The 52,131-nt window shown below is 43.6% G+C and overlaps 4 protein-coding genes across 8 annotated transcripts; 1 reads left to right on the top strand and 3 right to left on the bottom strand.

The window, feature by feature from the left end:
- Window positions 1-2,877: 2,877 nt before the first annotated feature.
- On the bottom strand, window positions 2,878-14,583 carry sh3gl3b (SH3-domain GRB2-like 3b). The gene is made up of 11 exons (XM_041838040.1): window positions 14,399-14,583; window positions 7,799-7,867; window positions 7,593-7,665; window positions 7,356-7,499; window positions 6,823-6,956; window positions 6,317-6,475; window positions 6,030-6,133; window positions 5,780-5,895; window positions 5,552-5,584; window positions 5,286-5,339; window positions 2,878-5,065 (listed from the first exon to the last, which is right to left on the bottom strand). The coding sequence occupies exons 1-11, from the start codon at window positions 14,441-14,443 to the stop codon at window positions 4,857-4,859; spliced, it is 1,140 nt and encodes a 379-aa protein (XP_041693974.1). The 5' UTR covers window positions 14,444-14,583; the 3' UTR covers window positions 2,878-4,856.
- A 186-nt stretch (window positions 14,584-14,769) lies between these two features.
- glsl (glutaminase like) lies at window positions 14,770-31,435 on the bottom strand. Of its 4 annotated transcripts, none has more exons than XM_041838036.1 (23): window positions 31,351-31,435; window positions 31,136-31,203; window positions 30,061-30,347; window positions 28,507-28,607; window positions 26,998-27,065; window positions 26,086-26,185; window positions 25,804-25,945; window positions 25,628-25,694; window positions 25,403-25,515; window positions 20,634-20,763; window positions 20,401-20,465; window positions 20,087-20,250; window positions 19,844-19,902; window positions 19,699-19,743; window positions 19,511-19,569; window positions 17,741-17,807; window positions 17,563-17,613; window positions 17,303-17,479; window positions 16,508-16,639; window positions 16,310-16,402; window positions 15,697-15,758; window positions 15,410-15,550; window positions 14,770-15,167 (listed from the first exon to the last, which is right to left on the bottom strand). In XM_041838036.1, exons 3-23 carry the CDS (start codon window positions 30,105-30,107, stop codon window positions 15,071-15,073), a joined length of 1,980 nt encoding a protein of 659 aa, XP_041693970.1. In that variant the 5' UTR covers window positions 30,108-30,347; window positions 31,136-31,203; window positions 31,351-31,435; the 3' UTR covers window positions 14,770-15,070. The 4 variants fall into 4 exon arrangements, with proteins under 4 accessions (XP_041693970.1, XP_041693969.1, XP_041693971.1 ...); XM_041838035.1 differs by having other exon boundaries at window positions 30,061-30,290; XM_041838037.1 differs by having other exon boundaries at window positions 20,401-20,462; window positions 30,061-30,290.
- c19h15orf40 (chromosome 19 C15orf40 homolog) lies at window positions 30,471-32,343 on the top strand. The gene is made up of 4 exons (XM_041838043.2): window positions 30,471-31,238; window positions 31,403-31,532; window positions 31,673-31,775; window positions 31,905-32,343. The coding sequence occupies exons 1-4, from the start codon at window positions 31,209-31,211 to the stop codon at window positions 31,993-31,995; spliced, it is 354 nt and encodes a 117-aa protein (XP_041693977.1). The 5' UTR covers window positions 30,471-31,208; the 3' UTR covers window positions 31,996-32,343.
- A 1,493-nt stretch (window positions 32,344-33,836) lies between these two features.
- On the bottom strand, window positions 33,837-51,812 carry LOC121532226. Of its 2 annotated transcripts, XM_041838042.1 has the most exons (6): window positions 51,749-51,812; window positions 48,555-48,638; window positions 48,085-48,214; window positions 47,803-47,976; window positions 47,380-47,550; window positions 33,837-33,922 (listed from the first exon to the last, which is right to left on the bottom strand). In XM_041838042.1, the coding sequence occupies exons 2-6, from the start codon at window positions 48,633-48,635 to the stop codon at window positions 33,897-33,899; spliced, it is 582 nt and encodes a 193-aa protein (XP_041693976.1). In that variant the 5' UTR covers window positions 48,636-48,638; window positions 51,749-51,812; the 3' UTR covers window positions 33,837-33,896. The 2 variants fall into 2 exon arrangements, with proteins under 2 accessions (XP_041693976.1, XP_041693975.1); XM_041838041.1 differs by lacking the exons at window positions 48,555-48,638; window positions 51,749-51,812 and having other exon boundaries at window positions 48,085-48,362.
- Between the last annotated feature and the right edge of the window lie 319 nt (window positions 51,813-52,131).

Here is a 52,131-nt window from a genome sequence, read left to right as displayed (position 1 = left end):
AGCTGATTACATATTTTGCTAAAATAAAGGTTTAAGGAAATACAGGCACGCACCACATTACTACAAGACAAAACAGCTCAATCAAGCCTGATCGCCTTGTAAGTATAAAAGCAAAGCTTGCATTCTTTTAATTTAAAAAAAGCATGAAATGGTAGCGTAATGTGATGTCTTACTGTGGTGTGTGAAGAGAATCCAATACTTTACCTTGTATGCGGTCCAAATCACATATTGTGTAAGCACCTCCTCTAAGAGTATGAATTAGGCTGTTTGAGAAGCTCTGCCTACACATAGTTTGACGTACAATACCAACATAACTACTGTAGTAGGTCAAAGATGTGTGCTGGAAAACTTTGCTTGAGCATGGGTGGAACAGGCATTGTGGTGCTCATGTGACTTTGCTTTTTCGGCTTCAGACCAATGCCTATTCTCACTTAAAACATATTTTTTTTGTTTTTAAATCTTCTAAGTACAGGTTCCAGACCAACCCACACATGCTTATGTGGGATCTTATGTTTTTGTGTTATTAAATTTTTTTGGGGGGGGCAAAAATTCATGCTCTATCCAGCTAAAACAGAACATTTGTTCAAGGAATAATTGGCTTCGGTGAAAGTGAAGTCCGCTGGAGCATCTGTTGAAAATAAAACGACACAAATATAAACGCAACATGTAAAGTGTTGGTCCCATGTTCCATGAGCTGAAATAAAAGATTGAAGAAATGTTCAATTCGCACAAATTTGTTTACATCCATGTTAGTGAGCATTTCTCCTTTGCCAAGATAATCCATCCACCTGACAGGTGTGGCATATAAAGCAGATTAAATAGCATGATCATTACACAGGTGCACCTTGTGCTAGGTACAATAAAAAGGGCACTCTAAAATGTTTTCTTTTTTTTTTAACATCACAATGCCACAGATGTCTCAGGTTGAGGGAGCGTGCAGTTGGCATGCTGACAGTAGGAATATCCACCAGAGCTTTTGCCAGATAATTTAATGTTAATTTCTCTTCAATAAGCCACCTCCAACGTCATTTTAGGGAATTTGGCAGTACTTCCAACTGGCCTCACGTAGACCACGTGCATGGTATTGTGTGGGCAAGCGGTTTGCTGACGTCAACGTTGTGAACAGTGCCCCATGGTGGCGGTGGGGTTATGGTATGGGCAGGCATAAGCTACGGACAACAAACACAATTGCATTTTATCAATCGCAATTTGAACACACAGAGATACCGTGATGAGATCCTGAGGGCCATTCATCCGCCACAACACCTTATGTTTCAGCATGATAATGCACAGCCCCATGTCGCAAGGATCTGTATACAATTTCTGGAAGGTGAAAATGTCCCAGTTCTTCCATGGCCTGCATACTCACCAGACATGCCACCCATTGAGCATGTTTGGGATAGACGTGTACGACAGCGTGTCCAGTTCCCGCCAATATCCAGCAACTTCGCAAACCATTGAAGAGGAGTGGGACTAAATTCCACAATGCACAGCCTGATCAATCTATGCGAAGGGGACGACACGCGCTTCATGTGGATAATGATGGTTTTCTGATCCACGCCTGTTACGGATACAGGTATCCTGTATGTGTATTTGTGTTTTTCCTCTCCTTCTGCCCTAATCACAGGTGTTCCTGATTGGTGGTCGTTGGTGTGTCCCACCTGTCAGTCATCAGTTCATCTGCTGATTGCTGAGGTGGACCAATCAATGGACGCTCCTCCCGATTGCACCACCTGTTTCTGGTTTTCATTACCCAATCACATCACACATCCTCTGGTTTAAAAACCCAGTCGGTTGTGTTTCTCACCACTATTTTTTTGCTTTCTCACACATTAGTCTACACCAGGGTTCTTCAATTCCGGTCCTGGAGGGCCGAAACACTTCTGTTTTTATTTTATTTCTACCTGGTAGTTAATTGCACTCACCTGGTCTCCCAGGTCTGAATTAGCCCGATTAATAATAATATGCCATTTAGCAGACGCTTTTATCCAAAGCGACTTACAGTCGTGCGTGCATACATTTTTGTGTATGGGTGGTCCCGGGGATCGAACCCACTACCTTGGCGTTACAAGCGCCGTGCTCTACCAGCTGAGCTACAGAGGACCACAATTAGAAGGAGAGGATGAAAAACAGAGGTGGTTCGGCCCTCCAGGACCGGAATTGAAGAACCCTGGTCTACACAGACACAAACCTGTTTGATAGACAGACTTTCTTGGTTCCTTCATACACCACATAGGCATAGCCCATACATCTCACTTTGTCCTGTTCCATGTATTACTGTGGTGTCTCGTTTGCTATTGTATAGTCACTCGTTTGCTGTTTAGTCCCTATTTTACCTAGGTTGTTTGTTTTTGTGCCTGGGGAAAAGTGGATTTTTAGCAAGTCGCCCTTGGGCAAACACTAACCATAGGAAAACCTTGTCCAAAAACACTAGTTAGACCTGAGCTTCCCACCCACTGTATTTTTGTATAGCTAGTAGCAAGCTAGCGGTTCTTGAGGCAGGCAGGATCAGTTTAGTTTTTTTTTTAAATTGTATTATTTCATTCCTTGGGTCCAGCTCAGCCCTTCCCCAAACCGTTTACCGTGTGTTTAAAATAAACGTTTTGTGTTTGACGGTAGGATTGGTTGTCAGTGTATCTTGTTCTCACTGTTCCTTTTCACTATTCTAATTTGCATGAGTTATGTTACGGGTCTCTATACCATCCACCCTAGACTTTTAAAGCCACGGGGTTCGTAACAATGCCCCTACATTTTAAGGTATCTGTGACCAACAGATGTTTTTCTGTATTCCCAGTCATGTGAAATCAATAGATTAGGCCTAATTCATTTCAATTGACTGATTTCCTTATATGAACTGTAACTCTGTAAAATCTTAGAAATTGTTGCATGTTGCATTTATTTTTGTTCAGTATATAATTAACTTACAGTACATGTTAATACATCCAATGATCATAACTGTTTTGATTGTTACAAAGCATCATTTCTTCAACAATTGTAATTTAACTAATTTCAATTAGTGAAACAGCAAGCATTCTACAATAAATAGTTAAGAAATGTACACTATATTACAGCATTCTGGGATCATTCATAGTGATTGACACAATCTGTGACAATATGGCTTACAGCTAAATCTTTTCTAGTTCAACATTATTCCTAGACCCTACAATAGGATATACATGAGGTGATTAATACCTTATGTGTGTATTTCCTTGGCAATAAAGAAATTAAGTGTGCAAATACAGTAATTGTCAAGGCTACAGCAACATATTTTTAAAAAGTGCTTAAAGGCAACGTGTTTCTACTGTTTGTGGAAGGGTGTAAAAACAAATAAAGGGATCATATTCAAGTGGATAATGCACAGGTCTAAAACACCTTAAGTGTAGTGTAACATTAAACACTGACCAGCTATAAAGATCACACATGGTGTTTGATAAGAGATTTCCTATTTTCTAGTTCAAATTGATATGCAGACAATTCTTAACCCTGACCTTACCACACTACCACAATGAAGGCCAACCCATTCAATAGACGGTAATATTAAACAAACTGGGTGGTTCGAGCACTGAATGCTGATTGGATGACAGCCGTATACCAAAAGTATGACAAAAAAATGTTATTTACTGCTCTAATTATGTTGGTAACCAGTTTATAATCGCAATACGGCACCTCGGGGGTCTGTGGTATACGGCCAATATACCACGGCTAAGGGCTGTATCCAGGCATTCCGCATTGCGTCGTCCCTAAACCACACCCCCTCGGGCCTTAGCACTTAATTATACCGTCTACTCACAAAGCTGTCTGTCGCCTGAGGGGAATTCCCTGACGCTCCGAAATGCTCTGTCTAAACTCAAATACACATCGCACGCGATCCAGTTTCGGAAACATTTGGAACTTAACTTTCATGGAAGCGAGAAAGAAAACATTGCACCCGGCGGTATTTCTTTTTAAAACACTGGAAGGTGAGAGGATGTCGTAACGGTGTGTGAAAACAGCTAGGTGCAACTTTGCTAAACTGCGCACAGTAAGTATATTTTGTATTTGAAATATTATCTCGCTTATATAAAAGTTAAGATTTCCAAAACTGTATCACAAGTGAGGTGCATTTGCGTTTCGACAGAGCGTCGGTAATAAACAACAGCATCGGGATTGTAGTTCACATGGAGCCAGCTGTGGTCCGTACAATCATCTGAGAACCCAAAACAGGGTCCAGCTATAAGCTGGGTATACACCCCTTAGGTTCTCGAGAGCTAAATGAAGACATGAATAGTGACCCTGAACATGATAATAACAGTCCCAAGACTAAAACAAATCTTAATAAAGCAGCTGAAGTATTCCATGATATCACAAAAGGTGTGCTGAATTAAAAAGTGTCACTACTAATTTACCCATTATTATGCTGAGGAAAGACCACTAGACAACACAGGGGGAAAGTAACAAAAGGTGAGCTTTAGGCCACCTAACAGCACACAATGGAGACAAAGGTAACTAAGATGGGCTTTCAAGGGAGAGAGCAAATATTTCATAGGACTGTTTGAACTGGTGTAGCCTTGATGCAACCTGTAGAGTACGCAAAGACATTTCCCGTCAATGAGATGTACTGTAATGATGAGTAGCTCTATGGCCTCAGAAAATAAGGTGAAATTAAGAATTCACAGATCCAGGAGGAAGTGATGGTACCACCAAATGAGGCAGTCCTGAAATGCTTCTAACAGATAAGCTCTAAGAAATACAAAAAATTCAGTCAATAAATACATCCGAAAGTGGAGTGACTTATTGCAAAATAAGATTTCCAGAGAGAGTGCTCAGAGGTGATGACTTCATAGCCGGCCCCCATAGCTTGTGGTGCTACCCTGGTGTCACTGTGGCAAAGGCACAAGGACATTGACGTAGCTGATGGGAAAAAAGCCAGACTCCCCACTGATCATGCCCTCATACCAGTTGTCATCAATCTGGTTGGTGAGGATGATGAGGTCGCCCTCCTTGAAGCCCAGCTCTCCTTCATTCTCAGCCACAAAGCAGTAGAGCGCCCGGCAGCAAGGCTGGTCTAGGAAAACCTCACAATCATCTGAAAGAGACCCACAATTGACTTGAAATTGATATTTCTAGATGACCACTAATTATTCAATCTAAACAGTCCATACTATTATGCACACACTGGTTATTTCCTTTTAATTCCCTGATTTTATTTACATGATTTCCATTTGCTTGTGTGAGCAATATGATAGACAGGACATCATGGAAGGTTTTGGTCTGAAGTCGGTACCATGACCTGTGGGTTTACTCACGGTTACAGATGATGGGACTCTCTGGTCTTAGCAGTATGTTTGTGTACTGGTCATCTGGGATAAGTGGAGTAGGATGACAAGAAATAGCATATCTTAGTTGAAAGTCCTACCTCCCATACAGTTGCAGCATATAAATATACAAATACTGGTATCCTGTTTCGAAATGCAAGCTCAAGTTAATTTGCATTCAAATTAGAAAAACAAGGATGTCTCAATGAGTTGGTTAGTATTGCATCTGTCATACATTTTAGGGTATCAGTACTTACTTTTTCCATTGACAGCTTGGCTTATCTGGGGATCTGCAATAAATTATAATGGACATATTAACAACTTAAATCGGGAAAGCTATAGTCAACCATCCAGAGGACCTCAATTTACAAAAGGGACACCATTTTACAATAGTAAAACATGATTTAGACTAATAAACATTACAGAAATAACATTATGGAAATGAATTGAACAAATTAAAATTGATCAACAATTGAGCTAATCACCTGAAGATATAACTGATGATCTGTGGGAAGATCCATTTTGTTGTGTGTTGATTGTGTTAACCTTAATAGATTTGGGCCTGGGCTCCCTCTTTGGTCGGTTGCCTGCAATGGCTAGCCTAGAAAGAAAGGGATAGACAAGGTCACAACCATCAACAATGAACCAAAGCCAGGCAGCATGATATGTGTCTTGAGTATTGAGTACGTGTAGCTCATGATTAAGTGTATTTAATAATTTGGTTGATACAATCACCTGCCCTGCAGACTTCGATTGAGGCTGTCCAGGATTTGGCAAGACTGGCGGTGATAGTCCAGAGCGGCCCCAATCAAAGCTGATAGGTGAGTCACATGCTCCGCCTGCAATACCAGACCACAATAGATATCAGCACAGAAGCATTGTCAATCTCACCTGGCCAGTATACATGATAATGAGCCAACAAGCTAACTTTCATGAACATGTTTAGAGAACTTTGCATCTCCTTGTTTATAAAGAAAAATAAGCATGTGTTGTAGAATTGCAGTATTTTTGTTTTTGCTCACATCCCTTTCTAAGAGGTCGAACATGCTTCTCTCTGCCAGCTCTTTGGAGTCCGAAAACTTCTCCCACGCCTGCATGATCTCCTCATCAGGGATCTTTCCTTTGCGTCGTTTCTTGTAGTCAAAGTCTAGACGACGGCCTTCAAGTTTTCTTAGGTGGTACTGAAGAATGAATGATAAGTACAGTATGGATCTGAAAACACCCGTTTGCTTGTGAACTGTATATCAACCAAAACTATTATAAGCATTTGATCCATACTGTCATTTTCAACATTAAACATTTATGACACACACAGCCGTAAAATGCACTTGATCTTCATTTACAATGATAGGTAGACATCAAAGGACCCTAACCTTAAGCCTACAAGCCATAAATCCAAGGACTAGTGGCCTACAGCACATAGGTCAATGACTACTAATCTGATACCTGTTCAGGCTGTTCCCTTTGCCGAAGCATTAATCGTTTTGTCAATTCTGAGACTATTCTGAGTGATGGAGATGAGCCTCACCCCTATTTCCCTCAACTCTCTGTCCTGGAGTGCCTGCAGTGGGTCGATGAAGTTGTGCTTCACACTGACGTCCAGGGAATCTCTGGCTACGGACATCTGTTTCAATGCTTCCCCAATGTCCGCCAGTGCACATCCTACATGGAATTCACAGACATGAAGAGGCATCTTAAAAACTAAAAAAATTCGGTTGAGCACATCATGTAAGAAGGAATAAACTGAACTATTCAATAATTCAAATACATTCCAGGTCATATGATCGACATCTTGATCTTTGGTCAGGGAGGATAGTAGTGTACTAAGCATTTGTACATCTCTAGGCCCATACTTTTTTGGAAGAGGCAAAACTTACTGAGGCGTAGAACCTTACATAAGTACGATATCGATTTATCTGCTGAGTGTTGGGTTAAAAGCTTTTTAGAGGTGAGACCCATAACCTGATCTGAATGTGTATAAAATACGTGATAGTAGAATATGGGATGGTGTGTGTCGACTGTAAGCAGTTAGCTCCATGTGGATTACAATTGTTGACGTACCAAAGGCAGAGCCGACTCCCAGTTCTCTGCCGTAGTGCAACATGCAGTCTCCCAGCATTCCCTCAGTCTGGGGGTACCCCACCGCCTTCACCTGCCCACAGATCCTAGACACCGTGTTGAGCATGCCCAGTTTGGCTCTATATGCTGTGGATCAATATTGGCATAAAATATATCACATACACATTTAGTTGTACATTGAAATTCTATACTGGGTCAGTATATCAAGTGATACCATACCTGGGTTTGGCTGGAGGTACTCTGTGGTTTTGGGCACAAGTTCAAGAACCATTTTTTGGGTCACATCAATTCTCTAAAACAGAATAATCAATGATGAGGACAGAGCAGGGGAAAATTATATATCAGTGTTTGACATTGGTCTACCTAATTTGACAAATTCTTGTGTAAAAAGGGAATAATATAAATGTAATAAAGCCCTGCCTCACCCTTTCCATTTTTTGAAATTCTTCATCCAGCTTTGTTCCCTCAGCCCCATTTATCTTCTCACTCAATAGCTGTGGCAAGGTAAGAGAAAAATATGAGGAAAGACAGTGAGTGTGTAATGGCAAAAGAGAAAGCAAACACTGCCAAAATCTGACCTCTTTCAATAAATAAGTTGGTATACAATTTGTATGGTAACGTGCTCTCCCTTCTCTCATCCCTTGAAAACAAGTTTATTTACAGTACCAGTCAAAAGTTTGGACACACCTACTCACTCAAGGGATTTTCTTTATTTTTTACTATTTTCTACATTGTAGAATAATAGTGAAGACATCAAAACTATGAAATAACACATATGGAATCATGTAGTAACCAAAAAAGTGTTAAACAAATCAAAATATATTTTATATTTGAGATTCTTCAAAGTAGCCACCCTTTGCCTTGATGACAGCTTTGCATACTCTTGGCATTCTCTCAACCAGCTTCACCTGGAATGCTTTTCCAACAGTCTTGAAGGAGTTCCCACATATGCTGAGCACTTGTTGGCTGCTTTTCCTTCACTCTGCGGTCCAACTCACCCCAAACCATCTCAATTGGGTTGAGGTCGGGGGATTGTGGAGGCCAGGTCATCTGATGCAGCACTACATCACTCTCCTTCTTGGTAAAATAGCCCTTACACAGCCTGGAGGTGTGTTGGGTCATTGTCCTGTTAAAAAACAAATGATTGTCCCACTAAGCCCAAACCAGATGGGATGGCGTATTGCTGCAGAATGCTGTGGTAGCCATGCTGGTTAAGTTTGCCTTGAATTCTAAATAAATCACAGACCGTGTCACCAGAAAAGCACCCCCACACCTCCTCCTCCATGCCTCACGGTGGCAATTACACATGCGGAGATCATCCATTCACCTACACTGCGTCTCACAAAGACACAGCAGTTGGAACCAAAAATCTCACATTTGGACTCCAGACCAAAGGACAGATTTCCACCGGTCTAATGTCCATTGCTCGTGTTTCTTGGCCCAAGCAAGTTCTTCTTATTGGTGCCCTTTAGTAGTGGTTTCTTTGCAGCAATTCGACCATGAAGGCCTGATTCACGCAGTCTCCTCTGAACAGTTGATGTTGAGATGTGTCTGTTACTTGAACTCTGAAGCACTTATTTGGGCTGCAATTTCTGAGGCTGGTAACTCTAATGAACTTATCCTCTGCAGCAGAGGTAACTCTGGGTCTTCCATTCCTGTGGTGATCCTCATGAGAGCCAGTTTCATCATAGCGCTTGATGGTTTTTGCGACTGCACTTTAAGAAACTTTCAAAGTTCTTGACATTTTCCGTATTGACTGATCTTCATGTCTTAAAGTAATGATGGACTGTCATTTCTCTTTGCTTTTTGAGCTGTTCTTGCCATAATATGGACTTGGTCTTTTACCAAATAGGGCTATCTTCTGTATACCCCCCCTACCTTGTCACAACACAACTGTTTGGCTCAAACGCATTAAGAAGGAAAGAAATTCCACAAATTAACTTTTAACAAGGCACACCTGTTAATTGAAATGCATTCCAGGTGACTACCTCATGAATCTGATTGAGAGAATGCCAAGTGTGCAAAGCTGTCATCAAGGAAAAGGGTGGCTATTTGAAGAATCTATATATATTCTGATTTGTTTAACACTTCTTTGGTTACTACATGATTCCATATGTGTTATTTCATAGTTTTGATGTCTTCACTATTATTCTACCCTGGAATGAGTAGGTGTGTCCAAACCTTTGACTGGTACTGTATATGTATGCATCAAAACATTCAAATTAAAAGGTGGACTACCGTAATGACGCAACTAATTTTTTTTTTTATGCAGACGATGTCTTCAGAATGGGATGCAGTTTTAATAGGAGTTGGATTGGCATGTTTGTGTTTTGGACATATTTTCAGAATGAATGGGGCCCTGTACTGGCAAAACCAAATATGGCTAATAAGTAACTAGTAAGCTGAAAGTAGCCTAGCCTACATCCAAAAACTGGTGTGAACTCCTGCACTGATATACACAACTAGTGTAAGGGTTTTCCACTAGGTTATAACAATAAAGCCTGCACAATTTCAAACCACTCTTACTGTCAGCATGTCTAGTCCTTGGGCAGTCATTCGAAGAACACTCACTGTCAGTGCTGGCATGCACATTACAAGGAGCTTGAAGTGTCAGCATGTACAGAAATGAACACTCACTAGCATTGGACCGAACTACATGTTATGTCTGGATTACTACAGAAAAAGGAGGGCTGAACAGCCCCCCATTAACATCGACGGGGCTGTAGTGGAGCGGTCGAGAGTTAAGTTCCTTGGTGTCCACATCACCAACAAACTATCATGGTCCAAACACACCAAGACAGTTGTGAAGAGGGCACGACAACACCTTTTCCCCCTGAAGAGACTGAAAAGATTTGGCACGGGTCCCCAGATCCTCAAAAAGTTATACAGCTGCACCATCGAGAGCATCCTGACCGGTTGCATCACCGCATGGTATGGCAACTGCTCGGCATCCGACCGTAAGGCGCTACAGAGGGTAGTGTGTACGGCCCAGTACATCACTGGGGCCAAGCTTCCTGCCATCCAGGACCTACAGTGGGGAGAACAAGTATTTGATACACTGCCGATTTTGCAGGTTTTCCTACTTACAAAGCATGTAGAGGTCTGTAATTTTTATCATAGGTACACTTCAACTGTGAGAGACGGAATCTAAAGTATTTGATGCATCAGAAAAGCAGAACTTAATATTTGGTACAGAAACCTTTGTTTGCAATTACAGAGATCATACGTTTCCTGTAGGTCTTGACCAGGTTTGCACACACTGCATCAGGGATTTTGGCCCACTCCTCCATACAGACCTTCTCCAGATCCTTCAGGTTTCGGGGCTGTCGCTGGGCAATACGGACTTTCAGCTCCCTCCAAAGATTTTCTATTGGGTTCAGGTCTGGAGACTGGCTAGGCCACTCCAGGACCTTGAGATGCTTATTACGGAGCCACTCCTTAGTTGCCCTTGCTGTGTGTTTCGTGTCGTTGTCATGATAGAAGACCCAGCCAAAGACCCAGCCACGACCCATCTTCAATGCTCTTACTGAGGGAAGGAGGTTGTTGGCCAAGATCTTGCAATACATGGCCCCATCCATCCTCCCCTCAATACGGTGCAGTCGTCCTATCCCCTTTGCAGAAAAGCATCCCCAAAGAATGATGTTTCCACCTCCATGCTTCACGGTTGGGATGGTGTTCTTGGGGTTGTACTCATCCTTCTTCTTCCTCCAAACACAGCGAGTGGAGTTTAGACCAAAAAGCTCTATTTTTGTCTCATCAGACCACATGACCTTCTCCCATCCCTCCTCTGGATCATCCAGATGGTCATTGGCAAACTTCAGACGGGCCTGGACATGCGCTGGCTTGAGCAGGGGGACCTTGCGTGCGCTGCAGGATTTTAATCCATGACGGCATAGTGTGTTACTAATGGTTTTCTTTGAGACTGTGGTCCCAGCTCTCTTCAGGTCATTGACCAGGTCCTGCCGTGTAGTTCTGGGCTGATCCCTGACCTTCCTCATGATCATTGATGCCCCACGAGGTGAGATCTTGCATGGAGCCCCAGACCGAGGGTGATTGACCGTCATCTTGAACTTCTTCCATTTTCTAATAATTGCGCCAACAGTTGTTGCCTTCTCACCAAGCTGCTTGCCTATTGTCCTGTAGCCCATCCCAGCCTTGTGCAGGTCTACACTTTTATCCCTGATGTCCTTACACAGCTCTCTGGTCTTGGCCATTGTGGAGAGGTTGGAGTCTGTTTGATTGGGTGTGTGGACAGGTGTCTTTTATACAGGTAACAAGTTCAAACAGGTGCAGTTAATACAGGTAATGAGTGGAGAACAGGAGGGCTTCTTAAAGAAAAACTAACAGGTCTGTGAGAGCCGGAATTCTTACTGGTTGGTAGGTGATCAAATACTTATGTCATGCAATAAAATGCAAATTAATTACTTAAAAATCATACAATGTGATTTTCTAGATTTTTGTTTTAGATTCCGTCTCTCACAGTTGAAGTGTACCTATGATAAAAATTACAGACCTCTACATGCTTTGTAAGTAGGAAAACCTGCAGTGTATCAAATACTTGTTCTCCCCACTGTATATACTAGGTGGTGTCAGAGGAATGCCCAAAAAATTGTCAAAGACTCCAGTCACCCAAATCATAGACTGTTCTCTCTGCTACCGCTCGGCAAGCGGTACCGGAGCGCCAAGTCTAGGTCCAAAAGGCTCCTTAACAGCTTCTACCCCCAAGCCAAAAGACTGATGAACAATTAATCAAATGGCCACCCGGACTATCTACATTGACCCCCCCCCCTTGTTTTTACACTGCTGCTACTCGCTGTTTATTATCTATGCATAGTCACTTTACCCCTACCTACATGTACAAATTACCTCGACTAACCTGTACCCACGCACATTGACTCGGTACCGGTACCCCCTGTATATAGCCTCATTATTGTTATTTTATTGTGTTATTTTTTACTTTAGTTCATTTAGTAAATATTTACTTAACTCTATTTCTTGAACTGCACTGTTGGTTATGGGCTTGTAAGTAAGCATACCTGTTGTATTTGGCGCATGTGACAAATACAATTTGATTTGATGAGCTCCTGAGTGGCGCAGTGGTCTAAGGCACTGCATCGCAGTGCTAACTGTGCCACTAGAGATCCTGGTTCGAATCCAGGCTCTGTCGCAGCCGGCCGCGACCGGGAGACTCATGGGCGGCGCACAATTGGCCCAGCGTCGTCCAGGGTAGGGGAGGGAATGGCCGGCAGGGATGTAGCTCAGTTGATAGAGCATGGCGTTTGCAACGCCAGGGTTGTGGGTTCGGTTCCCATGGGGGGCCAGTATAAAAAAAATATAAAAAAATGTATTCACTAACTGTAAGTCGCTCTGGATAAGAGCGTCTGCTAAATGACTTAAATGTAAATTCCCTGGAAGTCCCAAGGGGTAATTGTGTGATTTGTATGCATGTTGTCAAGCAGCCTCTTCATTGGCCATTCATAACTGAATACATTTAGAGACATTAGGTTGATAGTAAGTCCAGTATTGCATGCATGGTAAACCTAGGCCATTAAATGCAGGGTTCTGAATTACATGGGTGTCTGGTTGGCACTCACAAACAAATCAGGGCACCCCCATAATAGTAGAACAATATGGGCACCAGCATGGAAATGGTGTTGAAAATGGGCACCCAATGTGAAGGCGATTAGGATGTATAATCTCCTAGACATTCATACCTGTGCTGTAGGCATATCTATCACTTATGCATGATTCATGATCACACTTGAGTTGTAAAAGTTAGCCTAACTGTTCCTCCTCTATAAATGACAAGCGTTACCACACTGATACCTGTGCACCTGTCCTTTCCAACAATGTCATTATCAGAGCCCAAAGACATTTGGTATATCCTTATTTACACTGAACAAAAATATAAAACGCAACATGTAAAATATTGTTCCCATGTTTCATGAGTTGAAATAAAAAGTTCCCTTAAGTTTTCCATATGCACAGAAAGCTTATTTATCTTAGATTTTGTGTACAAATGTGTTTATATGCCTTTTAGTGAGCATTTCTCCTTTGCCAAGATAATCCATCCACCTGACACGTGTGGCATATCAAGAAGCTGATTAAATAGCATGATCATTACACAGGTGCACCTTGTACTGGGGACAATAAAAGGCCACTAAAATGTGCAGTTTTGTCACAGAACACAATGCCACAGATGTCTCAAGTTGAGAGAGCGTGCAATTGGCATGCAAACTGCTGGAATGTCCACCAATGCGGTTGCCAGTTCATTTAATGTTAATTTCTCTACCATAAACATTGTTTTAGAGAATTTGGCAGTACGTCCAACTGGCCTCACAACCGGAGACCAGGATCATCCAGCACAGGACCTCCACAGCCATCTTCTTCACCTGCAGGATGATGGGGGGGGCTGAGCCCCTAAATGAGCCTAATAATTTATTTCAATTGACTGATTTCCTTATATGAATTGTAACTCAGTAAAATCTTTGAAATTGTTGAGTTTATATTTTTGTTCAGTATACATCAATTGTATGTTCTGCAGTTAATTGACTGAAGCTGTAGATCAGTCATGCCTGTAGATCCCAAGTTCATTGGCTCTGCTGTGTAGATAGCATAGGCCTATCAAGAGCAACTATTTTGGACAGTAATTTCTGTGGTGACCCAGTTAGTATCCCTGGCACTGTTTACTGAAGGTGTGTTCAATCACGCATTTTCAGCTAGAGTAATCTCGGAGATAAGAGAAGCCAAGGATATAGTCCACCTTAGAAAACAAAGTCCAGAATCCACCAACACAAAAGAAGCCTACACAATTTATTTTTCCTATCTGTAGGTCTTTACAGTTGATATTGATTGGTAGGCCTATACTGCCCTAAAATAAAGATACGAATTAATTCCCATTCTTGGCGCGTTGCCACCAAACGTCATACTAATTATCGCTGAGGCAACGGTTGCTTGCTGAAGTGTATGGGCTTTATCCACATGGCGCCATGCTAACAACACTATGCACCGTGTCGTCTCCTTACCTGACTTGCTTTGTGAAATTGCTTCTTCAACCCGGCTACCGACATCCTTCAAGAATCAAAAGGACAAAATAATAAATGGAAATAAATAATGGGTGCCAACCGTGCTCTAATAATTGACCCGTTAGTTAGTTACATTGTGTCCAGATTGCCCTCCAGTCCGTCTCCATCGTCGCAATGTATCAATGCGCTAAATCACTTCACGAGGTCTGTTGAGTCCTCGAACACGATTGGTTGAGAGCTTGCGGTTGATGTACATTAAAGTGCCGACGTTTACATTACGTAAGTAAGGCAGATAACAAAACAGTAAAATGTACACAAAAATAGCAAGTGGGACAATATTACTGTTAAAGCCTATCAGTACATTTAATTGTTTTACAAAATATGCTATTTGTGGTGGCCTAATTGGCTAGAAAAATGTAGGCCTATAGGTTGCTACTGTATATAAAACGATGAAAACAAATTAATGTGGATTGTCAAGTCAATTAATTACATAAATGAAAACAAAACAAAATAACCAGTGTAGCGTGGACCCTAAATGCTGCCCCGGTTTTACATCATAGAAAGTTTATTAACATATATGAATTAAAACACACTTCCACATATATTGGAAAATAATTGAGAGACAAATGTCTGTTTAGCGCCAACCGTTGATCCTGTATGTGCCTTTACTGCTCACAGAGTCACTGGCTGCTCCTCATATTTCCTGAGTAGTTGGGCTGCAGGACCATGGCTGTGTCTCATAGCCTCCTGCATGGGTGTGTTCCCCCATCTGTCAAGAGAACATGCCACAAAATTGTGAGGTTATAAGTCTGCTGTATAAACTTCAAGCCTCAATAGCCTATGGGGGCTTTCACTCCTTGTCTCCTTTCCCTCATCTGCACTGGTGAAAGAATTGGACAGGTAAAACCAGATTCCTAGTAGGTGTCCACCATGTAGCGCTCTAACTTTCACCTGTCCTGCCTTTTCAGCTCACGGCAGAAGACATAGGGAGGAAGCCTTCTTAGTCCTTACCTGTCCTTGAGGGAGTAGTTGGTGCCTGTGTTCTCCACCAGGAAGCGGATGACCTCACAGTGACCCTCGGAGGCAGCCACATGCAGAGCGGACCTCCCGTCGTAGTCCACGGCGTTCACGTCAGCCCCAGACAGGAAGTACCTGGCGAGGGACAGATGATCATCAAGTGTTTGCACTTATAGAAGATAATGTTTTTTTAAATACAGTGTCTCATGGCGCATCAAATTTCTCTTTTCAGTTCTAATGTATGCGAGGAAAGACAAACATTCTAGTTAGGGCAACCGTACCTTCGCAAGGATTGTATGTCACCTTTGAAGGCAGCCAGTAGGATGTTCATGATCTGATAACCCTGTCAAATTAGAAGGATGTAGAAAAAAAAAAAACTATTTCTCAAATATCCCTGGAATAGACCTTGACAGTGAGTTTGAGCCACATTGTTAAAAGGTCCAATGCAGCCATTTTTATCTCAATATCAAATAATTGATACGTAACAATTAATTACCTTACTGTGATTGTTTTAAATTAAAATGGTCAAAAAAAATTTAAGCAATAATTTTGCTAGGACTGTCTGGGAGTGGTCTAACTGGAGATGGGAAAACTGAAAAGTAGCTGTTATTGACAGAGGTTTGGAACTCTTTATTGGTCTATTAACTAATTTGCCACATGGTGATCTCACCATAGAAAGGCCAAAGCTCCATCCCACCAAAACAGGCTACATTTCAGGCGGTCTTTTCAAACAACTTTTACACTAAAAGGGCCTTATCATTTTCACAGTATTATTCCAACCTCATTGTGTGGAAATATATTTTAAACACAGGAAAATCAAGTTTTTGACTGCAATGGGCCTTTAACATCACATAGCTGCAAAGTGTTGTTGTGTAGATGGCCTCAAATACTGACCTCAGACTCTGCTTTCCATTGCCTGTATGTAAGCACCTGTCTGAATGGTGTTCGGATGTCAAAACTGTGTAGCTGGAATGTTGATATGAGTTCCTTAAAACCCCCCAAAAATAAAACAAATCAGTGAGAAGCAAGGAAGAACAAACCACAATTATGCTATAAAAGGAAATTGTTAGAGAGTTGTGATGGTTTCACAACCTCACAGAAGTGCACAGCCTTCCAGCAGTTTCCAAAGGAGTCCAGGTCAGGTGACCAGCACAGCAAGCCTAGAACTCCTGGGACAACTGCCAGCATAACTCCTGATTTACTAGACTTGGCTGGTGCAGACGTCTGCAAAACATAACATTGATTATCATTAACCAGTGCTTGACTTTGACTGAAATAGGTACCGGTACTCATTTGGGTTCCAGTACGGTTTATATTTAGGTGCATGAGCTCCACAATACTTTTGAGCTAATATTCTATAAGAGGTGCAGGAGCTCAAGCAGTAGAACATTTGAGGTGCCGGTACTCAGCTCCGGTAAGCTCCTGCCAATGGGAGGTTTCAAAGCATTAATTCAAATACATAAGACAAGAAGAAAAGTATGAGATTAAATTAATGGCTTAATTTGCTTCACTTGCCCCAAAATGCTCCTTCATCTTACTGCTTCAAGCTTATGATACGTGTAGTGCATTTTCTCGTCTAATAATCTTGTGACAGAAGTAAACATAAAATGTACAGCACAGAAAGATACAGGACAAAAACTGAATAGTGAGACCGGGGAATTTATGTTACCACTAGACCAGACCCTAGCACCACATGTGGTCCTCTGTAGCTCAGCTGGTAGAGCACGGCGCTTGTAACGCCAAGGTAGTGGGTTCGATCCCCGGGACCACCCATACACAAAAATGTATTCACGCATGACTGTAAGTCGCTTTGGATAAAAGCGTCTGCTAAATGGCATATTATTATTATTATTTCAATGATTGTTTTGAGAATGCAAACAAACCAACCTTAAAATTGAATATTCTGGAGTACTCGTTCATTCCCGCCACTTGCATCATGGAGAGCATACTCTTTGTAGCCGAGGGCGACAGCACCTGGTCACCTGACAGAGGGCAGAGTCCCCCATTGGCTAACGAGGCTGCCATGGCTGCTCCTGATTCGCATGTGACCTCTGTGGAGGCACACTGACACACAATAAAAATGCATCAGAAACATTTCAATCAAATCAAAGTAACTAAATATGGAAATTAAATGGTCAAACATTTACCTGCAGCATTAAATCCAACGTGGCATTTATGTCAACGGTCTCCGGAAAGCACTGCCAAAATAAGATCGTGATCATTTTCAGGGCAAAAACAGTAAAAGTAGAGAATAACATCTATCAAGTGTTCACAAAACAAACATGTTTATCACTACCTAGTTTGACGTAGAAGAAATTTGCTTACTTTCTTTTCTTGAAGGTAAAAAGATAAGGCATGAAGTCTGATGCTGTCCTTTCTCAAGCTCTGGTAACTGTATGACAGACCGACATGACAGGTCAGCAGGGACAGCTGACAGCAATACAAAAAATCTTGCAAATTGCTAAGAATGTGAGATATTAAACTTTGGTAATCAATCTATTGTTAACAAGTTTGTTTGTAAAATATATACACTACCGTTCAAAAGTTTGGGGTCACTTAGAAATGTCCTTGTTTTCGAAAGAAAAGCAATTTTTTTGCCCATCAAAATAACATCAAATTAATCAGAAATACAATGTAGGCATTGTTAATGTTGTAAATGGCTATTGTAGCTGTAAATGGCTATTGTAGCTGGAAACGGCTGATTTTTTTATGGAATATCTACATAGGCGTACAGAGGCTATTATCAGCAACCATCAGTCCTGTGTTCCAATTGCACGTTGTGTTTGCTAATCCAAGTTTATCATTTTAAAAAGGCTAATTGATCATTAGAAAACCCTTTTGCAATTATGTTAGCACAGCTGAAAACTGTTGTGCTGATTAAAGAAGCAATAAAACTGGCCTTCTTGAGAATAGTTGAGTATCTGGAGCATCAGCAATTGTGGGTTCGATTACAGGCTCAAAATGGCCAGAAACAAATAACTTTCTTCTGAAACTCGTCAATCTATTCTTGTTCTGAGAAATGAAGGCTATTCCATGCGAGAAATTGCCAAGAAACTGAAGATCTCGTTCAACGCTGTGTACTACTCCCTTCACAGAACAGCGCAAACTGTCTAACCAGAATAGAAAGAGTGGGAGGCCCCGGTGCACAACTGAGCAAGAGGACAAATAAATTAGTGTGTCTAGTTTGAGAAACAGACGCCTCACAGGTCCTCAACTGGCAGCTTCATTAAATAGTACCCGCAAAACACCACTCTCAATGTCAACAGTGAAGGGGCGACTCTGGGATGCTGACCTTCAGAGTTGCAAAGAAAAAGCCATCTCAGACTGGCCAATAAAAAGAAAAGATTAAGATGGGCAGTCTGAGATATGGCTTTTTCTTTGCAACTCTGCCTAGAAGATCAGCATCCCGGAGCCTTTTTTCTAGCTTTGCACGACTTCAGCCCTGCCCCTTGAAGCCTGTTTCGAACTCACCGTGCACTTCACCCCAGCTGCCGTTTGCCATTCTTTTTATAGGTCACTTAATGTCATCCTACGGTTGTTAAGTGACATTCGAATGAGTTGGCGTTCATCCCGGTCAGTAGAGTCGTTTTCGCCCTCTGCCGGTCTATAGCTTTGTTGTCCCCAATGTCTGGTGATGACCTTGTTCTTATGAACCGCCGTCTTTGAAATTTTAAGGATGGAAGCAACCTGACGCTCACTGTATCCCTCTGCCAGTAAAGCCAGCATTGAACCCTTCTTTTCCTCACTCAAAACGTTCCTTTTCAACCCTTTTGGCATGGTCAATAGTTATTTTTTGATTCATATTACTTTTGAGGTACTATTAGCACTGTTTTTGCCATCCAGCTGGTACTATTGCAAGAGGATAGTGATGACCACAGCAGTGGTTTTTATACTTTTCCTCGTTAAATAAGATTTGGTTCAGGTGATCACCTAATCAGTACCTAATTCAGTAGAATGAGGTGTGCCTGTGTTGGAATTCAACGTACGCTGGAATGGAATGGCTGTCATACATGTAGCGATGCTGATTTAAGAAACATTTGCAGTGGTATCTTAATTTTTTCCACAGCTGTATATATTCCATACATTTCAAAATACCTTGTGCAGTTTAAGTTTGCATGTTCCTTATTGCAAAGTCTTTTGACAGCATTCAAGACCTGCGGAGATGACATAAAGATGGCATTGGTCACACCATAGTATTTGTGACTTGAAAGTTTAAAAAACATTATTGTAAACATAAACATAAGGATTAAAAACATAATTTTGTTGCCTTCTGCCTTACTTACAGATTCATACTTTTCCTCCTCCTCTGCACCAAGACTGGCAGCCAACTTTACAAAAACATCAAATTACATTAAACATCACTTGAAAACAAATTGGCATTATATGTGAATGCAAATAGCCATTACTGAGGGAGTGTGTGTATATTACCTGTAACAAAGATGCGGTAATAATGGCGCCTGTCTCAATGAGCGGACTGTGAGGAACTCCTGCGTAAAATAAATGAATGAACATGATTAAAAACTGCCAACGCTTCCCAGGGACTCTATTAACATCACAAGCCATGCATACTGCTTTGCTTACTGGATTGCATATAAGGAGACTTCATGGCTCCATGGCTGTAATACCCAAAGTCTTGCAAGCAGAAATAAGAGGATACGTATTTTACTGTACCTTGTTTGGTGAGGGTGAAAGGAGAGTCATATTTTGAGAACTCCTCCATGCCCACATATCTGTGCACATTGTCCACTCCAAGCTGGTCTATTGCAATGCCATAAACCAGAGGCCAGGATACCTCCTCCAGAACACAGGATTCGGCACAGTCGCCTAAAGACAGCCTAAAAGACCACAGACAAGGCAGGACAAGAGGATTAACTTCCAAAAAAAGGATTCTCCAACGGTCTTGTTAATCACATTAAAAGGACTGCTCTATATAGTCCCCAGTGATGTTGATGACATAAAACATAGTGACATTGGTTTTACGATACCTCTGACCATCGACCGTACAGACTGAGACTCCCCACTTTGCACTGTCTCCACTATCCTTCTCCTGCTGAGACAAACAATCAGGTTTTTGAGGTATTGTTTTAGCACAGACCCACTCCAAGATAAGTTATAAATTCCTACAATATCAAAGGTAGCATTTTATTGCGTGACTAAAGTAAATTGGGGCACATTCTTGAAGCATGGCTTCAAAACACCAGATCAAATTGAGCCTCACCTTGACTGAAGACAGCTGTTTACATTTCATGAACAACTTTTGAGTTTCATCGGTGAAGGTGGCAAAGTCGGGGATGACAAACCTTCCCTGTAGAGCTTTCAGAATGAGGGACACAAAGCCTGTCACACACCTTAGGGGGAAATTCAAATAACACCTTGTCAATCAGAGTCACTTTCATAACATTCCAACGTGATCAAGGAACATAACATTTTACATTTACATTTTAGTCATTTAGCAGACGCTCTTATCCAGAGCAACTTACAGTTAGTGAGTGCATACATTTTCATACTGGCCCCCCGTGGGAAACGAACCCAGAACCCTGGCGTTGCAAGCGCCATGCTCTACCAACTGAGCTACACGGGGCCTAATAACCAGTTTAATTGGTCTGACTAACATCTAGTCTAATGTAGTTGATTATGTATTTTGGTTCTGTCCATGATTGGGCTAATGTATGTATTTTGAACATACAGTACGTCTCTATTATCTATAGCAGGGGTATTCAAAGTCAGGGCCAAATTGCAGTGGGGTTGGCAAATAAAAACAAAAATCAAAAATACACTACCAGTCAAAAGTTTGGACACACCTACTCATTCAAGGGTTTTTCTTTATTTTTTACTATTTTTTTTTACATTGTAGAATAATAGCAAAGACATCAAAACTATAAAATAACAAATATGGAATCATGTAGTAACCAAAAAAGTGTTAAACAAATCAAAATATATTGTATATTTGAGATTCTTCAAATAGCCACCCTTTGCCTTGATGACAGCTTTGCACACTCTTGGCATTCTCTCAACCAGCTTCATGAGGTAGTCACCTGGATTGCAGTTCAATTAACAGGTGTGCCTTCTTAAAAGTTAATTTGTGGAATTTCTTTCCTTCTTAATGCGTTTGAGCCAATCAGTTGTGTTGTGACAAGGTAGTGGGGGGTATACAGAAGATAGCCCTATTTGGTAAAATACCAAGTCCATTTTGTGGCAAGAACAGCTCAAATAAGCAAAGAGAAACTATGGTCCATCATTACTTTAAGACATGAAGGACAGTCAATATGGAAAATGTCAAGAACTTTCAAAGTTTCTTCAAGTGCAGTCGCAAAAACCATCAAGCACTATGATGAAATTGGCTCTCATGAGGACCACCACAGGAATGGAAGACCCAGAGTTACTTCTGCTGCAGAGGATAAGTTCATTAGAGTTACCAGCCTCAGAAATTGCAGCCCAAATAAGTGCTTCACAGAGTTCAAGTCACAGACACATCTCAACATCAACTGTTCAGAGGGGACTGTGTGAATCAGGCCTTCATGGTCGAATTGCTGCAAAGAAACCACTACTAAAGGACACCAATAAGAAGAAGAGACCTGCTTGGGCCTAGAAACACGAGCAATGGATATTAGACCGGTGGAAATTTGTCCTTTGGTCTGGAGTCCAAATTGGAGATTTTTGGTTCCAACCGCTGTGTCTTTGTGAGACGTGGTGTGGGTGAACGGGTGATCTCCGCATGTGTAGTTCCCACCGTAAAGCATGGAGGAGGAGGTGTGATGGTGTGGGGGTGCTTTGCTGGTGACACTGTCTGTGATTTATTTAGAATTCAAGGCACACTTAACCAGCATGGCTACCACAGCATTCTGCAGCGATACGCCATCCCATCTGGTTTGGGCTTAGTGGGACAATCATTTGTTTTTCAACAGGACAATGACCCAACACACCTCCAGGCTGTGTAAGGGCTATTTTACCAAGGAGAGTGATGGAGTGCTGCATCAGATGACCTGGCCTCCACAATCCCCCGACCTCAACCCAATTGAGATGGTTTGGGATGAGTCAGACGGCAGAGTGAAGGAAAAGCAGCCAACAAGTGCTCAGCATATGTGGAAACTCCTTCAAGACTGTTGGAAAAGCATTCCAGGTGAAGCTAGTTGAGAGAATGCCAATAGTGTGCAAAGCTGTCATCAAGGCAAAGGGTGGCTACTTTGAAGAATCTCAAATATAAAATATATTTTGATTTGTTTAACACTTTTTTGGTTACTACATGATTCCATATGTGTTATTTCATAGTTTTGATGTCTTCACTATTATTCTACAATGTAGAAAATAGTAAAAATAAAGAAAAACCTTTTGAATAAGTAGGTGTGTCCAAACTTTTGACTGGTCCTGTATCTATTAAAATGTAATGATTTTAAGGTTGTGTCATTAAATTTGGGGTGGCATAGGGTTGGCAGAATTTCTGATGGAAAATAAATGGGGTCCCCAGAAATTCTGGCAAAGAAAATGGGGTCCACGCTGAAAAATATTGAATATCACTTCTCTATAGGGCTCTATTCTCCCAACTCTGCACATGCTGTTTTGTTTAAAATTGGAAACGTGAGTTCTGTTGCAATCTCATCTTTACTAGATGCTGTTGTTCTACTAATCTCACTGCAACTCCCCTCCATGTCTCCAACCACTACTTTGTATCCTTTTCTCTCTCGCTCTCCTCCAACACTACTCACTCTACCCCTACACAGATGGTAATGCGCCGTCGCAACCTTCGCTCTCTCTCTCCCGCTACTCTCTCCTCTTCCATCCTATCATCTCTTCCCTTTGCTCAATCCTTCTCCCTCCAATCTCCTGATTCTGCCTCCTCAACCCTCCTCTCCTCCCTTTCTGCATCCTTTGACTCTCTATGTCCCCTATCCTCCCTGCCGGCTCGGTCCTCCCCTCCAGCTCCGTGGCTTGATGACTCATTGCGAGCTCACAGAACAGAGCTCCGGGCAGCTGAGCGGAAATGAAAGAAAACTAGACTCCCTGCGGACCTGGGATCTTTTCACTCCCTCCTCTCTACATTTTCTTCATCTGTTTCTGCTGCTAAGGCCACTTTCTGCCACTCTAAATTCCAAGCATCTGCCTCTAACCCTAGGAAGCTCTTTGCCACATTCTCCTCCCTGCTGAATCCTCCCCCCCCCCCCCCCCCCTCCTCCCTCTCTGTGGATGACTTCGTCAACCATTTTGAAAAGAAGGTTGACGACATCCGATCCTCGTTTGTTAAGTCAAATGACACTGCTGGTCCTGCTCACACTGCCCTACCCTATGCTTTGACTTCTTTCTCCCTCTCTCTCCAGATAAAATCTTGCGACTTGTGACGGCAGGCCGCCCAACAACCTGCCCGCTTGACCCTATCCCCTCCTCTCTTCTCCAGACCATCTCCGGTGACCTTCTCCCTTACCTCACCTCGCTGATCAACTCATCCTTGACCGCTGGCTATGTCCCTTCCGTCTTCAAGAGAGCGAGAGTTGCACCCCTTCTCAAAAAACCAACACTCGATCCCTCTGATGTCAACAACTACAGACCAGTATCCCTTCTTTCTTTTCTCTCCAAAACTATTGAGCGTGCCATCTTTACCCAACTCTCTTGCTATCTCTCTCAGAATGACCTTCTTGATCCAAACCAGTCAGGTTTCAAGACTGGTCATTCAACTGAGACTGCTCTTCTCTGTGTCACGGAGGCTCTCCGCACTGCTAAAGCTAACTCTCTCTCCTCTGCTCTTGTCCTTCTAGACCTGTCTGCTGCCTTTGATACTGTGAACCATCAGATCCTCCTCTCCACCCTCTCCGAGCTGGGCATCTCCGGCGCGGCTCACTCTTGGATTGCGTCCTACCTGACCGGTCGCTCCTACCAAGTGGCGTGGCGAGAAGCTGTCTCCGCACCACGTGCTCTCACCACTGGTGTCCCCCAGGGCTCAGTTCTAGGCCCTCTCCTATTCTCGCTATACACCAAGTCACTTGGCTCTGTCATATCCTCACATGGCCTCTCCTATCATTGCTACGCAGACGACACACAACTAATCTTCTCCTTTCCCCCTTCTGATAACCAGGGGGCGAATCGCATCTCTGCATGTCTGGCAGACATATCAGTATGGATGACGGATCACCACCTCAAGCTGAACCTTGGCAAGACGGAGCTGCTCTTCCTCCCGGGGAAGGACTGCCTGTTCCATGATCTCGCCATCACGGTTGACAACTCCGTTGTGTCCTCCTCCCAGAGTGCGAAGAGCCTTGGCGTGACCCTGGACAACACCCTGTCGTTCTCCGCTAACATCAAGGCGGTGACAACAATGCTCTACAACATTCGGAGAATACGACCCTGCCTTACACAGGAAGCGGCACAGGTCCTAATCCAGGCACTTGTCATCTCCCGTCTGGATTACTGCAACTCGCTGTTGGCTGGGCTCCCTGCCTGTGCCATTAAACCCCTACAACTCATCCAGAATGCCGCAGCCCGTCTGGTTTTCAACCTTCCCAAGTTCTCTCACGTCACCCCGCTCCTCCGCACACTCCACTGGCTTCCAGTTGAAGCTCGCATCTGCTACAAGACCATGGTGCTTGCCTACGGAGCTGTGAGGGGAACGGCACCTCCGTACCTTCAGGCTCTGATCAGTCCCTACACCCAAACGAAGGCATTGCGTTCATCCACCTCTGGCCTGCTGGCTCCCCTACCTCTGCGGAAGCATAGTTCCCGCTCAGCCCAGTCAAAACTGTTCGCTCAGCCCAGTCAAAAAAAATAATGAAAAAAAAAAAACTTTGGAAAGTGGTTGTCCCACTAGCTAGAAGGTGAATGCACCAATTTGTAAGTCGCTCTGGATAAGAGCGTCTGCTAAATGACGTAAATGTAAATGTAAATGCAATCGGACCCATAGTATCTTAACCAGTGTTAAATAAGGCTTTTCTGGGTGGTGGAACCATCATTTTCAGTCACGGTAGGCCAGTAACAATGATGGCAATGCAGTTCTAACCTTACCTCTGAAAGGTGTTCCTGTCTACTGTTCCATCCTCATCCTGCAGTTTCCTCATATGGAAGTAGCAGTCCTTAATTCTGGGGTCGGATCTGTGTAGGCCTGAGCTCCACACTGTCTACGGAGGAAGAGAATGCAGTATAAACATATTGTTTGTTTGTCATTGTAGTCTATCTATGTGGATGATGCTTCTTGTTCAGGTCTCTCTTGCAATAGCAATTACTAGCTACCTCAAAAAACTGGTTCATGCTGACTCTCCCATCAGAGGCAAAGCTGTCAAATAGAACATCAGCAGCCCTGGAAGAAAATAATGTATTTCATCCACCACAGGAGGGCATAGTTAAGCAATAAGAACATAACTGGTAAAGATAATGTATGAGTACAGGATCATTTGTGAGATACTCACGCCCTCCTCTTTGAGTGTCCATGCGTGGTCTCTGTCCTGCCCACACTGAGCCAGGGCTGGGGGGACGTGGCGACAGGCCTCTCCTGTTCTGCCTGGGGCAGAGGGGGCTTCAGAGCTCCATTACTGACCAATGATGGCAGGCCTGTAGAGGTAGGTACAAAATAGTATAAATGAGGTGAGTGGTTGGGTGAGAAATGCCGACAACTACAGTCTCTTGTACTTCCACTTCACAGGTGAAGTGAAAACCTACTTTTCTCCTCACACCTTCATCACTATCCTTACCTGTTGATCCAGGGCTCACTAAGTTGACAGGTCTCTGAGACTGGGACTGAAAGGAATTTCTGGGCATGGGACGTGGAACATTCCCTGATGAAGCCGTATCCTTAGGAAATGAAAAACAACAACACAAACGCACAGAGATTTGAGAGAGCAGGATGTGGCATTCCGCAGTTATAGACTGGTTATATTTGAGTTTAGCCACAAACTAAGCCATTTTACCCTCAATCAAAGCGCTAAAATATTATCCATGCCAAATTGTGACATGGTAAGAATTTCAACGTCTTAATCAGTGAGTCAACATATAGTATCTACATTTTACTATATTCAAATTCACACATATCGGATGGGCATTTCGAGCCTCCATTTGACTGTCCCCAGACATCCCTTTGATGTTTTCAGTAATCACAGGTGCTCTTTAGTGAAGTACAGTTTAATTGTTACCTTTACAAGGCAACGTGGGGGCTTCCATTTTACATCAGCAGTGACAAAGCATGGAGGGATAACTTTTTACTACTACTGGGTTTTCTAAATGGCCTCTGCTTCTGCACCGACATGCTCTGCGCAGCTCTTAAATTGGCTCTGTTTAGAAGCTGAAAAGACAACCATCTACTGGCCTCCTTTTCATGAAAGCGGCACTTTCATCCTCCCTTTATTTTACAGCTCAGATGAAAGACTGTAATCTGATTTGGAATAACCTCTGCTTGGATTTTTTCATGCCTTAGCTGGCCACCTTCCAATAAGACCCTGACAACGCAGAAATCTTGCTGCTTTGGCTTTCTTGACAAAAGTGCGGGTAACTCCCCCACTTTGATCTAGTGAGGTGGGCGTGTTGGGGTGACGCAGGGGTATGTTGTGTGAGAGAGTGATATTGGCGTGTTGTTTGTGTGTCAGATTCAGGCAGGACACAGCACGTACCTGGCTCTCAGCACCTTTCACAGGGGAAGGATTCCTCTCTTCATGGGCCTCCGTCATCACGTCATTTTCTAAAGCAAAACAAATGACAAAGGAAAGGACATGAATGACAAAATCCAGGCTTTTTAGTTTAATCCATGTCTTTACATGTTTATGTGGATGTTGTTCTTTTCAAATTTATTAATGGTGTTCTTTTCAAATTCTGACTGCAAATTAAATGTGTTGGTCTCATCAGCAATGTTAATAGGGTATAAAAAATAAGTTTACACAACTCAGAATAGCCTATTATTATCACAAGAGTTCAGGAGACTTTTGTAACAAAGACGATGATAATAGTATCCCAACCTTATCATTAAAAGGTGCATTGTGTAAAATGTCTACATGCAAACAGCCCTGAATGTCATGTGACGCTATAAAGTTGTTTACTGTCAGAGTCCACTTTTAGATCCCAACAGCAGCGTTTTCCTGACTCACTATTAGTTCTTGCTCACAGAAGTTGAAAATATAACAAATAAAACAATATTTCACATCCCTGTCAAGTCACTTTCTGAAATAACTCTCAACCCACCCCCAAAAAACCCAGAACCACACTCCCCATACAAACACCAGTAGATTCCATGGTAAATCTGCACAGGGTTTAATGGTTTTATTTTAAACTTTCACTCTTGAGAAGAGAAGTGAAACACTCATTATGTTACCACACAGACAAGAGCAGTATACATGCCATTCCCTTCCAAGTATACTGTTTGACATCAGCAATTCTGGCCTATCTAGTACAATGTCATGTCTTAACACAGCGTTCGTCAACATTGGCTAATGCTCATCAAAAAGTGAGCAATAAAAACTACACACAACCTTTGAATAAACATATTTGTAGTTTTTGTACTTCAATGCTTGAGTCTCCAGTATCTTGTTTACTGGAGTTGATGTCTATACTGTTTGATTGGAACATTCCAGACAGAGGAATGCAGACAGCATTTCCCCTGACCCAAGAATGGGGTAAAGAGAGGAGTAGCCTGTCTGAGAAGACTATTACAACCACCTGTATAACACATGGGTTGTGAAAATATCATGCATATATATTTTTTTTAACGTACACTGTCATGCATGCATATAAAGGTTAAATACACTGTTGCATGTTCATTTCTTTAATAAGACAAGTTATAATAAATACACTCATGCTTTTGTATGGCAATTATTTTACTGTTTTGTCAGATAAACAACCAGTACCACTGGCACATCAATTCATCTGGACTTGATTTTGCCTCCTTTCCCTCACATGTTGTCGGCCCTACAACAGTCCACATGCTCTGTTTTAATGACCGACGTCTGGTTAGAGTAGATCCTCCTCAGTTTCACCATCCCACACAGCTCCTTATTATAGCACTTTGAGGCAACACCCACAATCAAAAGCCCCATAGGCCAAAAATCACAGGGGGAAAAAAGCCACATCGTTAACATCACTGAAACAGTCTCATACACACAATTAGGCGTTCCTGCAGTGTAGCCTACCTCTCATGTCCTCCTCCTTATTTGGCTCCAGTAATTTGTTGCCGTCCAAACCTCCATACCTTTTCCTCCATTTGCGTCGTAGGGAAGGGGTTCTCTGGAAACTGGAAAAACAAAAGATTTCAGAATAGATGGCAATATAACTTTGTATATTTCTGTCAAACAATATGATTGTTCATCTTGGCAACCAAATTACATGGTCTCTCTCTCAATAGGTAAGACAACAAGGTGTCACAACCAAATGAAACAAGCAAATTATTGATAGTTTGTCATTAATGGATCAAGTGAAGGACAAAGAAAACACTTGAATAGCACACAGTTTGTGGACACCAGGAAGAGTAGATGTGATAGTAACAGAACAGCTAATGGGGATCAAAATTAATATCAAAATCAAATCAAATCATTAACTTGGTTCAAAACCAAGTTTTAAACAAATGTTGTGCCTGACTAACCCTGTTCTAAATGCAATAGGCCCTTAGAACTCTACTAAGACAAGTCTAGTCATGATGTGGGGGATAAGTGGAATGTCCGTCTCTAGGTGAGTTATGACATGGTGATCTTTCATCAGCATCTCCACTTAAAGCAGCACCTGGGCTGCAAGTTGCCTTTGGTGTGGGCAGCCTAGCCTTCTGTTAACTCCACTGCAATGCCACACCTCATGTTAACATTAATGGAACGTGCAGCAAACAAGACGCTCAGATGAGACGTGAAAATGTACCAGTTTTCCTATGACTGGCAAATTTATAAATTTACATTACATTACATTTTAGTCATGGCAAATATGTAAGCTATATATGGGTGCCTTTTGCATCCCTTTGATATTTTAAGTATCAAATTGTGCACCAATATTGAATTTTAAAAGCCTGATATATTTTTTTTAAGTGCCCTTTAATATAGACCACATGGAGAACAAAGAAACATTGAACATCTAATAGTCAAATCATAGCGTATAAGCAGGTGAACTGATTCTACTCTTTTTTGGGCCATTTTCTGGTGTTTTGGGATGGAAAACTGAACGGGTCGACCATAACATAGATAGACAGACTAGAAATGTTTTAACAATTACATTTTTTTGTGAAGCTTGCATTTAATTGCCACTCCCTGTTGCACACTACCATCTTCCATTCCCCCTGTCACCAGGGGATTGATGGTTGATTTAAGATGAAATCGTCAACCCTGTTAAGGTCAACCTGTTAATTTATTTGGCACTTAAAACCCACTGGGCACAGACGTCAAGTCAAAGTCTATTCCATGTTGGTTCAACATCACTTCATTCAAATGACGTGGAAACAACGTTGATTCAACCAGTGTGTGCCAAATGGGTAGGCACTTACTATAGTCATTTAAAAAAAACTTAAACTTGAGATGGTAAAACATGTTTTAATTTTTTTAACATGTGCCTTTATGACAGAATGTTAAAATTAGGTGAAATCAAACGTTTTTTGGGGACCAAGTTACACTTCTCAAAAGGCACCGAATTGGTTGAACAACCCTATTGCTTTTCCTAACATCTGACTATATAGAATCCCAAAGCGGTGAAATATTAGTTATTCTTACCATAGATAAGGATTTTCCTCTGTGTCTTGGCTTGGAGTTTTTTCCATTGAGGGACGAGACTTTCACTGGATACTTGGTCCACAATTATTTTGTCAACGTCTTTTGTCAACTTCTGAGATGAATGCAACAGGGTAGCCCATGTAGGGATAAAACACTTTCGAGAGTCTCGCTGCTCCAGGCTCTGTGTGTGAGTGTGTGTGCTGTGTGTTATGCTGCTTGCTCTGAAGTTTCTGAATGAATAGGAAGAACTTAAAGGGGACCCACAGTAGGAATTCTGAACCACTCAACTGCAAGGAAAGGAAGTCATAGGTATTTTGGGGGGGGATGGGATAACATTATAGAATTTGAATATGCTGTAACACCTTGAAGTTTAGGGGCACATAAGGACTGCATAACACATTCATAACCAATACATAAGCATTTACTAAATGCTTACTTCAGAACCTGCAAGTTTCTGTTAAAGTTATGTCACAGTATTTCATTATACTGCAGCTGTTTATAGGTAGCCTATTTCATAAATGCTTGTGTTGTGTACTGCTCATTAATGTGTTATGTGGTTTATGAATTAAGTTATTATGTAGCAGCTCTTCAACTAAAGTGATACAGAACTTGTTGAAGTATACTAGTCATAAAAAGTGAGCAGATGTTATGTGGGATAATTGTTGTGTAATTCATTTCCAGAATGTCTTGACAAAAAACAAGAAACAATTTAGATAGTTTGCACTTGAAAATAAATTACACGAAATGAACTACCCAACTCAAGCAAAAATAATTAAGAGCAACTTGAATGGAGGCTGATACATCTGATGCGGTTCATGATTTGAAAACATGCGCAGATAGGGCGCAGAGTTGACACCGATGTGTTGCAACGTTAGCTGTGTTTAACGTTACATGTTTTGACCAACTGTGCCTTGAAGTTACAGGAGATTATTCAAAAAATGCACTGTATTTTCAATAGTCACGGACATTCCTTGATGTTCACCCAAACCTGTTCTCTTTGTTTAACCCGGACACCATTATTTCAGGTGTTACATTTTAGCTAACGTTACTTTATCCAAAACCATTTGTCTCTCACCTTCTGTCGGAGACTGTCCCCATCATCACATCAGTTTGAGGGACATTTTGCAGCAAGAAGAAATTACTCTGAAATGCATAAAATTCCCAAAAAGACCAAAACGGTAAGGCTGTGCTAAAACAAGCACCATGTAGGGTTTAGCTTTACTAGCCAGCCAGAGGTTTGGTTAAGCTAATTTACTGAAATAATTGTAATGCAGACCTATGGCTACTTACTAACAGTACTACAGTACGTTCTAAACATTTTGTGCTCCTCGCCTTTCCTCAGAATAAAACTGTAGGCCTACAGAAGCCGTCGCAGACACCTTCGTCTTCTGGGCAAGTAACTCGAGACAAGAACAAAGTGGTGACAATTTCAGTGCAGGCGAAACCGGGATCTGAACAGAACGCGATTACAGGTGTACACATTTTGTATGCGAAACACTGATGGCAAAATAAAGTCCGCTAGTAAAGACTAATTGAGTATTTTGTAAAACTATATATATATATATATATTACGTAGCTATGGTACAATATTTTCTTTCCTATGTGTCTATAGAGGCAGTAGGTGTCGCTATTGCCGCACCGCCAACTGATGGGCAGGCCAATGCGGATCTCGTTCTGGAGTTGAAGAGAAGAGAGGCGAAGTCGTTTTGGACAAGGTTTGAGAGCTGTGTATGGACATCTCTGGATGCTTCATGATGCATGTTTATGTACTGTGTTGCCCATAACAGAACAGTTTCAGGAACGTAAACTAAAATGCTTCATCATGTCCTTATGTCTCTCTGCAGGGCTCCAGATCCTGAGAAGATTGTCAAGGTGACTGGGTCACTAACCCCGGAGCAGGTGTTAGACAGGTTAACGCAAGAGGCTTCTCGATGACATCATGGAGGACTTTTTATTTCAGGTCCTCTGCACCTTTACAGTATTGTTGATTTTAAGATATCTATGGAAAACAGCTCAGATAAAATAGTAGCCTACTTTATTAATCCCCAAAGGGGACATTTGTTTGCATCAGCTGATACATACACCAATAAATGCACAATTTGTGAAATGCCCAATAGTGAAGCATTCTATAAGGATTTCAACTGTGTAGTGCTCTGCAATTACACTGTTGAAAGAACCCTTGTTTACTGAGGCCATCCTCTCTGTCCTCAGAAATAATTTGCTGTCTTAAAATCTTTTGCACTGTGTTATTGTTTTTAAAAAGTAAAATATCAATGACAATGAGTCTTGCCTCAGGTGTGGTTACTGAAATGATTGTTATTGATGTTTTATGTTCATACTGAAAAAGTTATCCCAAGTTCACACCTTTTCAGCCCACAAGGTATCTAAGGTATATGTTTTATGTGCAAATATCTTAGATAATTTAGCCTTTTCTTTGCATGCTTTTTGTTGCCCCTAAAACTTATGTTATGTTTATTTTCTTGGAAAGCATGTGGGTATTTATTTCTGTATCTTATTGCTGTAGTTGTGGTAAATGAAATGAGAAATTTGGCAATAGAAATTAAAATGTCAATGACGTCTGTGACTCCACCGGTCCTGTGGTGTGACAGCAGGACAAGGCAGTAAGCCTGAAACCTGTGCTTTTAATCATGCTGTGTGGAGGAATGTTTGCTTCCCAGCACAAAAGTAACCTTCATTTTGAATGACACTTCAACCATTACTAATGTAAAAGGTACTTAGCCTAACATAAAAGATGCAATACATTTTTCCAAAATGTCATTTATTTTCATGCAGCTGGTTACCAAAAAAGTGGCAGGATGACCGCTTTATTGCTGTTTGGATCCCAGATTTCCCCTTACATTTTTATAATCTGATAGCATACAGTGGGGAAAAAAAGTATTTAGTCAGCCACCAATTGTGCAAGTTCTCCCACTTAAAAAGATGAGAGAGGCCTGTAATTTTCATCATAGGTACAAGTTCAAACAGGTGCCATTAATACAGGTAACGAGTGGAGGACAGAGGAGCCTCTTAAAGAAGAAGTTACAGGTCTGTGAGAGCCAGAAATCTTGCTTGTTTGTAGGTGACCAAATACTTATTTTCCACCATAATTTGCAAATAAATTCATTAAAAATCCTACAATGTGATTTTCTGGAGAAAAAAAATCTCAATTTGTCTGTCATAGTTGACATGTACCTATGATGAAAATTACAGGCCTCTCTCATCTTTTTAAGTGGGAGAACTTGCACAATTGGTGGCTGACTAAATACTTTTTTCCCCCACTGTATCCCCATTACAGGTAATCCGTTACTACCCAACCTGATCAGCTCCAGAGGACCCAAGTAAGGGCTTCCAGCCCTCTCGGAAGCGGAGACGCTTGCCCACGTGCAGGCTCTCCATACCCAGGGTCTCCCTCATCATGCTGGGCTCAACTGTGTACAACACGTCCCCGTCAATCTGCTCCCTCTCAAAGGCCTGGCAGTACTGGGCCAAGTTGAGCAGTCGCAGACAGGAGCACACATGTGCCACACTCAGGACCCGTAGATTACAGGGCACCTCTGCTAAGGAGCAGAAGAGTGAGTGCCATGAGCCGCCAGAGCAGGACAAGGAATTGGAGTTCTCCAATGATGGAGGAAGGGGTGGAAGTTTGTGTCTAGCTATTTGTAAATCTTGTGTTTTAGGGCGTACAGGTGGGGGTCTTGCTGCTTTTCTCTGTAAAGTAGGAGACTTGGTTGTCTCAAAGTCAAGGTGCTGTGAGAGGTTGATTTCATCACCCTGGTTCTTCAGGCTCATGTACCTGTAGATTGGCTTCACCTCCATGTATTTGTGACCCTTTTCAATCAACTCTTATTCAAAATGGTGATATCTGCAGAGGCAGACTAGGCTTTAGTTATTTTGAACATTTACATCTGTCAATTGCCAATTAGGATATTTATGTGCTGTAATATCAATAAAAATAATAGTGAGGTCATAAAAAATGTATGTTCTGATGGCACACTACAGGAGTCCCACAGGGATTTGTACTTGGTCCATTTAAAATGTCTGATTTCTCAAATGCAAGGAGACAGACTCCTATGCAGCATCCTGCATCAATTCTTGCTTCATTGATACTGTATGTTGGCTAAATGGCAAACTCAATTTCTCTAAAACGGAGTAAACCAGTTTAGTCCCTGCCTCTTCAACTGTGCCACTCTCACACCAAACCTGCATAGAAGTCTTCTTATACAGTGAGCGAAAAAAGTATTTGATCCCATTTTTACATTTACATTTTAGTCATTTAGCAGACGCTCTTATCCAGAGCGACTTACAGGAGCAATTAGGGTTAAGTGCCTTGCTCAAGGGCACATCGACAGACTTTTCACCTAGTCGGCTCGGGGATTAGAACCAGCGACCTTTCGGTTACTGGCACAACGCGCTTAACCACTAAGCTACCAGCTCATGATTGTATGTTTGCCCACTGACAAAGACATGATTAGTCTATAATTTTAATGGTAGGTTTATTTGAACAGTGAGAGACAGAATAACAACAAACAAATCCAGAAAAAAACGCATGTCAAAAATGTTATCAATTGATTTGCATTTTAATGAGGGAAATAAGTATTTGACCCCTCTGCAAAATATGACTTAGTACTTGGTGGCAAAACCCTTGTTGGCAATCACAGAGGTCAGACGTTTCTTGTAGTTGGCCACCAGGTTTGCACACATCTCAAGAGGGATTTTGTTCCACTCCTCTTTGCAGATCTTCTCCAAGTCATTAAGGTTTTGAGGCTGACGTTTGGCAACTCGAACTTTCAGCTCCCACCACAGATTTTAAATGGGATTAAGGTCTGGAGACTGGCTAGGCCACTCCAGGACCTGAATGTGCTTCTTCGAGCCACTCCTTTGTTGCCTTGGCCGTGTGTTTTGGGTCATTGTCATGCTGGAATACCCATCCACGACCCATTTTCAATGCCCTGGCTGAGGGAAGGAGGTTCTCACCCAAGATTTGACGGTACATGGCCCCGTCCATCGTCCCTTTGATGCGGTGAAGTTGTCCTGTCCCCTTAGCAGAAAAACACCCCCAAAGCATAATGTTTCCACCTCCATGTTTGACGGTGGGGATGGTGTTCTTGGGGTCATAGGCAGCATTCCTCCTCCTCCAAACACGGCGAGTTGAGTTGATGCCAAAGAGCTCGATTTTGGTCTCATCTGACCACAACACTTTCACCCAGTTCTCCTCTGAATCATTCAGATGTTCATTGGCAAACTTCAGATGGGCCTGTATATGTGCTTGCTTGAGCAGGGGGACCTTGCGGGCGCTGCAGGATTTCAGTCCTTCACGGCGTAGTGTGTTACCAATTGTTTTCTTGGTGACTATGGTCCCAGCTGCCTTGAGATCATTGACAAGATCCTCCCGTGTAGTTCTGGGCTGATTCCTCACCGTTCTCATGAACATTGCAACTCCACGAGGTGAGATCTTGCATGGAGCCCCAGGCCGAGGGAGATTGACAGTTCTTTTGTGTTTCTTCCATTTGCGAATAATCGCACCAACTGTTGTCACCTTCTCACCAAGCTGCTTGGCGATGGTCTTGTAGCCCATTCCAGTGTAGGTCTACAATCTTGTCCCTGACATCTTTGGAGAGCTCTTTGGTCTTGGCCATGGTGGAGAGTTTGGAATCTGATTGATTGATTGCTTCTGTGGACAGGTGTCTTTTATACAGGTAACAAACTGAGATTAGGAGCACTCCCTTTAAGAGTGTGCTCCTAATCTCAGCTCGTTACCTGTATAAAAAAAGCTAACAGGCAGGCGTTGGGTGAGGTTGTGTCTCTCTCTGGCGGGAGGTAAGCTTGGCTTATATGGTGTCGAGTAAAGCTTAAACCATGTATTTAGATTGTAGGTAGGTATTGTAGTTAGGTATTGTAGGTAGTTTATCTAGGTAGTTATTGTAGATTATTGTAGGTAATTATTGTAGGTAAGTATTGTATTCGGTTGAGCCCGGTGAAGCACGAGGCTAGCTAACCCACTACCTGGACTAGCTAGCGGGTAGCTACTGGTAACTATTAGCAACTGTGGATAGTTGTTTCCAATGTTATTTCACGCTTAAGAGTACCTGTAATTATGCCAGCTAGCTACCTACCATTCAGCTGTTTTCTAACCTCATTATCTGAAGCGTTAACGTTAGGTAGTTAGTAGCTACAATACTCGAAATGTAGCTAGCTTGTTGCTACCTGGATAGCTAACTAAACAATAGCTGGAACGACCTAGTTTTAATATTTGGAGACGCTTTCTCTCCGTTGGGACAGACGCGAACTGGCTGAATCGATTCAGTGGCTAGCTTTGCACTTAACTGGCGAACAGTAGCTACTAAGGGTAAGTTATAACCTACATTTATTTGTGTTTTGTTTTTACATACTGGTAACCAGAGTCGTTCAAGGGAATTCGGGACATGGGTGACTAGTTAACGTTAGCTTGGCTCTCTCTGTGTGTTCGTGCCGTGGGAGGAGGGGTTGGTTCGTTGGCAGAAAGCAATGGCTAGCTAGTATGCTAACTATTCTAGCTAACTAACTGGCTGAATAAGTTGATGATGTACTCACTCAAACTGTCAAAACTAACCCAAAACTTTACACAACGTTAGACACGGACACGAATGATCTGCTTGGCGTGTTAACATACTGGTGGTTTGTTGTAACCGAGTATTGGTGCTAAACCGTGTTATTGGAGGCTGGCATGCTAGTTGGCTATGGCGTCATAGGATTTGGTGCCCTGGACAGTTTTCACAGAAGAATACTGTACCAAGTTAGCTAGCTGAATAAACTAAGTTAGAGTCTATTCCTAGAAATCATTGAACCGCTGTAGTTTACAACAATTATAATTTCTAAAGTGGAAGTTGGGAGAGTTATATTTGAGTGTTTCAGTGAAACGTAAGTGAGGGAGGCCCCGCTCTCTCGCTTTCCCAGATGTTTAGTTCATTTCATTCCGATCTCCTTTGCATTATTGTAGCCTTTTTCTGTAGCCTGTCAACTATGTATCTGTCTATCCCTGTTCTCTCCTCTCCTCTCTGCACAGGCCATACAAACGCTTCACACCACGTGGCTGTTGCCACTCTAATCTGGTGGTCCCTGTGCGCATGACCCACGTGGAGTTCCAGGTCTCTGGGAGCCTCTGGAACTGCTGTTCTGCGGCCAACAAGGCAGAGTTCATCTCAGCCTATGCTACCCTCCAGTCCCTCGACTTCTTGGCGCTGACGGAAACATGGATTACCACAGAAAACACTGCTATTCCTACTGCTCTTCCCTCATCTGACCATGTGTTCTCGCATACCCCGAGAGCATCTGGTCAGCGCGGCGGTGGAACAGGAATCCTCATCTCATTCTCTCTTTTTCCCCTGACCCATCTGTCTATCTCCTCATTTGAATTCCATGCTGTCACAGTCACTAGCCCATTCAAGTTTAACATCCTTGTCATTTATCGCCCTCCAGGTTCCCTTGGAGAGTTCATCAATGAGCTTGACGCCTTGATAAGTTCCTTTTCTGAGGATGGCTCACCCCTCACAGTTCTGGGTGACTTTAAGTCTGCCTTTGACTCATTTCTCTCTGCCTCCTTCTTTCCACTCCTTTCCTCTTTTGACCTCACCCTCTCACCATCCCCCCCTACTCACAAGGCAGGCAATACGCTTGACCTCATCTTTACTAGATGCTGTTCTTCTACTAATCTCACTGCAACTCCCCTCCAAGTCTCTGACCACTACTTTGTATCCTTTTCTCTCTCGCTCTCCTCCAACACTACTCACTCTGCCCCTACTCAGATGGTAATGTGCCGTTGCAACCTTCGGTCTCTCTCTCCCGCTACTCTCTCCTCTTCCATCCTATAATCTCTTCCCTCTGCTAAATCCTTCTCCCTCCGATCTCCTGATTCTGCCTCCTCAACCCTCCTCTCCTCCCTTTCTGCATCTTTTGACTCTCTATGTCCCCTATCCTCCCGGCCGGCTCGGTCCTCCCCTCCTGCTCCGTGGCTTGACGACTCATTGCGAGCTCACAGAAGAGGGCTCCGGGCAGCCAGGCGGAAATGGAGGAAAACTAGACTCCCTGTGGACCTGTCATCTTTTCACTCCCTCCTCTCTACATGCTCTTCCTCTGTTTCCACTGCCAAAGCCACTTTCTACCACTCTAAATTTCAAGCCTCTGCCTCTAACCCTAGGAAGCTCTTTGCCACCTTCTCCTCCCTGCTGAATCCTCCTCCTCCTCCTCCTCCCCCTCCCTCCTCCCTCTCTGTGGATGACTTCGTCAACCATTTTGAAAATAAGGTTGACGACATCCGATCCTCATTTATTAAGTCAAATGACACCGCTGGTCCTGCTCACACTGCCCTACCCTATGCTTTGACTTCTTTCTCCTCTCTCTCTCCAGATGAAATCTTGCGACTTGTGACGGCCGGCCGCCCAACAACCTGCCCGCTTGACCCTATCCCCTCCTCTCTTCTCCAGACCATTTCCGGAGACCTTCTCCCTTACCTCACCTCGCTCATCAACTCATCCTTGACCGCTGGCCATGTCCCGTCTTCAAGAGAGCGAGAGTTGCACCCCTCCTCAAAACACCTATACTCGATCCCTCCGATGTCAACAACTACAGACCAGTATCCCTTCTTTCTTTTCTCTCCAAAACTCTTGAGCGTGCCGTCTCTAGCCAACTCTCCTGCTATCTCTCTCAGAATGACCTTCTTGATCCAAACCAGTCAGGTTTCAAGACTGGTCATTCAACTGAGACTGCTCTTCTCTGTGTCACGGAGGCTCTCCGCACTGCTAAAGCTAACTCTCTCTCCTCTGCTCTTATCCTTCTAGACCTATCCGCTGCCTTTGATACTGTGAACCATTAGATCCTCCTCTCCACCCTCTCCGAGTTGGGCATCTCCGGCGCTGCTCACTCTTGGATTGCGTCCTACCTGACAGGTCGCTCCTACCAGGTGGCGTGGTGAGAATCTGTCTCCGCACCACGTGCTCTCACCACTGGTGTCCCCCAGGGCTCAGTTCTAGGCCCTCTCCTATTCTCTCTATACACCAAGTCATTTGGCTCTGTCATATCCTCACATGGTCTCTCCTATCATTGCTACGCAGACGACACACAATTAATTTTCTCCTTTCCCCCTTCTGATAACCAGGTGGCAAATCGCATCTCTGCATGTCTGGCAGACATATCAGTGTGGATGTCGGATCACCACCTCAAGCTGAACCTTGGCAAGACGGAGCTGCTCTTCCTCCCGGGGAAGGACTGTCCGCTCCATGATCTCGCCATCACGGTTGACAACTCCATTGTGTCCTCCTCCCACAGTGCAAAGAACCTTGGCGTGACCCTGGACAACACCCTGTCATTCTCCACTAACATCAAAGCGGTGACCCGATCCTGCAGGTTCATGCTCTACAACATTCGCAGAGTACGACCCTACCTTACACAGAAAGCGGCACAGGTCCTAATCCAGGTACTTGTCATCTCCCGTCTGGATTACTGCAACTCGCTGTTGGCTGGGCTCCCTGCCTGTGCCATTAAACCCCTATAACTTATCCAGAACGCTGCAGCCCGTCTGGTGTTCAACCTTCCCAAGTTCTCTCATGTCACCCCGCTCCTCCGCACACTCCACTGGCTTCCAGTTGAGGCTTGCATCTACTACAAGACCATGGTGCTTGCCTACGGAGCTGTGAGGGGAACGGCACCTCCTTACCTTCAGGCTCTGATCCTACACCCAAACGAGGGCACTACGTTCATCCACCTCTGGCCTGCTAGCTCCCCTACCTCTACGGAAGCACAGTTCCCGCTCAGCCCAGTCAAAGCTATTCGCTGCTCTGGCACCCCAATGGTGGAACAAGCTCCCCCACGACGCCAGGACAGCGGAGTCACTGACCACCTTCCGGAGACACTTGAAACCCTACCTCTTTAAGGAATACCTGGAATAGTATAAAGTAAACCTTCTACCCCCCCCCTCCTCCCCCACCCCCCATAAAAATAAAAAATAAAGTGGTTGTCCCACTGGCTATCATAAATTGAATGCACCAATTTGTAAGTCGCTCTGGATAAGAGCGTCTGCTAAATTATGTAAATGTAAATGTAAAATAAAAGACACCTGGGAGCCAGAAATCTTTCTGATTGAGAGGGGGTCAAATACTTATTTCCCTCATTAAAATGCAAATAAATTTATAAAATTGTTGACATGCGTTTTTCTGGATTTTTTTGTTGTTATTCTGTCTCTCACTGTTCAAATAAACCTACCATTAAAATTATAGACTGATCATTTCTTTGTCAGTGGGCAAACGTACAAAATCAGCAGGGGATCAAATACTTTTTTGATCCCCTACAGACTACAAATCCCTGTGGGACTCCTCTGGGTCTGCTGTAGTGTGGTGTACTGATGCTATTGCTGATCCACACTTAGTAAACTGTCACCCACCATATCATTCTAAGGTGAGGTACAGTTGAAGTTTGAAGTTTACATACACCTTAGCCAAATACAAGTAAAAATTGCCTGTTTTAGGTCAGTTAGGATCACCACCTTATTTTAAGAATGTGAAATGTCAGAATAATAGTAGAGAGAATGATTTATTTCAGCTTTTATTTCTTTCATCACATTCCCAGTGGGTCAGAAGTTTACATACTGTAAGGGATCGGGGGTTGGCTGGGTCTAGACAGAGTCTGACACTTCCCCGATCGACAGAGAGGGGGAGTCATCAGACTCGATCTGGTTCACCTGAGTTCTGAGCACACCTGTCAGTAATTAGTGTAGGATATAAGGTGTGCTCAGAAGCTCAGTCGGTGCGAGGTATTGTTCCATTGTGACTTGCTAAGCGTTTTGTTCAGAGAGAGAGAGAGAGAGTTCGTTGTTTTGATTACCCGTGTACCCGACCTGTGCCTCGTTGTTTGACTCCCCGAATTGCTTAATCCTCTGCTTGTCTATCCCAGTGATTACCGTCCTCTGATCCTGTGTCTGTGCCCTCGACTACGACTAAGCCCGCTCCCTTGGTACCTCTGCCTGTCTCTGCCTGGCCCGGTTTTGACCACAGCCCGCCCGACCACGATTAAGCTATTCCCTTGTCTGTACTCTAATAAAGCATCGCTATTCTGCGATTGGATCTTACCACTCTGTCCGAGTATTCATTACAGAATACCTCGCCTTTACCATGGATCCAGCGGAATTACAGAGGCGATGGGAGATACAGGAGAAACGGATGGATGAACTCCTGCAGCTACTCAACGCTGGTGCGGCTGAAGGCACCACCCCGAGCACGGTCAGTCCTTGTCATGCACCTCCGATTTCTCAAACGACAAGGTACGACGGGGAACCTGGCAAATGTCAGGGGTTTCTACTCCAGACGTCCCTGTATATGTCGTATAATCGTACTATGTTTTCCGATGACCGTAGCAGGGTGGATTTCATGATTTCTCTGCTAACGGGTAGAGCACTGGATTGGGCTACTGCGCTTTGGGCAGCTGAGGTCCCCGAGTTGAATGCGGAAGTTCAGTTTAAGAGACTGTTCCAAGAGGTGTTCGACCACCCAGTATCTGGGCGTAGCGTGGGAGACCAACTATGCGAACTTCAGCAGGGCCGTCGCACAGTAGCCGACTACGCTTTAGAGTTCCGTACTATAGCAGCCGGTAGCGGATGGAGCGAGACTGCTTTGCTCACCGTTTTCCGAAGAGGGCTGCGCAAAGAAGTACAGACTGAGTTGGCTTGTCGGGGAGATATCACTGCGCTACATGAGTTTATCAACATCGCCATCTCTATTGATAATCTGATAGGTATCCACAGTCCGGGAGCCCTCGGTCACTGGTCCTACGCAATCGTCAGAGCGGAGGAGAGAATCTGAGGAGGAACCTATGCAACTGGGACGGTCACCCCTACAGGGTTCGGTGAGACAACAACGTCGGCAAGACGGACTATGCCTGTATTGTGGTCAGTCGGGTCATTTCATTCGGCAATGTCCGGTACGACCAAACCGTACCCCAGAATATCGCCTCGGAACTGCCAAACCGGTGAGTGAGACTCACGTTTTCAACATCACATCTACACAAATGTATGTGCCAGTTACCTTATCTGTTGGAGAGAGAGTGCGCAGATTGGAAGGTCTTATTGATTCCGGGGCGGCTGCCAGTTTTATGGATGTGGGTCTCGCTGAGAAATTGGGAGTTCAACTTATCCCAATTCAACCTCCCCTGCGAGTCAACGCGCTAGACGGTGAGCCCATGGGCACTGGGTTCATTACGCACCGTACCGAGGAAATAAAGTTACAAGTGGGCTCCCTGCACCATGAGAACATAATTCTGTTCGTCATCTCCGCTCCACGGGAGCCGCTAGTCCTCGGCCACCCCTGGCTCGTTACCCATGATCCGGTCATCTCCTGGAGATCTGGCGATATCATGGCTTGGAGTGAGGTATGTAGGGCAGAGTGCCTCAATTTACCTTGCAAAACGTCTACTGTGGAGGATGCGCAGGGTGCGGTGTCTACTGTTGTTCCTACAGAGTACCAGGATTACGCGCAGGTGTTCTCCAAGGAGAGGGCTACCGTGTTACCACCGCATCGGGCCTGGGACTGTGCAATTGACCTGCTATCCGGGGCTACACCTCCTCGCGGAAGAATCTACCCTTTGTCACAGCCGGAACGAGAATCTATGAGCAAGTATATTGATGAGGCACTACAGCAAGGGGCCATTCGCCCATCTACGTCTCCCGCCGCATCCAGTTTTTCCTTTGTTAAGAAAAAGGATGGCGGACTGCGTCCTTGTATAGACTATCGAGGTTTGAACGATATTACCATTAAAAATCGTTACCCTCTTCCTTTGATTCCAGCAGCCCTCGAGCAGGTGGGGCAGGCCTCCATCTACAGTAAACTGGACCTCAGGAGTGCGTACAATCTGGTGCGCATTAGAGAAGGGGATGAATGGAAGACCGCCTTCATCACCCATCGAGGACATTATGAATATTGTGTCATGCCCTATGGACTTACTAACGCACCCTCTGTGTTCAAGGCGTTCATGAATGACATTTTCAGGGACTTGATTGATCGCTTTGTTATAGTGTACATTGATGACATCCTAATCTACTCTAACTCTCTGAGTGAACATGTGTCCCATGTACGACAGGTTCTGGACCGACTCCGACAACACTCTCTGTTCGTGAAGGCCGAAAAGAGTGAATTCCATGTCACTACGATTTCCTTCCTTGGGGCCATACTCACTCCCGACGGGTAAAACTGGATGAATCCAAGGTGCAAGCTGTACGAGACTGGCCTCAACCCCAGACGGTGAAAGAGCTCCAGAGATTCTTAGGGTTTGCCAATTACTATAGACGGTTCGTGCGTAATTTCAGCACAACCGCAGCTCCCCTGTCGGCGATGACCAGCTACAAGGGTCGTGGTCTGAAATGGACGGAGGGGGCAGTGCGGGCTTTTGAGACATTGAAACAACGCTTTACCACCGCTCCCATTTTATGTCAGCCGGATCCTACCTTGCCGTTTATCGTGGAGGTGGACGCCTCGGAGGTTGGAGTTGGAGCCGTGCTATCCCAGCGCCAAGGTGAGCCGCCCAAATCACGACCCTGTGCTTTTTTTTCTAAGAAGCTGAATCCGGCCGAGCAGAACTACGACGTGGGAAATCGTGAATTACTGGCGGTGAAGTTAGCACTGGAGGAGTGGAGACATTGGCTGGAGGGAGCAGATCATCCGTTCCAAGTGCTCACGGACCACCGCAATCTGGAGTATCTTCACAGTGCTAAACGACTGAACTCCCGACAGGCAAGGTGGTCTTTATTCTTCAATCGTTTCCAATTCACTGTCTCTTATATTCCCGGGTCCAAGAATTGTAAGGCGGACGCGCTTTCCCGACGGTTCGAGCGCGCGGAAAGACCCGTGGAACCAGAACCTATCCTCCCCATGAGTTGCCGTGCTGGTCCGGTGAGGTGGGCTATCGATGACACTATTCAGGAGAGCCTCCAAGCGGAACCAGCCCCTCCAGAAACCCCGGTGTCGAAGGTGTTTGTACCAGCTCCGCTTCGACCTCAACTGATGGAATGGTGCCACACGTCGCTAGGATCTTGTCATCCCGGAATCACTCGAACTACACGACTCATCAGTCGAAAATACTGGTGGGATTCCCTCACAGATGTCGTCAGAGACTACGTATTATCCTGCCCAGTATGTGCTCAGTCCAAGACGCCTCGAGCACTACCGGAGGGTAAGCTGATGCCATTGCCAACTCCTCAATGACCCTGGTCGCACATTGCTATGGACTTTGTTACCGATCTACCAGAATCAGAGGGCCATACTGTAATTCTCGTGGTCATCGATCGATTCTCCAAGTTGTGCCGGTTAGTACCCATGACCCGTTTACCTAACGCCACTCAGATGGCTGAGACTATGTTTAACCAGGTGTTCCGGCAGTTTGGTGTTCCGGAGGATATTGTTTCCGACCGGGGACCCCAGTTCGTATCCCGGGTATGGAAGGCCTTCTGCGAACGCTTGGGCATCTCGGTGAGCCTCACCTCCGGATATCATCCCCAGGCCAATGGGCAGACAGAACGGCTCATCCAGGAAATTGGGAAGTATCTACGGCAACAATGTTCGCGGCAGCCGCAAGAGTGGAGCCGATTCCTTCCTTGGGTAGAGTATGCTCAGAACTCACTCATTCACACCTCCCCTACGTCTAACGCCCTTCCAGTGTGTTCTAGGGTATCAACCACCCCTGTTCCCGTGGGATACCGCACCCGGGATGGTACCGGCGGTGGACGAGTGGTTCCGTCGGAGTGCGCAGGTCTGGGAGACGGCCCATCAACATCTCAGTCAGGCCTCACAACAGCAAAGACCTACGCCGACCGACGCCGGAGACCTACTCCCACTTATCAACCCGGGCAACGAGTGTGGCTGTCTACCCGAGACCTGCGGTTCCAACGGAGCTGCAAGAAGCTCCAACCCAGGTACATCGGGCCTTTCAAGGTACTGAGACGTATTAACCCTGTCACCTACCGTCTGTTACTCCCTCGACACTACAGGATAAACCCTACGTTCCACGTCTCCCTGTTGAAAGCTGTCCACTATAGCCCGATGTACCCCCAATTGCTCAACAACCTACTACACCACCTTTGGAGGATGAACAGGACACCACCTATACAGTCCACGAGATACTGGAGTCAAGACGGAGACGAGGGGGCATCGAATATCTCGTGGACTGGGAGGGATATGGACCTGAGGAACGGTCCTGGATCCCTGCTAAGGACATACTGGACCCCGCTCTCAAGGCCACCTTCCACGCTGAACACCCAGATCATCCAGGACCCCGACCCAGAGGAAGACCACCCGGTAGAGGTAGAAGGCCGTCAGGAGCCGGCCCTGGGGAGGGGGATAATGTAAGGGATCGGGGGTTGGCTGGGTCTAGACAGAGTCTGACACTTCCCCGATCTACAGAGAGGGGGAGTCATCAGACTCGATCTGGTTCACCTGAGTTCTGAGCACACCTGTCAGTAATTAGTGTAGGATATAAGGTGTGCTCAGAAGCTCAGTCGGTGCGAGGTATTGTTCCATTGTGACTTGCTAAGCGTTTTGTTCAGAGAGAGAGAGAGTTTGTTGTTTTGATTACCCGTGTACCCGACCTGTGCCTCGTTGTTTGACTCCCCGAATTGCTTAATCCTCTGCTTGTCTATCCCAGTGATTACCGTCCTCTGATCCTGTGTCTGTGCCCTCGACTACGACTAAGCCCGCTCCCTTGGTACCTCTGCCTGTCTCTGCCTGGCCCGGTTTTGACCACAGCCCGCCCGACCACGATTAAGCTATTCCCTTGTCTGTACTCTAATAAAGCATCGCTATTCTGCGATTGGATCTTACCACTCTGTCCGAGTATTCATTACACATACACTCAATTAGTATTTGGTAGCATTCCCTTTAAATTGTTTAACTTGGGTCAAACGTTTCGGGTAGCCTTCCACAAGGTTCCCACAATAATTTGGGTGAATTTTGGCTCATTCCTCCTGACAGAGCTGGTGTAACTGAGTCAGGTTTGTAGGCCTCCTTGCTCGCACACACTTTTTCAGTTCTACCCACACATTTTCTATAGGATTGAGGTCAGGGCTTTGTGATGGCCACTCCAATACCTTGACTTTGTTGTCCTTAAGCCATTTTGCCACAACTTTGGAAGTATGATTGGGGCCATTTGGAAGACCCATTTGCGACCAAGCTTTAACTTCCTGACTGATGTCTTGAGATGTTGCTTCAATATATCCACATAATTTTCCTTCCTCATGATGCCATCTATTTTGTGAAGTGCACCAGTCCCTCCTGCAGCAAAGCACCCCCACAGCATGATGCTGTCACCCCCGTGCTTCACGGCTGGGATGGTGTTCTTCGGCTTGCAAGCATCCCCCTTTTTCCTCCAAACATAACGATGGTCATTATGGCCAAACAGTTATATTTTTGTTTCATCAGACCAGAGGACATTTCTCCAAAAAGTACGATCTTTGTCCCCATGTGCAGTTGCAAACCGTAGTCTGGCTTTTTTATGGCAGTTTTGGAGCAGTGGCTTCTTCCTTGCTGAGCGGCCTTTCAGGTTGTGTCAATATAGGACTTGTTGGACTGTGGATATAGATACCTTTGTACCTGTTTCCTCCAGCATCTTCACAAGGTCCTTTGCTGTTGTTCTGGGATTGATTTGCACTTTTCGCAGCAAAGTACGTTCATCTCTAGGAGACAGAACGCGTCTCTTCCTGAGCGGTATGACGGCTGCGTGGTCCCATGGTGTTTATACTTGCGTACTATTGTTTGTACAGATGAACGTGGTACCTTCAGGCATTTGGAAATTGCTCCCAATGATGAACCAGACTTGTGGAGGTCTACAATTTTTTTTCTGATGTCTTGGCTGATTTCTTTTGATTTTCCCATGATGTCAAGCAAAGAGGCACTGAGTTTAAAGGTAGGCCTTGAAATACATCCCCAGGTACACCTCCAATTGACTCAAATGATGTCAATTAGCCTATCAGAAGCTTCTAAAGCCATGACATCATTTTCTGGAATTTTCCAAGCTGTTTAAAGGCAAAGTCAACTTAGCGTTCTGACCCACTGGAATTGTGATACAGTGAATTGTAAGTGAAATAATCTGTCTGTAAACAATTGTTGGAAAAATTCCTTGTGTCATGCACAAAGTATATGTCCTAAACGACTTGCCCAAACTATAGTTTGTTAACAATACGTTTGTGGAGTGGTTGAAAAATGAGTTTTAATGACTTCAACCTAAGTGTATGTAAACTTCCGACTTCAACTGTACCACCAAAGGGAGGTGTAATGTAACAATACATTTTTCATGCAGAGGGCTGCTGTGTACCTTGAAAGATGAAAAGGTTCCTGTGGCCCAGCTCATCGATCTGCCCCCCCAATGTAGCACAGGCGTCCTCAAACTGGCCCTGATTGAGTCTCTCCAACACCTCTGCCAGTGCAATACGCACCTCCTTCATATACATGGGCAGCACCAGAGGAGTGTGTCTGGAGAGGATTCCTGAATAACAACAACACATAATGAATACGTTCTCGGAGACTAAATCTGCATTCTCTTGAAATCCATGCTAAACAGAATAGATGTATAGGTTACATATTTTCAAATGCTAAGTTCTCACTATTTGTGGTAAAAGGCTATATGACAAACTTATACATATTTGAGGTCACCATACAAATGACCTGCTGTAACATTCAGAACAGGTTTCAACTAATGATATCAGATTGATTTAAAAATAATGCAAGGCATGAATACCTTCACTGCTGGAAGGAAAGCCCAGTAAGAGCTGCTCCTCATAGGTGCGTGTGATTGTCAGTGTGTCCAGCCTATGGCCTCCTGACAGCCACGGCAGGATGAGTGGCGTTATTGGTTGGATGTTGACTGGCAGTGGGTTGGACTCCAAAATAGCCTGAAGACTGATTGGTGTTCCTATGAGTGATTGCCAAAAACACCCAGTTTGGAATGGTCCCTAAGCTATCATCCTCAGAGTGGTCGGTAAGAGTTTGTAGATTCACCTCACTTAACTGTGCAACTCACCTTCTCGTCTATCATTTCTGATTATGTAGAACCCTATAGTGGAGATGGTGACAGGTAGGGACAGGACTTTCCCATGTTTGCTCTCAAACACTGCTCTCTGCTGGCAGAGCAGGGAGTGGACCAGTGCGTGCTTTGGGACGTAGGGGTGGGAGGTGGTAAAAACATAAATTACATAAGAGCTGCACTTAATTTCAAGTGGTATTAATACGTGACTGAGTGAGTAGAGAGATTCTTTCATATACTCTCATAAGAAAAAGCATTGCAAATCAGAACACTTGAAAAAGACTGATTAGGTCGATAAAAGACAGGTCTTTGCAAAGTTTTCAAACCTACAGTACAGTATTACAATACAGTCCATTTTTAGAAAGTATTTAGAGACATTCATTATTTGAACCCCGAACCACTGTGCTAAAATAGCTTCAGGCAGTTGATAATATGACTAGGTATCAAAGGAAATAAATCACACTCACTGCGCTTGAGCTGATACTGTCCAAGATTATATTCTTGATGTCTGCAGTGTAGTTTGCTAGTATCCATGTCCATTTTTGCATTCACTGGACAAAAACAATTGGGGGATTTGGAATGTTCAGGAAGGTTAATCAATGATTAAGTGACTTAACAGATTTCCCAGCTCCATTTCCTTGTAACATTTGACTCTAAATACCTGTGTAGCACTGCACTATAGGTAAACATCACACTCAGCTATCTCAGCAGTGCTCTGTGACTCTGTAATGGTATCTACCTTGATTAATTCCACATTTTGTTGTGTTACAGCCTGAATTCAAAATTGATTAAATATATGTTTTTTCTCACCCATCCACACATACAATACCCCATAATGACAAAGAGAAAACATGTTTTTAGAAAATAAAATATATAATATAAATATCTAACCCTTGAGTCAATACTTTGTAGAAGCGCCTTTGGCAGCGATTACAGCTGTGAGTTTATCTGAGTACGTCTCTAAAAGCTTTCCACACCTGGATTATGTTTTAGGTTATTGTCCTGCTGAAAGGTGAATTCATCTGCCAGTGTCTGGTGGAAAGCAGACTGAACCAGGTTTTCTTCTAGGATTTTGCCTGTGCTTAGCTCCATTCCGTTTCTTTTTTATCCTGAAAAACTCCCCAGTCCTTCACGATTACAAGCATACCAATAACATGATGCAGCCACCACTATGCTTGAAAATATGGAGAGTGGGACTCAGTATGTGTTGTATTGGATTTGCCCCAAACATAACACTTTGTATTCAGGACAAAAAGTGAATCGCTTTGCCACATTTTTTGCAGTATTACTTTATTACCTTGTTGCAAACAGGATGCATGTTTTGGAATACTTTTATTCTGTACAGTCTTCCTTCTTTTAACTCTGTCAATTAGGTTAGTATTATGGAGTATTGCCCAAACATAGCACTTTGTATTCAGGACAAAAAGTGAATTGCTTTGCCACATTTTTTGCAGTATTACTTTATTGCCTTGTTGCAAACAGGATGCATGTTTTGAAATACTTTTATTCTGTACAGTCTTCCTTCTTCCACTCTGTCAATTATATTAGTATTGTGGAGTATCTACAATGTTGTTGATCCATCCTCAGTTTTCTCCAATCACAGCCATTAAACTCTGTAACTGAGCAGTTTCCTTCCTCTCCGGCAACTGAGTTAGGAAGGGCGCCTGTATCTTTGTAGTGACTGGGTGTGTTGATACACCATCCAAAGTGTAATTAATAACTTAATTATGCTCAAAGGGATATTCAATATCATCTTTTATATTTTTACCCATCTACCAATAGGTGCCCTTCTTTGCGAGGCATTAGACAACCTCCCTGGTCTTTGTTGTTGAATATGTGTTTGAAATTCACTGCTCGACTGAGGGACCTTACAGATAATTGTATGTGTGGGGTAAATTCAGGCTGAAACACAACATAATTAGGAAAAAGTCAAGGGGTCTGAATACTTTCTGAAGGCACTGTATTCAGGCACTCTTAGAGGAACTATAAAATCTATAAAAAGTGTCTATCATCAAAGTGGCCATGTATATTTTGCACCTGGACTGCGAAGTAGCAGCAAAAGTAGCCAAATTATTTTGCGCTACTTGTTATTTATTGCTACTCCTTGGCAATAAATCAAATGCTTATCAACCACTGGCAATAAAATATTAGTTGAATAACAATGGCATAACAGTGCAATTAGTTCTATGAAGGCTACTGGATACAACAACAGTATACATTACTCTGTTTAGAAGCACCAGGCAAAGAAATCATTTCAATATTCCTTCATCTCCAGAACTCTCGAGTCCTTTAGCCTCTTAAGTCACCCTGTCATACTATCAGTGAGCCATCCCATGTAAATAGCTAAAAACCTGTCAACTGGTCCCAAACTTTACTATTTGACCTTAATGACCTGCACCGCTACTTAGCAGGATGAATTCAACCAATGCAGAGTGCTATGTTAATGCCTGATACCAAGACCTCTGACTGTGAAAAGTTTTCATTGCTGGTGCTGTCAGGATTGTGTCGTCTGGAAAGCAATGCTGCAACTAAAGGGGGAGATGTGCGTCAGCATTAAGCCTTGAGACAGAACGCTTTGCCCTGGCCAGACAAAGAGCAAAGCAAATTTAACGTGACTAATGTATGACGGGAAAGAGGAGAGCTAGGTGAGTGGAAGAGAGAGATGGACATGGGGTGAGATGAATTTCATATTTTAGTCCTAAAATCATGTGCTGCAACTTTTAAAAAGTTCTTAATGTGCGAGAGATATGTTACATCACGCAATGAGTTAGCCTCACATGATGAGTAACCATGCTTGAGATCTACTGCAACTCATAGACTAAAATCTCCTACTAGGTACTTTAATTTATTGTTCAGACGCCCCAATCTTTTTTTCCCAATAACCATTGCAAACACATAATACAAAGACAAACTCTGTCTTTGTGTACTGTTGTATATTTTCACGCACTTGGAGGAATCTATATATAAATATCAAAGGGGACGTCATGGTTTAAATCTCACGCCCTCGCAGAATCAATGGTGGGATTAGTGCAGCTCAGCACGTGAAACAAGACTTCCCATGGGGCTACACGTGCAGGATATGATCCTGCAGTTTCCTCATATGTAAGTAGCAGTCCTTGATTCTGGGGTCGGATCTGTGTAGGCCTGACGCCACACTGTCTATGGAGGAAGAGAATGTAGTATAAACATATTGTTTGTTTGTCATTGTAGTCTATCTGTGTGGATGCTGCTTCTTGTTCAGGTCTCTCTTGCAATAGCAATTACTAACTACCTCAAAAACTGGTTCATGCCGACTCTCCCATCAGAGGCAAAGCTGTCAAAGAGAACAGGTAGGTAGCTTAGGGCTGCAGGTAGCTTAGTGGTTAAGAGTGTTGTGCCAGTAACCAAAAGGTTGCTGGTTCTAATCCCCGAGCTGACTAGGTGAAAAATCTGTCAATGTGCCCTTGAGCAAGGCACTTAACCCTAATTGCTCCAGTAAGTCACTCTGGATAAGAGCGTCTGCTAAAAATAGACACTATCAGTTTAAGAGATACATAAAATGTGGATTTGACTTTGCGGAGTATGCTAAGAAATGCCGACAACTGCATAGTCTCTTGTACTTCCACTTCACAGGTGAAGTAGAAACCTACTTTTCTCCTCACACCTTCATCACTATCCTTACCTGTTGATCCAGGGCTCACTAAGTTGACCTGGGACTGAAAGGAATTTCTTGGCATGGGACGTGGAACATTCCCTGATGAAGCCGTATCCTTAGGAAATGAAAAACAACAACACAAACGCACAGACAGATTTAAGAGAGCAGGATGTGGCATTCTGCAGTTATAGACTGGTTATATTTGAGTTTAGCCACAAACTAAGCCATTTTACCCTCAATCAAAGCGATAGAATATTATCCATGCCAAATTGTGACAAGGTAAGAATTTCAACGTCTTAATCAGTGAGTCAACATATAGTATCTACATTTTACTATATTCAAATTCACACATTTCGGATGGGCATTTCGAGCCTCCATTTGACTGTCCCCCAGACATCCCTTTGATGTTT

Source organism: Coregonus clupeaformis, chromosome 19 (genome assembly GCF_020615455.1).
Source record: "Coregonus clupeaformis isolate EN_2021a chromosome 19, ASM2061545v1, whole genome shotgun sequence".
Classification (NCBI taxonomy): Eukaryota; Metazoa; Chordata; class Actinopteri; order Salmoniformes; family Salmonidae; genus Coregonus; species Coregonus clupeaformis.
This window is presented reverse-complemented; position numbering and strand designations above follow the sequence as displayed.

What these genes read in the sequence shown, in the direction of transcription:
- sh3gl3b (XM_041838040.1), bottom strand. Translation starts at nt 14,443, where the DNA reads ATGTCGGTAGCCGGGTTGAAGAAGCAATTTCACAAAGCAAGTCAG. An exon ending in AATTTCAAAAAATGGAAAGG is followed by an intron (nt 7,666 to 7,798) that starts GTGAGGCAGGGC and finishes ATTCTGTTTTAG; the next exon opens with AGAATTGATGTGACCCAAAA. An exon ending in GTACCTCCAGCCAAACCCAG is followed by an intron (nt 7,500 to 7,592) that starts GTATGGTATCAC and finishes ATTGATCCACAG; the next exon opens with CATATAGAGCCAAACTGGGC.
- glsl (XM_041838036.1), bottom strand. Translation starts at nt 30,107, where the DNA reads ATGGAAAAAACTCCAAGCCAAGACACAGAGGAAAATCCTTATCTATG. An exon ending in GACAGGAACACCTTTCAGAG is followed by an intron (nt 20,764 to 25,402) that starts GTAAGGTTAGAA and finishes TTTCCCCCTAAG; the next exon opens with GTGTGTGACAGGCTTTGTGT. An exon ending in GACATACAATCCTTGCGAAG is followed by an intron (nt 15,551 to 15,696) that starts GTACGGTTGCCC and finishes GTCCCTCGCCAG; the next exon opens with GTACTTCCTGTCTGGGGCTG.
- c19h15orf40 (XM_041838043.2), top strand. Translation starts at nt 31,209, where the DNA reads ATGCATAAAATTCCCAAAAAGACCAAAACG. An exon ending in TTCCCAAAAAGACCAAAACG is followed by an intron (nt 31,239 to 31,402) that starts GTAAGGCTGTGC and finishes GCCTTTCCTCAG; the next exon opens with AATAAAACTGTAGGCCTACA. An exon ending in TGAACAGAACGCGATTACAG is followed by an intron (nt 31,533 to 31,672) that starts GTGTACACATTT and finishes ATGTGTCTATAG; the next exon opens with AGGCAGTAGGTGTCGCTATT.
- LOC121532226 (XM_041838041.1), bottom strand. Translation starts at nt 48,322, where the DNA reads ATGAAAGAATCTCTCTACTCACTCAGTCACGTATTAATACCACTTGAA. An exon ending in CAGAAATGATAGACGAGAAG is followed by an intron (nt 47,977 to 48,084) that starts GTGAGTTGCACA and finishes AATCACTCATAG; the next exon opens with GAACACCAATCAGTCTTCAG. An exon ending in CTTTCCTTCCAGCAGTGAAG is followed by an intron (nt 47,551 to 47,802) that starts GTATTCATGCCT and finishes GTTGTTATTCAG; the next exon opens with GAATCCTCTCCAGACACACT.